The sequence below is a fragment of the Sus scrofa genome, chromosome 7, assembly GCF_000003025.6.
Source record: "Sus scrofa isolate TJ Tabasco breed Duroc chromosome 7, Sscrofa11.1, whole genome shotgun sequence".
In the NCBI taxonomy this organism is placed as follows: domain Eukaryota; kingdom Metazoa; phylum Chordata; class Mammalia; order Artiodactyla; family Suidae; genus Sus; species Sus scrofa.
In genome coordinates, this window is record NC_010449.5 from 42,474,055 (window position 1) to 42,545,012 (window position 70,958).

At 43.5% G+C, this 70,958-nt stretch overlaps 1 protein-coding gene across 1 annotated transcript; it reads left to right on the forward strand.

Moving 5' to 3' along the window:
- On the forward strand, positions 2,071–33,127 carry OPN5 (opsin 5). The gene is made up of 6 exons (XM_021100002.1): positions 2,071–2,200; positions 6,060–6,179; positions 9,477–9,647; positions 13,130–13,464; positions 29,560–29,801; positions 32,978–33,127. Exons 1-6 carry the CDS (start codon positions 2,071–2,073, stop codon positions 33,039–33,041), a joined length of 1,062 nt encoding a protein of 353 aa, XP_020955661.1. The 3' UTR covers positions 33,042–33,127.

Below are 70,958 nucleotides of genomic sequence, written 5' to 3' on the forward strand. Positions count from 1 at the left end.
TAAGTATTGATGAAATCTCTCTTATCCATATGTCCATACTGTATCTTCTCTTAGCTCAGACATGTACATACATGGCCAGCAACAGGGAAATGGAAGGGATTTGGCCTTCGGCTTCTTATTCACCCAAGGGAGGTGTGACATGGCTCAAATACACACTACTATACATAAAAAAATAGACAATAAACAAGGACCTGCTGTATAGCACAGGGAACTCTACTCAATATTCTGTAATAACCTATATGGAAAAGGAATCTGGAGAAAGAAAGGGTAGATATATACGTATAACTGAATCACTTTGCTGTACACCTGAAATGAATGCAACATTGTAAATCAACTCTACTTCAATAAAAATAAAATTTTTTTAAGTTTTTTTTTTTTTTTTAAAGAGGGTGACAGGTTACAGAAATGAGATAGCACAGAATGGCCATCATCATTAATGAGTCCATGAATAACAAATGCTGAAGAGGGTATAGAGAAACAGGAACCCTCCTGCACCATTGGTGGGAATGGAAGCTGGTACAACTACTATGGAAAAGAGTATGGAGGTACCTTAGAAAACTATACACAGAATTACCATATGACCCAGCAATCCCACTCCTGGGCACATATATCCAGACAAAACTTTCTTTGAAAAAGACACATGCACCCGTATGTTCACTGCAGAACTATTCACAATAGCCAAGACATGGAAACAACCTAAATGTCCATCAACAGATGATTGGATTAAGAAGATGTGGTATATATCCACAATGGAATAGTACTCAGCCATAAAAAAACAAAACAATGCCATTTGCAGCAACATGGATGGATCTAGAGATTCTCATACTAAGTGAAGTAAGACAGAATGAGAAAGAAAAATACCATAGGATATCACTTATATCTGGAATCTAATATATGGCCTAAATGAACCTTTCCACAGAAAAGAATACCATGGACTTGGAGAACAGACTTGTGGTTGCCAAGGGGGAGAGGGAGGGAGTGAGATGGATTGGGAATTTGGGGTTAATAGATGCCAACTATTGCTTTGGAATGGATAAGCAATGAGATCCTGCTGTGTAGCACTGGGAACTATGTCTAGTCACTTATGATGGAGCATGATAATGTGTGAAAAAAGAATGTATACATGTATGTGTCACTGGGTCACCATGCTGTATAGTAGAAAATTGACAGAACACCATAAACCAGCTATAATGGAAAAATAAAAATCATTATAAATTTTAAAAAAAGAAAGAAATGAGATAGCGCAGACTCACAGACGTAGAGAAGAGTCCTGTGGTTGCCAAAGGGAGGGGTGGTGGGGAAGGGGTGGGGTTCGAAGATGCAAACTATTACATATACAATGGATAATAACAAAGACCTGTTGTATAGCACAGGGAACTAATTCAATATCTTGTAAACCATAATGGAGGAATTCCCTTCATGGCTCAGTGGCTAATGAATCCGACTAGTATTCATGAGGATGTGGGATCGATCCCTGGACTCTCTCAGTGGATTGAGGATCCGGCATTGCCATGAACTCTGGTGTAGTTGGCAGACATGGCTTGGACCCCAAGTTGCAGTGGCTGTAGCTCTGATTTGACCCCTGGTCTGGGAACCTCCACATGCCGTGGGTGTGGCCCTAAAAAGACAAAAGAAAAACAACAACAACAACAACAACAAAACCCATAATGGCAAAGAATATGCAAAAGAATATATATATATGCATAACTGAATCACTTTGCTGTGCAGTAGAAACTCACACAACATTGTTAGTCAACCATACTTCAATTTAAAAAACACAAAAAAACTTTAGCCAACTGAAAAGAAAGAAAGAAAAAAGAAGAAAATGAGGTGACGTAGTCTTGGCTAATCTACACACTGAAGAATTGGATATTGACATATTTAGATCCGTTGCAGAAAAACGTTCTCGAGTGTTTACCAGCTATTAATTGGAGACTCCAGCATGACTCAGGGAACGTGTTTCGCATTTTAAAGCAGGGGGCACAGTTATAAGATGGGTGGGATTGGCTTCTTCAGGTCTGTGGCGACCTCCGTCCATCTGCCTTTCAGACCCTGGTGCTGGAGGAGAGCATGGCCCTGAACCACACGGCCCCGCCCCCGGATGAGCGCCGGCCACACTACCTTCGGGAGGGGGATCCCTTTGCTTCCAAGCTTTCCTGGGAAGCGGATTTAGTGGCCGGCTTTTACCTAACAATCATTGGTAAGTTTCCTTAATTTTTTCCGTGCAAAGCCTGCACCTGGAAAATTCATGGGCCGCCATGTTGATTTTGCATGAAGATGCCAGCACTCCAGTGGATATTTTGAGTGGAGATAGAGAGGGGGAGGAAGAAGGAAAAGGGGGTGTGGTACCACGACGTTCATACGTACTTCATAGAAGGGACTCCATTACCTTCATGATTAGGAATGAATAATAGTCCCTTAAGAATCCAAAAAGAAGTTCAACCACAAACAGTTCGAGATTACATTTCATTTTGGTTGCTTGGATAGTAGGCTTGTTCACTGAACAACAAAAGTCATGATCATGAGAGCTTCTTTAAATTTTACTTGCTGGAGGATGCTTTTGATAGAGTGCTAAGAGGCTAGGCTCCGAAGGGACCTTAGAAGTCATTTAGTTTAGCCTCTGCTTTTCATAACGGAGGGAACTTGGTCCCAATGCTGTAGGATGGATGTGCTGAATTGACTTCGCTTTAGTCAGGTCGCTCTGTGATAGGGGGAAGAGATGAAAAAAAAAGTGTGAATAATAAATGGAAGTCAGTCCAGGGTCAAAAGTTTTTGTGCCTAACGCACAGCACAGGACGTCTGTCTGCTGTGCAAGACTCTGCCATCCAAGGCCGTGACCGCCCGGGACTCCTGAGTACTTGAAATGAGACTTTTCCCAGTTGAGATGTGCTGTAGTGTAAATAGATACACAGATACTGAAGATGTAGAATTAAAAACAGTACTGTAACATAACAATTTAAAACAATTGACTACATATCTAACCCACAACACTTTGGACATATTAGGCTAAATACATATGGTATCAAAATGAATTTAGTAATATTTTCACTTGGTTTACTATAGCTACCAGAAAGAAATTTAAATACATGTGTGGCTCATATTTCTGGCTTACCTTACGTTTCTATCGGACAGCACTAGTCCAGGCAATTAGCTTCAATCATGATACTTGTCTTACATTTAAAGCTGTTTTAAATTTGGGTAACCAGTGTGCAGGTGGGTTACGTCTTTAGATGTGTCTGCCTTTAATCTTTTCAGACGCTGGGTCAACCTTTCTCTCTTCCCCTCCCTCCTTCTTTCCTTCCCTCCCTCTTTCCCCTCTCTCTCATCTACCTTTTATTGGCTAAGACTTTCATTTAACCTCCTAAAATTAGCCCAACTCATTAGAAAAGTCTGGAGACCTCTCTATGGCCAGTGCTTGAGGCAAAAGGAATCCAGGAAATTGAATCAGAAAGTCCACTGCATAGGGATTCCGTGGGTCTTTGGCTTTATTATTAGTTATTATGGTGCTGATTGAAATTCTGTTTCTTATAAATGGACCTCCACGTCCTTTCAAATGCAAATATATATCAACTGCCTATTCATTGTCACGGTTTAAATTGCTGGGCATATAGCAGTGAACACAATGAGCAAACGACTCGCATCCACACAGGGACCATCTGGTCGTAAAATCCACATGGCATTTTTATTAAACCTAAGTACTGTTGATGATCAGAAAAGACAGAACAATTCTTAGAAGAATTCAACTTATATTCTTATAAGTTGAATTTGTCTCTATAAGTTGCAAGGAATGAATTAAAAAGTAGCATCTTTAACCTGACAGATTTCTCCAATGACACAAAATAGGGAGGGCAATCGGTCCGTCCCCCATGAAGGAGGGCGGAAGAGAGACAGCCAGGGTGGGCAGGGCAAGCAGCAGAATTTCCCCCTCAATGTCTGGGTGGGGTTGGAAGGGAAATCTACAATTATATTCAAATGGGAGTGCTGAGGGGAACCAGAACAAGAGGTCCCAAACAAAGGGAGTATCAGGTGACGCAGAAAGATAGAGATGGAGCCAAAGGTAGTAAGTTTGAGAAGAGTCATTCAAACTCAGCATCAGCTGGGAGGGTTGGACTCATCCTGCACCCAGTCTTAGGCTTGGTTCTATGTCTGGTTTCATCCCATCCTAGGCTAAACATGGGGATATACCCCGATGCCTCTTAAGGAACCAGAGCAGGATGACCTTCTTGGTGAGCTTCATTAGATTCTAGAAGTCTTCGTAGAAACTGGAGGAAGAAATGATGATGTGAACTTGGAATAGAGGAGAAACCCTCAGAGACCCATTTGCACCCTCTACTCTTTCATCATAAATACTTAGTTCACTGACAGTCTATACATGAGATTTAAGCTTTTTGTATTCCTAGAAAGATTCAGGATTTTGATAATCAAAAAATGTCCCCCTCTCCTGAGCTCTTATCTTCTTAATTTTGTTTTTCCTTTAACTCTCATTAAAAAGAAGTTTCCCTTCCCTCATCCTCTAGATAAGATAACCTCCATGCAGCTCCTAGAGAGTCGACTATTTTTGGATAAAGCTTTGGGCACTGGGTGAAACCTTCTGAATCACTGGTAGCGCTAATTTAAGAAAGACAAGTCAGAAAATCAACATGCTCAAAAGAGAAGTAGAAAGACACCAGGTGTTTAATGAGCTTTGTGCATCAGGTGCATATGCATAGGTTTGGTTTTTCATCTTTTTGGATGCAAAGTAGAAGGCATGTGTTTATGATTTTGCAAGCCGTGTTTTCACCTTTTAATTCCCCAGTGTGCCTTGCTAGCTGGTTTCCTTTAATGCAGCGTGGGTTTCATGTAGGCTGGTTGGCTCTAGAATCTCTGCAGCCTCTTCTACCTTTCTTCCCTCTTCCGACTTAAGAAAGCTAAAGACGTTTTAATGCACCACGTGGCAGCACTGAGTCCTGGGATTCGATTTCCTAAGAGCACAATGCAGTTAGCGCCTGGTGGTTTCAAACCATCAGCTGAAACACACATTTTTTTGCCCCCCAAAATGAATGGTGGTGGAGAAGTAGAAGTTAAGAGAGAAAAATCTGGGTTTCTCCTGTTAATACTCTCCTTATTCCTTACTACCAAAGGCAGCTGTACCAGATTCTCATTTATACACAGCTACACTATGAAGCAAGAATTCCTGAAGAAATCTACTCTACATGTTAAGCTATGGAAGTAGGTGTATTCTTTTCTTCAATACAGTCAGTAGGGATTGGGTCTTTTTGGATTTAAACTGGGTTTGTAAGAACTTTGGAACAGTATCCTTGTAATGCCAAAGCCAATCAGTCATTAATAAAAGGATATGAAAAAAAGTGGGAGCACATGGATCCCATTGTTGGTAGGTTGGTGGGTTGACGGGCATCTTCTCTCCCTTTGGTGGGCGGGGAGAGCCCATATAACCCACTGTCACTCACTTCCCCTCAATGCCTGGTCCAGTAGCAGCTGCAGACACCCAGCGTCCGTGTGTCCCAGGATGCAAAATGTCTCCAGAGATGACTTTGTTTTTGCCGGGGGTCATGCCAGCCTAACCTGGCCTCTGCCTCTCCTGAATGCCGGCCACCCCTCTGGAAGTCCACAAGGAGAGTCAAACACCTCATTTGGTTTTGAGTCATTTCGTCTTCAGACTATATCGCTAGTCCAGGGCTTAACCCTTCTCATCAGAGGGAAGGTGTTCTGTAAAAGCCAGTCCTCTAAAGATGGCTGAGGAGTTGCTCCGTCCTGGGGGCCAGTACAAGAACTGACCACAGGATTCCCTTTCTCTCCTGAGCTTCACTGGGAAATTAGTGGTTCCTTTTTCTGGGTAAGTGCAGTTTGATGATTCCCTGACTCCTATCCCTTTGGAGGCAACCCATCCCTCGCCTGTCACTCACAACTCATGCCTTTTATTTCATCTTCTTGACGTAGATTTTTATTTAGAGTCCTCTCTAAATCTATGGTGTCCATTTTTGAAATTGAGAAGTGTGTCATAGCAGAGTGAACTCTCCATCCTTGTTTTAACGAGGGGGATTTTTTATTTTTCCTTGTAGGGATTCTGTCCACATTTGGAAATGGGTATGTCCTTTATATGTCTTCTAGACGGAAAAAGAAGCTGAGACCTGCAGAAATAATGACTGTCAATTTAGCGATCTGTGATCTGGGGATTTCAGGTAAGGCAGACATGCCGTTTCTTCTTGGGGCGGGGGGGGGGGGCTGGAGGCCCCCTTCTGAAGTCCTCACTGGCTTGCAGACCACCTACCCCCATTTTCTTTTGCCCCTCCCTTCACAAATCATCTTTACGGAACTGAGGGTAAGTCCATGGAGGGTTATCTGGCTGAAGAGATCATTCATGGAACACACACTGAGTCCTTTTTAGGCACCGGGCGTGTCAGATGCTGAAGAAACACTTTGAAAAGATAACTGATCCTTTGAATACCTCAAAGTGTAGTGGGTTGAGTGACTCAGAAAACAGAAACTTGCCGGCACATTCCAGATCACTGTTTGGAGGTCTGTTATATCCCTCCCACCTTTATGGAAATGTTTAAAAATAAACATCAAGGGGGAAAGGTCTTAAGAGTAAAGGATGAGTCTGAGAAGTGAATACAGGCTGAGGAAGAGCTGCCCTTGTCATGACATGTGTGTGGTTTAGGGACTGATTGCAAGTATAGGGAGCTTCTAGTTCAATGGTTCTTGAACTTGGCCGCACAAAAACTGTCACTTGGGGAAGATAAAAAAAATGAACAAACAAACAAATAAAAAACTCTGGGGTGGGTTTCACTCCCAGGAATTTTTATTTAATTGGTTGAGAATGTTACCTGGACATCAGATTATTTAAAATTTAAGATTTCCAGGTAAGTTTATTGTGCAGCCAAAATTATGAAACAATGGTTTATTTCTGGATTCTTTGGTCTCTCTGATACCCCAGCAAGGAGGGATTGGAATACCATTTCTCTTTAACTGTAATTCATTTTTACAAATATGAATGATTTGGGGCAAGTCACCTCCCTTTGTGTTCATCTATAAGATTCCAAGGTTGCCTAGATATACTCAAATATGTCTTTGGATCCCCACTCTCAGTTGGGTAGCCTGTGGTCTTAAGGTGTAAGAACTGGGGGAAATTGAATTTGAACATCACACATCAATTGGTCTTTCCACTGGAAACTTTTTAGCAATTTCCATTCTAAAGCATCCTTTTAAAAATATTTCCTGATATGTATTTCTCTCCTCAAAAGTGTATTTTTCTGCCACTGCCAATCTCTAAAAACAAGGCTCAATAAACGTCTATCTATTGAGTCACTATTTGTCGCTCAGCAGTGGATGTGCTGCCCTCTTACTGAGTTTGAATGGTCTTAGGTATTTGGGGAGACTTTACTCAGTATGCACAGACTTAAATATCATGAGCTCTTTTAGGAAATTCACATACACACTAAGAGAAGCATGACATATCTGGCCCCTTTCTGTGAAAATAGTCAAGGTGGACCCCAGGGAATTTGCCCAGAATCCAGAATGACTGCCATTTCCGCTATTGCCACACGATGGCGGTGTCACAACATGAATGATAGCCCTCCTGCCCCCTCGAGGTTCTCCCCCTGCTACTGAATGTAAAAGAAATGGAACCTGCCCTTTCAGCCTCATCCTGGAAATAGCTGACTGATGCTTCAGGCTGAATTAGACTAGGCTCGAATAAACATGTCCTTAATTGGCCAGATATATTGAAAATGCTTTCAATCAAGCAAATTTGCTTTAAAATTGCATAAACCACCCCATTACTCTCCATTTATCTTTAGTGCAATTCACCAGAAAGCATTTTCTTCCATGGGTTAGTTTTCTCTGATTAACTCAGATCACTTTTTCAACTTCTGAAAAACTCCCATAAAACACCTTTCTCTTCCAGTAAACCTTAAAAAATTATGTCTAAATTTTTTTCTTGACTATATTCCATTTAGGCATCTTGAGGAAATACATCCCAGAGACCAGACGGATTTCATCTACAACAACTAATATTTATTGTTTCAATATCAATGACTCTTGAATGTATATACGTATTAGAATCACATGGGGAGCTAAAAAATATATTGTGATGGCCCTGCTGACTCCAGAGAAATTAAGCCAGACTCCCGGGGGGTTGGAGCTGGACATTTTTTTTTTTTTTTTAACTTTTTAGGGCTGCGCCTATGGCATGTGGAAGCTCCCAGGCTAGCAGAATTTTGCTCCATTTGAGTCACTTTCAGTTGCCTTTGGGGCTGCCCCTCCCCCTGCCCCCAGCAGACCCTTAGCTTGAACTCACAGTTTGCTGTCTCCCAAGCCTAGAATATTTTTCCTCTAAATGTTTGCTTGCCTTCCAGGCTATTGATTTATCATCTGCCTAAATGTCACATTCTCAGAGAGGTCTTTCCCCATCTCCTAACATAAAACAACAATTTCTGTCTGCTCCCCTTGCTTCATTTTTCTTCCCAGCTCTCCTCACTGCCTCTCATTCCATTTGCTCACAGCTTCTATTACAGTTTCTCTGTCTTTGGTCTCCTCTCTCTATTAAATAATGAATCTGTTCATCTTGATCTTTGTTCTCCAGCCCTCTGTGGCCTCGGGGGCACTGAAACATTATTTGTTGAATGAAAAAAATTAATCTTTTACCCCTGGGTTTCCCTCCTGGCCATGGGGTTTAGATCCCATAGGATTAGGAGGCTCAGATATGAGGGTACAAGTCTAGCCAGTTGGAGTATGACACTAGCTGTGTAGACAACGAGAGGTGAGGTGTGCCTAGCTTATAAAGGTGCCCAGTAAATATATGTTAACAGGTTGAACTGTGTACCAGGAAAGGGCATGACTAGGAGGGCTGGGGTGGTGGTCCCAATGCATGCAGATTGGGGAACCTTGTTTTGGTGATGGAGCAAATAGAATCTTTAGAGACCTCCTCAGCCATTCCCTTCAAGGAGGTAGATATTAGGTCCAAAGACTGAATAAGAAAGGTGCAGGGGAAGAATGAAAGTAGAATACAGTCTAGGAGTTCCTGTTGTGGCTCAGCAGTCACGAACCCGACTAGTATCCGTGGGGACACAGCTTTGATCCCTGGGCTTGCTCAGTGGGTTAAGGATCCGGCGTTGCTGTGGCTGTGGCATAGGCCGATAGCTACAGCTCCGATTTGACCTCTAGTCTGGGAACTTCCATATGCCACAAATGTGGCCCTAAGAAAACAACAACCAAAAAAAAAAAAAAAAAAGGAAGAAAAAAGAAATAAAAGAAAGTAGAATACATTCTAGAAAGTTAAAAACAAATAAACAAAATGAGCTGGAGGAATCAAGAGTTTACATCCCAGAAATCCAGGTCTGGTTGTAAATAAATGGGACCCCACACTGAACTAACGTCACTCTTTCATCTGCCTGGGATAAAACTCGACAGCAAGTTGAGGAAGGCGGGTCTGTTTTTCCTGGAGGGACCTTCCCTTGACCAATTGCTTGGTGCTCTAGTTGTAGGCAAACCGTTCACCATCATCTCTTGCTTCTGTCACCGCTGGGTGTTTGGCTGGATTGGCTGCCGCTGGTACGGATGGGCTGGATTTTTCTTTGGCTGTGGAAGTCTTATCACCATGACTGCTGTCAGCCTAGACCGATACCTGAAAATCTGCTATTTATCGTATGGTAAGTAGGAAGGTTTCTAGTCCCTGATAGTCAAATCTAGGTGGATTGTCAGACCACTCCATGTTTTACCTATAGGTATAAACAAAGATTATGCATAACCTCAGGGATCAGGAGTGTTTCTATTTATAGCCTACCCTGTTCTAACATATGTTTAAGGATTGGAACCTGTGTCCATGTAGGTTGCTTTGACTACTCCTCTTATAGGAATGTCTGGTGTTTGGCTACAACGCTTTTACAAGTACCACTCCTTTGTATAAAGAATAAGCCTTTACCGTGTTATGCCATGCAAACAAAAGAAATAAAATGCCTTGAACGGATGTTGGGTCCAAAGCATTTAGCTGGTTCCCCATGAAGTAAATACAATTATATGGAAAGATGCTTCCTGTTCTCCTTTAGTGCCCAGGCTCCCCAGGACTGCAGAGATGAGGAATCCCCCTCCAGGTCAGAGAGCCGTGCCTGCAGGAAAGGACACACAGACAGAAATACTTCCCAGCATTCTTTTTGTGGTGTTGGTAGGTAGAAAGATGAGTGGCAAAGAGAGTTGATCAGGGGTAAGCCAGCCATGAACAACAGTGTCAGAGGCTAAATTTTTTTTTCTTTAATGATAAGACCATTCTACATGTGAGAAAAATAAATTTTAGTACTTTGGCTTCTTGGGGTTCTGGAAATGTATTGTATTCCAAAGAGAAGAATTTAATGTCGAGAACTAGGCGCAACCAGGGAATAATATTGGTTTCACTGGGCTGCTTTGCTTGTCAGTATCCATCAGCTTGGTGCTTGTGACCACGGGGACAGAGCCTGGCCTGGAGCCTAAAATCAAAAAGACCAAGTAGAGCTGACACTCTCAACAGGGTGTAATTTTTTTTTTTTTTTTTAGGGCCACACCTGAAGTATATGGAAATTCCCAGGCAAGGGGTTGAATTGGAGTTGCCTCTGCAACCTACACCACAGCTCATGGCAACGCCGGATCCTTAACCCCCTGAGTGAGGCCAGGGATCGAACCCACATCCTCTTGGATTTGTTTCCTCTGTGCCACAATAAGAACTCCAGGATTTTTTTTTTTTTTTTTAACAGTCCTAAATTCAAAAAAAAAAAAAAAAAAAAAAAATGGAGGAGAGGGTCACGGCCCAAATGTCTTCACCATCCAGCACTCATTTAAAAAAAAATTCATGCCTTTTTCTAAACAGTTCAAAACTTCTGATAGAAATAGCTTGAATCCAAAATTCTAATACAATACAAAAACAAAAAATACAATGATCATATTCGGGATGACTTCGGAGTCAGCTTGTTTCTAGAAACGTAGTGTTGGTCATAGCGAATCAATTTTCGATGTCTACAGATGTGACAGACCCAAAGGCCAAAAGTTCAGTCTCCTGGGACTGTCTGAGGAATCCTCAACCCTGATGTCTCTGCCTTTTAAAGACTTTCCTGACTTCAGGCTCTGTGTCCCTTAAAGACACCCATCCCCAGAATCACTGCAGGACCTAACTTCTAGGGGAGCTGGGTAATTTTCCAGCTTCTTCTCAGTTGATTCTCAAGAGTCTGGTTTCATCATTGATTTGTCCCTCTGTTAGACCCTCCACACAGTGTCTAAGAATGTTGGAAAAAGAAAGTCGCTTGGGGACCTGTAGACCTCGTCCCCCCCGTACCGTGGGAAACTGTTTGAAGGCATTCCTGCCAGAGAGCCGCTCGGCCTCTTCTTGAATACTTCCAGTGACCAGTGACGGGGAGCTTACTACTGCACAAGGCAGCCCATCCTCTGATTGGTCTGCTCTGGTTGTTACAATGTTATTCCTTATATTGAGACAAAACTGCCTCCCAGTAACCTCCACCCATTGGTCCTAGTTCTGACTTCTGGAGCAACACAGAACCAATCTACTAACCTCCTCCCTCCTGTACTTGGCAGCCTTTCACCACACTCGAATGTAAGTATAAAGCACCGCGCCAAGTGACCCTCGCCGTAAATGCTTCTACGCATGCGTACGCACACTCCCGTAAATATGCATCAATCTCCGTGCCAGTGTTGTAACCATTAGGATGGATAACCAAGAGCTGACGGACGTTGTGGCTACCTGATTGCTCCCCCGGTCTAGATGGGTCCATGACACTGGCATCTTACAATACAGAATTGCCGTGTATTTGAAAAAATTGAGACGAAAGAAACGATCCGTTGTATTTCTTGTTAGCGCTACCTGAGGCAAACACAGGAGAAAATACTTGCTTAGTTTGCAAAGGAGGCCTGGTGGTCTTTCCGCTCACCCTCATCAAAATCTGTAAGCAGTCTCGTTTTATCTCCTCCGTTTACTGCTGAGAACACAGATGTCTGGAGAGGTTACGGGAAGAGGGTCACATACTAGAAATGAGAAGCCTTAGGTCCCTCGGACCTCCCAGGCGGCACGTGATGCCAAGCAGAGGCAGGCCTAGAGTCTGTGCTGAGCTGATCATTGGGCTTTTATGACATACGTTCTGATAGTTCTTCTCTGTTTCCCAAACCCAAGGCAGCTAAGAGTCCCTCCTCCGGCCCTTTCGGTTCCAGGCAATAACGGGGTGTGGAGGTAATTTCCTGCATAGGCTGAAGCCCTAGATCAGACCATCCTGTCTACCGTGGTTGCGTTGACCTTTGGGAAATGATCACTGGTGCTTTACAGCTTTCCTTAGACGACGGCACGTTTTCCTTCCGCTTGGAATTCCCTTTGGGCCAATGGAAACTAGTGCTGAAACATGGAGCCCATTTGTTTGTGTTACTGAACATATTTGCAGAAGGTGATACAATCTCCCTAGGTTCTCCCCTCCCTCTAGCACTATGGGAGTGTGACTCTTGTCTTAATAACATTCGAAGATGTGAAATCTGCTCTCAGGCAGCAGGGCCCACCCCTCGTCAGGTCACACAGTCTTGACCTTGGCCCCAATTCTGGCCCCCAGAATTGGTGCTTAGGAAGTGCTGCGAAAGACAAAGGAGGTGAGAGAAGGCCCAAGGGCTTTTAGGAAGAAGAGTATTTTAAAGAGGCAGGCAGGCAGCGGCTTATCATTTCTCACCTCCCCTAAAGGACTCTGCCTTAGATGAACCCTTAATCCACACGTTTGGGGGGCTCCATCTTTATATGCCACCAGTTGGCCTCCAACACTCGATAGGATCTCAACGGTCATTCGGATGTTTCCCCGAGAAGTTGCACCGTCTCGGGCATCCTCGTACCTTTTTACTGCCACCTCGCCCCAGCTTTTGTTACTTCCCCCTCCGAAGCGCCCAGATACCTAGAGAAAACCTTCCCTGTGACATCACTTCCAGTCTTTTTCTCTTGGAAGAAGGCCCAAGCTCTGGATCTCTTCTCCCTCCACCCCACTCTCCCTCTGGCTTCGGTTACCAACCACTTCTTCCAGAATCCAATGGACTAACTCTTTGGATGTGGAATTTGCCATGTCGAGGGGGCGTAGCTGGGTGGAGGGCAGATGACATCCCGCTAATGCTCTTCTTCCACCTCCAGGGGTCTGGCTGAAAAGGAAGCATGCCTACATCTGCCTGGCCGTCATCTGGGCCTATGCTGCCTTCTGGACCACCATGCCCTTGGTGGGTCTGGGGGACTACGCGCCTGAGCCCTTCGGAACCTCCTGCACTCTGGACTGGTGGCTGGCCCAGGCCTCCGTGGGGGGCCAGGTTTTCATCCTGAACATCCTCTTCTTCTGCCTCCTGCTCCCAACGGCGGTGATCGTGTTCTCCTACGTGAAGATCATTGCCAAGGTTAAGTCCTCCTCCAAAGAAGTTGCCCATTTCGACAGTCGGATCCATAGCAGCCACGTGCTGGAGATGAAACTGACCAAGGTAACGGCGGTAATAACTGACAGATGTGTTTTCTGATCCCTGAAAATGTCGTGGGGCGAAGAGGGTAGGGGATGCAGGAGCCTGGGAGAACCGCAAATGTCCATTGGGTGTGTCCTTCTGAACTTTGTTATTATTTGTTTAAGCCTGAGTGACACCTCTTCCCTGTCTCTGTCTCGGTCTCTGTTTCATTTACACACACACACACACACACACACACACACAAACATGTGCACACACACACTTCTAATATATCTATCAAATTTATGTAATAGGTCTACTGGGGACTTATTTTCTTTGTTGAATAGGATATTACTGGTTCTTTAAAATTAGTTCGCTAAGGAGAATAATAACTTTGGAGTTCCTGCTGTGGCACAATGGGTTAAGAACCCAGCTGCAGGGAGTTCCTGCTGTGCAGCAGTGGATTAATGATCCAGCTTGTCTCTGCTGTGTTGTGGGTCCCAACCCCACCCCAGTGCATTGGGTTGAGGATCCCACTTTGCTGTAGCCGTGGCATAGGTCACAGCTGCGGCTTTGATTCCATCCCTGTCCTGGGAACTTCCATATGCTGCGAGTGCAGCCATGGAAAAAAAAAAAGAGAGAGAAGTTCCCGTTGTGACTCAGTGGTTAACGAACCCAACTAGCATCCATGAGGATGCAAGTTCAATCCCTGGCCTTGCTCAGTGGGTTAAGGATCTGGCATTGCCGTGGCTGTGGCGTAGGCTGGCAGCTACAGCTCTGATTCGACCCCTAGCCCGGGAACCTGCATGTGCCACAGGTGAGGCCCTAAATAGACAAAAGACAGAAAAAAAAAAAAAGAATATCTTTTATGAGTCATAGAATGGCTCACAGTATTTACTGTTGTGTATGGATCTGGATGGGCCTGATGAGCAACATTCTGTTGTCCTGCCTCATGGAGAGAGTAAGAGCTTACCATGTCTGGTTTCCTCTGGGAGACTTATCTTCACACAAGAGCAATCTTTGCAGCATTGACTCCTTTGGTCAATGCCAGCCTCAGAGTTGGCAGCTCTTGAGATAGTGTGGTATAAGGAAAAGAGCAGATACGTTGCAAATGGACGAGGGCTTGGATTCCATCATTGACACTTTCCAGGTTTGTGACCGAGGTAGATGCTTCTTTGAAGCTCTCTTTCCTTTTTCATGTAACAGGAATAGGAACATCTATTTCCTGGAGTTGGCGATGGAGATTCAGTGAGATCAAACGTGTTGTCCTGTCATCTGCGGCACAGATGACATTAAAGAAACTGTAGTTCCTCCTTTCTCTTTCGACTCTTAAGCGTTCTGGTCGGGTCTAAGGCCATGGTCTTTACACTCTCTACACTTCTCACCTTAGATCGAAAAATATTTTTCAGTACATATCCTTGATAGAAATGACAGGTCAGGAGTTCCTGTTGTGGCTCCGAGGTAACAAACCTGACTAGTATCCATGAGGATGTGGGGTCAATCCCTGGCCCCGCTCAGTGGGTTAAGGATCTGGCATTGCCATGAGCTGTGGTGTAGGTCACGGATGTGGCTTGGATCTGGCATTGATGTGGCTGTGGTGTAGGTCACAGATGTGGCTCGGATCTGGCATTGCTGTGGCTGTGGTGTAGGTCACAGATGTGGCTCGGATCTGGCATTGCTGTGGCTGTGGTATAGGCTGGCAGCTCCAGCTCTGATTCAACCCTACCCTGAGAACCTCCATGGTGGCTGTGGTGTAGGCCAGTGGCCACAGCTCCAATTGGACCCCTAACCTGGGAACCTCCATATGCCTCAGGTGTGGCCCTGAAAAGCAAAAAAAAAAAAAAAAAAAAAAAAAAATCAATAACAAGAAATGACAGGTCATACCATCAAGCTGTATTTTTAGTATTAGCACCCTCTAGTTTCTTTCTTATAAAGGTAAAAATAAATGTAGATTCAAGTTCTAACCATTCTTCTGGTATCCCCATCAGTCAGGTTGATTGACACCCACCTTCAAGGGATCTCAAAGCCTATTCTGGAGACCAGTGGACTTGGGGACCCGGAGTAACAGAGTTCCCTCCAGACCAGAGGAGGCTTTCTAGTAAACTAGGACCTTTGTCCTAGTAACAGTTTTCTCTCCAGATTTCAGATTTTTTTTTTTGTCTTTTTGGGGCCACACTCACAGGTATGGAGGTTCCCAGATTAGGGGTCCAATTGGAGCGGTAGCCACCAGCCTACACCACAGCCACAGCAATGCAGGATCTAGCGGTGTCTGTGACCTACAACACAGCTCATGGCAACGCCAGATCCTTAACCCACTGACTGAGACCAGGGCTTGAACACACATCCTCATGGATGCTAGTCAGGTTCATTAACCACTGAGCCATGATGGAAACTGCAAGATTTCAGATTTTTTTGACATCATTCAAGGACCTCGTGGTTGCACAGTATGAGCTAGAGATTCTTGATGGTTCCAGGTGCCCCTTCCTCTCTAAACTCCACATCTGAGTAGGAGGAAGTTTGAGAGAAATTTTCATCACTGATAACCTAAAAATAGAGCTGTTTTATGTAGAAAGAAATGCAGACTCAGGAATCACGACCTACTTCTAGCTTGTCATTGGTTGTAAAGTAGGAAAAATATTTCCATCAAAGGCAGGATCATGAATTAAGTTCTTCATTTCCAGTTCTTCCTTTAGCACCTGTCTGTGATTTTTTTAAAAAAGAATTAATGCAAATAAATGAATCCAAGTTAAATGTGAATAACATTTCATCCAAATCCTATTCTGTACCAAATAGTGTTTTAGGAAACAGCTGAATGTAACAGAGATAAAAGGGTTCAATTTTGATGGTTTTTGGAAGTGTGCCGAGGGAACGAGGTGGTATCTGCTACAGGGGTATATGGATTTCAGTTGACCTTGAACCCATGAAGCTGCTGAGATGTCATATGATGTCCACCCTCCTCTTCCCATCCCCCAAGGTTCCTGACCTTCTGACACTTAGGTGGTCTGGACCCACCCCCACTTCTCCTGTTTCTCTGAGTCTGTTATTATCATCCTGACTCCTGTTAGTGGAACTTCTCAGCTCAACCCACTCACAGTCAGCTCTTACAAATACCCTAGCATCTGGTTCTTTGAGTATTCTCTATTTTTTCTCTTTCATTTTTTAAAAATTAAAGTACAGTTGATTTACAGTGTTGTGCCAGTCTCTGCTGCAGCAAAGAGACCCAGATATATATAAATATATATATATATATATATATACACACATTCCCTTTCTTAGATCCTCTTCTATCATGGTCTATCTCAAGAGACTGGATAGAGTTCCCCGTGCTATAATAGTACAATTGCTCATCCATTCTAAATGGAATAGTTTGCATACACTGACCTCTTTGGGTGTTCTTGAGGGTGGGGAGCTTGTTAGGGTTTTTGAAGCTCAGTATGCACACACAGGGAAGCTCGGCATACACCATTTCATTTGATATGTTCCCTTTTTTTTTTTTTTTTTGGTCTTTTTAGGGCCACATCCTCAGCATATGGTGGTTCCCAGGCTAGGGGTCAAATCAGAGTTGCAGCTGATGGTCTACACCACAGCCACAGCAATGCAGGATCCGAGCTGCATCTTTGACCTACACCACAGCTCGCGGCAACGCCAGATCCTTAACCCCCTGAGTGAGGCCAGGGATCGAACCTGTGTGCTTATGGATGCCAGTCAGATTCACTTCTTGAGCCACGATGGGAACTCCATGTGATGTGTGCTTATCATTCTCCATGGACCTGCACTGTATAGGCCGAATAGGCAGACTCCCCCAGACCGGATTTAACCAATGAGATGTTAAATGAGGGTAGGCCTATCTGTGTATGATTTTATTTTTACATATCTGCTAACATGTATTCTAAATGATCTTATAGATGATGTCTACATTATATATGGCATCTATACTGCATTTGTGTATATAAAACTTATATTGAAAGAACAAAAATCTACACTGTTTCTTTTTTGTTTGTTCTTTTTGGGACCGTGCCCATGGCATATGGAAATTCCCAGGCTAGGAGTGGAATCTGAACTGTAGTTGCCGGTCTACACCACAGCCATAGCAAGGCCAGATCTGAGCCGCATCTGGGACCTGCACCATAGCTCATGGCAATGCCTGATCCTTAGTTGGTCCTTAACCCCAACTGAACAAGGCCAGGGATCGAACCTGAATCCTCATAGATCCTAGTTGGGTTTGTTACCACTGAGTCATGATGGGAACTCGTACACTGTTGCTAATTATTTGTGCAAAAAAATTTAAGTCAAAATTAAACCCTTGTTCAAAAATAAACAGAACGTTCTATTGTGGCACCTTCTGTACTAAGTTCAAACTATTTTCAATTACTATTTCATTTTGATCTTGTTATTTTGGGTACTGAGTGAAAATAAGTAGAGAAACGTTTCCTGGGTCTTTTCATGGTCTTAGAAGCCTTGTCCTTTTTCAACTACCTCTCAGGATCAGCAATTTGCTTGTTAACTTGGTGCTTCTAATCTTCAGAGCAGCCTGGCCTAAAAGCTTATTATTAAAGACCACCTCACTGGATTGTAGGATGAAAATCATTCATTTTTTTTGTGTACTCTGATTATTTCTGGGTGGATTGTCATCTGAGCCTGCATTTTGCCAGCCTGGCCTCATCCAGTTAAAAAATGATGTTCCATCTATCAACCTTTCTCCCCATTGTTATTTCCTTCTAATCCATTTTTTAAAATGGTTTGGCTAAACTTTTAGAGCAGGCTAAAATTTCACAGACCTCAGAAATTGCAGAGGTGTACACAAGAAAAAAAAATTCAAAGAAACCCCCCTAAAAAAAAGAGAGAGAGAGAAACCCTTCTTTGTATTCCTATGACTCAGTATAATCTCATTTTGTATGCCTGCATTTGACCTTGTAAAAAAAGCACCATTACACATTCAAGGGAAGTTCATCTGAGTTGGGTTCTCTTCCTCTCCCTAGACTCTGTGTAATTTCCTGGGAGGTCATTATGATTCCATGGGACCAGGGGTTGGGGGACTCCTGATTTGATAGTTGGCACTTAGTGACCCTGGTGCTGCTGAGATAGGTAAGGTCCTTCTGGTCTCAGGCATCAGTTGTCATGGCTCACTTTGCATCCCTGTTGTTTCACCTGCAAGGCCTCTGTAGACTCATGGTCAATTCCAGCTATTTCCTCATCCTTTGACAGCAACCCATGGGGTGGGTATCCAGAGCTTGGCTGGGACCCTAGGAAGTGAGGCACCAGCGTTCTGCTCATGCAAATGCATTGAGGAGGATCTACTGCTCCCCCAATCCCATTTCTGGCCCCCTCCTCCCCCAGGCTCAGTTCCATGGAGTAACTTCAGGACAGCTTCTCAAGGTCATTTGCAGCTCCTTTGGTGTCCTCCCTTGCCTTTGGGCTGTGGGCCCTTGACCCTTTAAATTGTTCTCACAGCACTCTTCATGCCTTGAGGGCTCCAGATCTCCAGGTATAGATGCTCAGAGTCTTTTTTTTTTTTTTTTTTTTTTTTTAATTTTTAGGGCTGCTCCTGTGGCATATCAAAGTTCCCAGGCTAGTAGGGGTCAAATCAGCTATACGTGCCAGCTTGTGCTACAGCCACAGCAACACCAGATCCGAGCTGCGTCTGTGACCTACACCACAGCTCTCAGCAACACTGGATCTTTAACCCACTGAGCAAGGCCAGGGGTCACACCCGCATCCTCATGGATACTAGTAGGGTTCATCACTGCTGAGCCACAACAGGAACTCCCAGAGTTATTTTCATCATTTTCATCATCAAACCCTTTTCTTTCAACTAGTCCCTCCCTTGTAAGTTTCGGGTATCTATTTTGAAGCTCAGAAGCTGAGAAATGAATGCTTTATTTCTTTGGACATTTCTGCTTGTAAAAACCATACCAATGCAGCAAACACTCTTGCTGTTGCTTTAATAAGGCGGATGCTAGAGTAACAGGAAGGAAATGGCAGAAGCCTTGATTAATTTGTCCAGATGTTATTACGCTGTGCGTATTGGTACTTCATGTTTATTCCTTTAACACACTGAGGTCGCCTGCAATGTTCCAGGCCTATAGTTAGTAGCCAGATTCTGTGGACACTTGAGTTTCTCTTGATTTCTCTTATTTCTACCGGACACTCTTCCTGATCCCTGCTGGCTAGTTGAACGCCCTCTGCTAGAGGCCCTGAGGGCACTTGGCACATCTCCTTTTCTGAATGATGCATCCTTATGGCTCTTTATTTGCAAGACGGTCACTGGATGAAGATGAGTACCGTTGGCTCTGGCTCCCCACTTCCTGGCTTCTGCTGGACACTTGATCAGGGTTGCTAGGATGACACATAATTGAATACACTGTGCTAACCTCATTCCCTTAATCAGTGTTAATGGTTCCTTGACCCCTGGCTTGAGTGCCTCTGTCCCTTTTATACCCATATTGGCATTTTGTTTTGCTTTTTTTCATTCCAATTGATTGTTTGTAACCCGCTGAGCCACAACGGGAACTCCCTGTATTCCTTTTTTTTTTTTTAAATCAATTAAGGAGTTTCCATCATGGCTCAGCAGAAATGAATCTGACTAGCATCCGTGACAATGCAGGTTCAATCCCTGGCGTTGCTCAGTGGGTTAAGGATCTGGCATTGCCATGAGCAGTGGTGTAGGTCACAGACAAGGCTCGGATCCTGCATTGCTGTGGCTGTGGTGTAGGCCAGCAGCTACAGCTCTGATTCAACCCCTAGCTTGGGAACCTCCACATGCTGTGGGTGCAGCCCTAAAAAGACAAAAGACAAAAACAAACAAACAAACAAAAACCCAATTAATGAATCTGGTTTCTCTTAGCTGTTCTTAACTTAAAGGTTGCTTCCCAGCGAAGCATCCTCCAAATTGAGTTCAAGTTCTATTAAAATATTTCATTGCTGCTTTTACATTTCCCTCTTAGAACTTGTTACTATTTTTAATTGACAATTGTGTACTGATTTCTGCAACTGTTGGTTCAAAGTCTGTCTTTATCACTAGCCAGTAAGGCCACATAGCGTGACAACAACCATGTCTTTCTCTTCACGCTGTGTTCCCAGGACCTAATACAAGGCCTCAAACATATACAGATACATCTGTCCAAGGAAAGAATTTCAAACTAGGGGTCAGTACCAATGTTGCTGCTAGCCCACTGAGAAATCTCACATAGCTGACATTTGTTATGTATTTTGGCTGCCAGTGGCTGGAACCCTTTCTGGCTCTGAAATTTCTGCGTTAAGAAACTGTCAATATATTGTGTCTGGCTGGGGAGTTGCAGGGAAGGAACACTGTGTCAGTGAAAAGATGGTCTCTTCATTTAAAAGACACATGAAGATCAGTTATTCATTTTCCATGATAGCTAGCACGCAGCCATGACCCTCGGCTCTGGCCACATCAGCCTCTCTCAGGGACTAGCCACACGAAGGGAAGGGCAGGTAGGTGGCGCCCGACGTCAGGGCTACAGCAGCCTGCTTTCTGTATCAGAATCCATTCAGGTCATGGCTTTGGGTAGCATGTCTGTCTGCTCAGCCCCGATTCTAAGTAGAACATTCCTGGTGATGCTGAGTCCTAACCAATGTATTCCTTTTCTGTCTTATTCAGCTAAAGTCCTTTGCTGTTGCTTGCAACCCAGAATCTTGAATGATTCATCTTGGGAAAATGACTTAGTCTCTTTGGGTCTGAGTTTTCTCATCTGTAAATGGAGGTGGGGGAGAGAAATTAAAAGATAGCTAAGCTATCTTCTGATACTCTGAGGCCCTATGCAAATGGTGAGCATGGTTGGATTGCTTAGAAATCTACGGCAGCAGCTTTTATTGCTAAAATGACCAGGACTGGGCATTTGTTGCTCTCGGAGATGCACTAGCCCTGCCTTAAAGGCCTCAGTTCATCTATAGAGTCTAGCGAGGTCTCCTTGTTTTGTTAAACCAGATATTTATAAATGTATATGTTCTGGAGTTCCCATTGTAGCTCAGCAGGTTAAGAACCCAGCTAGTATCCATGGGGATGTGAGATAAATCCCTGGCCTCGCTCAGTGGATTAAGGATCCAATGTTGCTGTGAGCTGTGGTGTAGGTTGCATCTGCAGCTCAGATCCTGAATTGCTGCGGCTGTGGTGTAGGCCAACGGCTGCATCTCCAGTTCAACCCCTAACCTGGGAACTTCAATATGCTGCAGGTGCTGCTCTAAAGAGACAAATAGATGATAGACAGATAGATAGATAGATAAAATTTCTGTAAGCCAGCCACTGCCTAGTCAGGGAATACTGTGCTCAATTCTAAGCCCACATCCCAAAACACAGATGCACAGAGTGACATGACCTAATTTGCATCCTTTCCTTCCCATCACAGTTTTCACTTGTTTATGGCCTGGTGGTATTGAAAGATCAGAGAAAATTGTAACTGGGAAGCATAGAATTCTTTTTTTTTTTTTTTGTCTTTTTTGCCATTTCTTGGGCCGCTCCCACGGCATATGGAAATTCCCAGGCTAGGGGTCTAATCGGAGCTGTAGCTGCCAGCCCACGCCACAGCCACAGCAACTCGGGATCCGAGCCATGTCTGCGACCTACACCACAGCTCACTGCAACACTGGATCGTTAACCCACTGAGCAAGGGCAGGGATCGAACCCACAACCTCATGGTTCCTAGTCGGATTTGTTAACCACTGCGCCACGACAGGAACTCCCAAGAATTCTTCTCTTCCTCCTCCTCCTTTCTCTTTAAGGAATTAATATTTTCTGGTTGATTTGCCAACCAGGCCTAATATACCGAAGACAGACCAAAGCTCTCAGAAATTGTTTTCCTTCTAAGTGTCTGAAGGGGAGGCTGAGACGGCTGGCCTTTGTCATCCTTCTGCTGCTGAACTGGAAGGAAAGAAGAAACTCAAACTAGACACGCTTGGAGTTGTTGAACCACTTAATTTCTTTTTTTCAATTAAAGTATGGTTCATTTATGATGTTGTGTTTGTTTCAAGTACACAGCAAAGTGATTCAGTGATTCTCACACACACACACACACACACACACACACACACGCACGCACACACACATATTCTCTTTCAGATTCTTCTCCATTATAGGTTACTATAAGGTATTGACTATAGTTCCCTGTGCTATAAGTAGATCCTTGTTGTTTATATATTTTATAGATGGTAGTGTGTAATATTAATCCCAAGCTCCTAATTTATTCCTCCCTCATCATGTATGTTCCCTTTGGTAACCATAAGTTTGATTTTTTATGTCTGTGGGTCTACTTCTGTTTTGGGAATACATTCATTTGTATGATTTTTTTTTTTTAGATGCCACATATAGGTGATATCATGCAATTTTTGTCTTTCTCTTTCTGATTTACTTAATATGATAATTTCGGGGTCCATCCATGTTGCTGCAAATGGTATTATGCCATTCTTTTCATGGCTCAGTAATATTTCAGTGCATGTGTGCGTGTGTACTGCATCGTCTTTATGCATGCATCTGTCTATGGATGTTTAGGTTGCTTCCATGCCTTGGCTCTTGTAAATAGTGCTGCTGTGAACATAAGAGTGTATGTATCTTTTCAGAATTATTCAGTTTCTTTTTTCTTTTTGGTCTTTTTTAGGGCCGCACCTATGGCCTATGGAAGTTTCCAGGCTAGAGGTCGAATCAGAGCTGTAGCTGCTGACCCATACCACAGTTACAGCCACAGCGACACGGGATTCGAGCTGTGTCTGTGGTCTACACCACTGCTCACAGCGACACTGGATCCTTAACCCACTGAGCAAGGCCAGGGATTGAATCCGCAACCTCATGGTTACTGGTTGGGTTTGTTTCCTCTCTGCCACAGCAGCAACTCCTTAGTTTCTGGAAGGTGGTGTGGAAGCTGAATATGGCCACCCCTGTTTGTGTATAGATGAAGGCCAAGAAAGGTGGGTCACTACTGTCTGGCCCCCACCTGCCCCTTGCCCTTGGAAATCTCCCTCAATGACAGGATGCCCACATGTGGAGGACTGTAGTCTGATCACTGGCGTTTATCATTGCATCGTCATCTTTTTTTTTTTTTTTTTTGTCTTTTGTTGTTGATGTTGTTGTTGTTGCTATTTCTTGGGCCGCTCCCGCGGCATATGGAGGTTCCCAGGCTAGGGGTCGAATTGGAGCTGTAGCCCCCGGCCTACGCCAGAGGCACAGCAACGCAGGATCCGAGCCATGTCTGCAACCTACACCACAGCTCACGGCAACGCCGGATCGTCAACCCACTGAGCAAGGCCAGGGACCGAACCCGCAACCTCATGGTTCCTAGTCGGATTCGTTAACCACTGCGCCACGACGGGAACTCCTGCATCAATGGCGTTTATCATTGCATCGTCATCTTTTAATATCATTTTCTCCTCTGGTTAGGAACAGATCCATATATTTGCCAACTAGAGCCAAGATAGGAAAACCCAACCTAATCCTCCTTATGCTCTTGGGAGACTGTTCGCTCCCTCCCTGCCCGGTCTCTCAATACACAGATGTGGTCTCTCTTCTTGTGACCATATCTTGTCCCAGCCATTGAAATATCAGTCTTATCAGCGGTCCAGCTTGTCCTGGAGTGTGATTCAGCCTCGTTTTATTGGTGAGGGCCCTCCTTCACTTGGGCCCTCATTTCCAAGCCTTCACTTTCACGTTAAGTTCTCGTCTCACCTATTTCATTACCCACGTGTGAAGCAAGCAGCTTCAAATATTGGCTGAAGTCATACTTCTATCTGAGCAAAGGAGCCTAGTGCGAGCGACTTCAGCGGCGGGTCTTAGAGAGTCAGGGATCCTGTCTCCTGCACAGTGGTCGGTGGAGCTGAACCAGGATTGGAATCCAAACCCCAGAGGATGTCCAGGTCTAACTTTCCCCTTTTTCCATGCCGTCCACCCACAGGCAAGACAGGAGTTCCCTTCTTGGAAATCTTCTCTGCTCTAATGGCTCAGATGCAATGGTTCAGTGCTATAATGCAGAGCCTTATCTTGGAGAATTTACTTTCAACCCTATTCTAGTCTTTCTTTAATTGATTAATTTGCTGGATTTGATCCATTGTGGGCTGTCTTGCTTATGTGACACTTGATGCCAGCTTGAACTATCGCTAGAACATACCCATATCCTCTGGTCCCCTGCAGCAGGATATATTTAAAATCAGCTGGGTTGCAGATGTGTGATTCTTTTGCAGAAGTGAAACACATATTCTGTGAATTTCCTCCCACAGAAACTGTCTAATTTAAGAATTTCAAGTTTTTACTCCTTTTCCAGTGAACCAAAAGGCGGTGATCAAAGAGAAGCAATTTAGAAAATAAACAACTTAGGGGAAATTGATGGGTACAGGTGCCTGTGTTAGAACTGGTTTAAAAACGTCTGGGAGAGAATTTTGGAAAATGGAAATGAGGACACACAGAGAAATGTGGAAAGTGAAGTTCAGATGTTCCAAGTTGAGTAGAAAGTTCTGGGAAAACTGAGTGTCACATAAAATTCTGCACTTTTTTCTTTCTTTCAGTGTTTTAGGGCTACACCTGTGGCATATGGAGGTTCCCAGGCTAAGGGTCAGAGCTGCAGCTGCTGTCCTACGACACAGCCACAGCAACACCAGATCCAAGCCTCATCTGTGACCTACACCACAGCTCATGACAACACTGGATCCCCGACCCACTGAGTGAGGCCAGGGATCGAACCCTCATCCTCATGGATACTAGTCAGATTCATTTCTGCTTCGCCACAATGGGACCTCCCTCCGCACATTTTTGTAGCCTATCTTAAAATAGTTTTAATGTGGAATAGTCAATGTTTAATATTTTGTGGCATTTATTTTGATCTGAGAAGTTTGCAGAAAATGATGGTGCCTCATATTAACTTTGTATTCACTTCAAAACCATAAGCAACATCATGCAGTACTTGGAGATCTAAGCCTTTCTCCTTCTTTCTGCTTTAAACTTGACTTCAAGTCATTCGATTTGAAGTATTCAGCTTTATTCTAATCTCAGAAAAACCACATGGATTCATTTGCTGTGTGTTAAAAAACCACAGTCTGTTTAATTCTGCCATGTCCTTTAAAACAGGATAACAAAATGCAAATGTTTTAAGTCCTTGCTGTTCCCCATTGCGCACTCCCATAAAAATAGAAACTATGTATAATGGAGAAAATATTATGGAGTAAGTGTTAATCTATTTTTTGTCAATGACTTTGCCAGCAACACAGAAAACAGCTTTTGAGATACTGTGAAATCATTTTATGACTCACCGAAGGAGAAAGGATGGGATTATGTTGAGTTCCCAGACATCTGCTAGAGCAAGCTTTATTTATTTAGTTATTGTTTATTTGGGGATTTAGGGGGAAAAAAAAAAAAAGACCCTCACTGTGAGCTTTGAGGCATCCACTCTGTTTACAAAAACAAAAGTCACACAGACCAAACCAAATGCCGTTTCTTCTGCATAACCGCCTGCTGAAAGATGGGGAGGTAAGCAAGCAAGAGCTGCCTGTGTGCCCCAGGCCTCCTTTCTAACCACGGAGCACAGGTGAGAATTTCGGCTCACGGCCCTGCCATAGGGCTTCGGGACGTGTGGGAGGTCTGGGCTCCTTTGCTCCAGCTCTTTGGGATTTAGATTTTCTATTTGCAAAATGGAGCAAAGCAGATATGGATGAGGCTTCTTCCTCTGCCGCCGCTAATATTGAGAGATGAGCCTTGAACTTTTAGAACCTGAGACTTTCCAGTAGATTTCTCATGCTTCCTTCTGGGCCCATCCCATCAATGTGGGCTTCCTAGGGCAAGCAGGTCTTACTGAAAGGCTATTCCACAGGCTAAGCAGACAGAGGGTAACGACCACTTCCTGCGCCCAGTAGCTCTGCTCCTACAAAGGCATATTGTAATGCACATGCACACAGATGACGGTGTTATGAGAAAAGCATTTCCAAAGTGAATTTTTTTTTTTTTTGTCTTTTTAGGACTGCACCCACGGCATATGGAGGTTCCCAGGCTAGGTGTTGAATCAGAACTGTAGCTGCCGGCCTACAGCACAGCTCACGGCAACCCTGGATCCTTAACCCACTGAGTGAGGCCAGGGACGGAACCTGCGTCCTCATGGATGCTAGTCAGATTTGTTTCCGCTGAGCCACAACGGGAACAGGAAACAAAAAAGCGTGTGCAAATATTGTTGCTTTAGTTGTTAGTAATTATTAGTAATTATTCATCTGATGTCCCATTTCTTGTCATTGATCCTCCATGTGAGCTTTTTGTGACCTTGATGTTGGGAACTGGTATTTTGCTTAAACAAGGAGAGGGAAGCTGAACGAGAAAGTGGCACCTGGTCTCAAAAAGTTCCATTCATTCATTCTCCCAGGGCTTTAGGGAACCCACAGATAAGAGAAGGCTGGCTTTTCCTGAAACTGCCATATGAAAACTCAAAGGTGGGTCTGATTGTGCTTGTTTCCGTCATATGTCCATCTCTGATCTTATGACAGCAGCCAGGGGTACGCAGTCCTCTGGGCAGACTTGGCTCATATGATTCCTGTAAAGCCAACTCCTTGGAATAGCAGAGGAGGCAGAAGGGGGGCTGGTGATGCTGAGGTAGAGGGTGTCCTGGGAAGGGGAAAATTAGTGTATACAAATCACACCACATCTCTGCCGTGCAGAGGGAACATTTGTATATAATTTATTTCTTTATCTAATGGAAAGAATAATTGAGTGGATAAGAGTTTAAGTGCACTGTCTCTCAACTAGGTTCCAAAATAGCTCCAGTTTAAAATAAAATGCAGGAGTTCCTGTTGTGATGCAGTAGAAATGAACCTGACTGGTATCCATGAGGATGTGGCATCGATTCCTGGCCTCTCTCAGTGGGTTAAGGATCCGATGTTGCCGTGAGCTGTGGTGTAGGTTGCAGATGTGGCTTGGATCTGGCCTTGCTGTGGCTATGGTGTAGGCTGGCAGCTGCAGCTCCAAGTTGACCCCTAGCCTGGGTACTTCCATAGGCAGTGGTGCAGCCCTAGAAAGCAAAATAAAATAAATCAAAGCAAGACACAGATACCACCCTCAAGATCACAGTCTTCTCTCTCTGGGGTGAGAGACTGGAGACTTGGGTTCTGGTTTGACTACCAAAAGAAAAAAACCCCCAAAGCTTGGACTTCCTTTGCCAGCCTTAGCACTCTCACGAAGACCCCTCTTGTTCCTTGTTTAGAGTGTTGCCTAAACAGACCCTCTCAGAGTGGAAATCCTTTGTGGGCGGATCTTGTGTCTGCTTTGCTCATTGTTTTATCTTCAACACCAAGCTTGTAGGAGATGCTGAATCAGACTTGCTGGTTGCATGAATAAACAAGGACCTTTCTGCCTCCTGTTTCCTCCCCTTGTTTATTACTTTACAGATTAATCCTCCTAAATGCCGCTCTCATAGGTCTCCTGCTCCAAAGCCCACTAGTGCTTTTAGGCATATGGAATTCTGTGCAAACTCAGTAAAATGTTATATAGAACCTTGAGTACCTGGATGCTCTCTTTCTAGCCTCATCTCCTTGGGTTGCTTTCTCTATTGCAAAGGGAATTGCTCACGAACTCCTATACAAAGTTCCGGCACAGCTGTCTTTGCCTTTGCTTGTGCTGGACTCACGTTCCTTTATTTCCATTTGCCAGTGTGCCGGGTATATGTCAAGAATCTGAGTTTACTTTACTCCATACCATGTCATTTTATCCTCTGAGCTGGCCCTTAAACCATATTCAGCTTTGTCCTGTAGTTGTTGTGTTCTAGAGGGTTACGACCCAGACTGGAAGGTGTGCTAGTGTTCTCACAGCACCTCCACAGCATCTTACACAAAGCACTTGCTAAAAAAGATTTGGTTGAATTAAATGATCTCCAGGGTCAGGCAGAGAGTTCCAGGGGACTGATTAAGACTGTATTCCTGGAGTTCCCATTGTGGTGCAGCGGAAACGAATCCAACTAGGATTCATGAGGATGCGGATTCGATTCCTGGCCTCGCTCAGTGGGTTGGGGATCCGGTGTTGCCATGAGCTGTGGTGTAGTTTGCAGACACGGCTCAGATCCCGAGTTGCTGTGGCTGTGGTGTAGGCTGGGCGCTGTAGCTCTGATTCAACTCCTAGCCTGGGGACTTCCATATGCCGAAGGTACAACCCTAAAGAGGAAAAAAAAAAAAGGACTATATTCCTTAGGGACTGAATTTCAGGTGGCCAGAGGTTAGTCGGGATACTTTAAGCCCAGTCTTGAGCTATCCCTTGGTCTGAAAGTTAAAAGGCTCCTAAGGGTAAAGGTAATTTTGTGAGAGAAAAAAGCACCTGCTGGAAAAGTCTGGTTTTATACAGATGACTCTCTTTTCCTTTGTAGCTAGTCAAGTTCCACTCTCTGAGCCTCAGACTTGAGAAGAACTTGAGCTGAAAGAAATAACATTTAATAGAAATCTCTGAAGAGGCTTCTTCTTAGAATTTCAAACCAGGGCAGAGTTTCTAAGTTTCCTGAGGCAGATATGGGCGATTTAAAAATTTTATCAAGGTGAACCTCTTCTCCATCTAGTTTTTAAGTGAATGTGGGTTGAGAAGGCGGGACGTTTCAGGTGCACGGATGTCTTTTTAGCATGATTTCCTGCTCAATGTCGGCACAGTTTTTATAAGGTTAAACTTTGGGTCTTTGGGTCCATTCAAATTCTGGAGTGGAGAGTGGGTAGGATGTGGTAAATGGGATAAGAATGGTCCTATTTTCTTCTGGCTGAACATCTCAAGAGATCCTTATCAAAAGATTACATGAAAAGATGATAGACGGGGAGTTTCTGTTGTGGTTCAGCGGATTATGAACCAACCACAACTAGGATCCATGACCACACAGGTTCCATCCCTGGCCTCACTCAGTGGGTTAAGGACCCAGAATTGCCGTGAGCTGTGGTTCAGGTCACAGGCGTGGCCCCGATCCCATGTTGCTGTGGTTCCGGGGTAGACCAGCAGCTGTGGCTCCCATTCAAGCCTGGGCCCTTCCACCTGCTGCAGGTATGACCCTAAAAAGCAAAACATTGGGAAAAAAAAAAAAAGGTGATTGGCAGACTTTCTTGGGTGTAAGTAGGCTACCCGCCCCTCCCCCACACCCATCGTCTCCACCGATCCTCTTGAGATTTTGTTCTCTGTCGCTTTCTTTCCCTCACCAGGTGGCCATGTTGATTTGCGCTGGCTTCCTGGTTGCCTGGATTCCCTACGCAGTGGTCTCTGTGTGGTCAGCTTTTGGAAGGCCAGACTCCATCCCCATACAACTCTCCGTGGTGCCAACCCTCCTTGCCAAATCAGCAGCCATGTACAACCCCATCATTTACCAGGTTATCGATTACAAGTTTGCCTGTTGCCAAACTGGTGGTTTGAAAGCAACCAAGAAGAAATCTTTGGAAGACTTCAGGTAAAATTTCAGCCGCTGGAAACAAATGATGCTTTTCATGATTCCCTGGGGATCAAGCCACAGGGATAGGCTGTCTTCTTAGGGTTAGAGCTCCGCCTTTAGGATTGGCTCTAGGAGGACTTGATTTTCTGTTCATCAGTGTTCCTGAAATCAAGTAATCAGATATGTAGGACTTGGAGAACATGGGACGAGGGTGAGAAAAGTGATTCCCTTTAAAAAAAATTTTATTAAGGGATGGTTGATTTACACTGTTGTGCTCATTTCTGCTGTAGGACAAAGTGATCCTGTTATACATACACCTATATCCATTCTTTCTCAGGTTCTTTTCCCATATGGATTATCACAGAATATTGAGTGGAGCTCCCTGTGCCACACTCAGGTCCCTGTTGATTATCCATTTAATATGCAATAGTGTGAAAATGCAAATGCCCCTGTGAAAAGGGCTAGGTGACAACTCTTAGTGTCCCCCCCTCCCCACCATATTCTTGGTGCTTGTTACTTTCTCAATTGAATTGAATCGTTAAGTTCAAATGGTAAAATGCATCTAGGATTTCCCATCATGGCTCAGTGGTAACGAACCCAACTAGTATCCATAAGGACACTGGTTGGATCCCTGGCCTTGCTCAGTGGGTTAAGGATCCAGCGTTGCATGAGCCACGGTGTAGATTGCAGTGAGGCTCAGATCTGGCATTGCTGTGGCTGTGGTGTAGGCTGGCATCTGCAGCTGCAGTTCGACCCCTAGCCTGGGAACTTCCATGTGTGGCAGGTGCAGACTAAAATAAAATAAAATGCATCTATTTTGGATGTAATAACACTTTGCCTTCATCAGCTATTCATACTCTATTAGGAATGCACGTAGAGAGCATACTTTTAATAGAGCAGTTGTGGGAGAAAAGAGTGGGACACCTTTTATCTGAAGGAGAGAGGATTTAACAGGAATGACTGAAGGCAGATTTTCACTTCCTTCTTCCTCATTTTGCTTCAGAGCAACTCTGTGTTCCATGCATTCGCGCACAAGCATGAGTAGCACATACATATTCACCACTCAGCGATAAAAAGAGAAAATATTTATGTGGGAGAAGGTGACTTAGGGCTACAAACCTTTGGAAAAATCAGCCAAGCAAGAAACAATTCAGCTTGCCTGCTCCCATTAGCCATTTATATGAAATACAGCCATTGCTTTGCCGGAGAAAGTCCCAGACTATTTCCTCACTCTGGAGTTTTCAGTTTGGGGTGGAAAAAGCAGGCAGTAGTGATGAAGCAAGGTGTTGGCCGTGGATTCTAGAGGTTGCAGCATCTTCGGGGAACAAATGTTGAAGAGGTGTGCAGGTTTTAGAAAGATCTACTTTGGAAGAGAGCCAGAAGGCTTAGAAATGGCTACCGGAGTGTTCTTTGTAGCTTTCCAAAGAAGACAAGTAGACGAACAAATAAAAAGAGTCTTATCTGTCTTTGTTGTTACTAAGACGCTAACAAAATAGGTAATATGGAAGCCCATAGAGTGATAGGAAGCCAGTCCAGAGTGGTTAATGTACTACCAGAACAATTCAATTGAATTAAACAGGATTAATTTTATCCTTTAGTCGTTCCTTTTCTGAGCTCTGAAATGTATTTACTTGTAATGGGAGACCCTCTTGGGAAATATTTTCAATTCAAATAAAAAAGCTAATGTGTTGAATATGAGATTGTGGAAGTAAATTTTGAGTAATTGTAATGGTTCATTAAAAGTTAACTCATTTTATTTTCCCCATTAATTGGGTCCTCTGAGACTGGTAGCAGCTGATGAACAGAAGGAAAAAATGTGGCCCCAAGCCCTTTTTGAAAAATGTTATTATTCACCACCGCACTACGTTATCCAGGCACAGTCTCCCATATTTTGTAAACTCTTTCTGCACTCCAGCTATGAACGAGAGACACCCAGGGAAATTTGAAAAAAAAAGCTTGCAGACATTTGGATTGAATTGGTCCAGATGGGGGCTGAACTTCAGTTGCTGGGTTGGTTTTCCCTCCCAGATGATTCACATACACAGTCATGGTCCAGAGCCAGTGACCTAGAGTCTGAGGAAGGAAAACGCAGACAGTGCAGTTGGTGGAGTCAGACGCCATTCATCCTGCCTACATAGAGACCCTCGAGGTCACCCACCACCAGTGACTTCGGACGCCAGGCAATCTTAGGTGGAAGAGAAATGTTCAAAAGACACTGGGGCTGTCTGGTGAAGGACCAAGGGCATCCACATGCCTAGTAGTTTAGTAAAGATAAAGAACAGGTGTTCCCATCGTGGTGCAGCAGAAACGAATCTGACTAGGAACCATGAGGTTGCGGATTCCATCCCTGGCCTCACTCAGTGGGTTAAGGATCCAGCGTTGTCGTGATCTGTGGTGTAAGTCGCAGACACAGCTCGGATCTGGCATTGCTGTGGCTCTGGTGTAGGCTGGCTGCTGTAGCTCCGATTAGCTCCCTGGCCTGGGAACCTCCATATGTTGCTGATGCAGGCCTAAAAAAAGACAAAAAAAAAAAAAAAAAAGAACCCTCCCTTGACCACCTTTGTTTCAATGCCATCTTTCCAAAGAGTATTCTTTCAAGGGGTGAGTCACAGGGCCCACCAGAGTGGTTGGGGTGCAACAAATTTTGTCCTAAAGGACAGGAAACTCTCCAGGGCACAGGAAATGTGCCCTCAACAAATGACTTATTTTTCGGAAAGCTCTGCCCAAGGGATTTCTTGACTTTGAATATTCTAAATGGAATTTGTATTTTCCATCTCTTTCTAATTCAAGTCTTACGCTTATCATCTTCATGGAACTCCAGTTTAACATAATATGCATGTATGGAGTTCCCGCCGTAGTGCTGTGGTTAACGAATCCGACTAGGAACCATGAGGTTGCAGGTCTTCCCCTGGCCTTGCTCAGTGGGTTAAGGATCTGGCGTCGCTGTGAGCTGTGGTGTAGGTCACAGATGCGGCTTGGATCCCACGTTGCTGTGGCTCTGGCATAGGCCCAGCGGCTACAGCTCCGAATGGACCCCTTGTCTGGGAACCTCCATATGCCGTGGGTACAGCCCTAGAAATGGCAAAAAGACAAAAAAAAAAAATGCATGTATAACCATGTGTCTGTATCTCTATGTATATGTAAAATATCTAAGTCTAGGTATATGTTTAATGGCATTTTTCTTCTGTATCTAGGCTACACGCCGTCACCACAGTCAGGAAGTCTTCTGCTGTGCTGGAAATCCATCAAGAGGTATGAAGATGGACATAGCATGATTCACGGACACAATTATTCACTTCTTTGCCTCTTCACTGCTGTTAACGTCTGATTGTGACCACCCCTTTCTCTCGATATTATATTTTTATATTTTGTACACTTTTCCCCTTTTTCCTTAAGCCAAGATTTGCTGGGACATTCCAATGGCTAAGTGGAAGCTAGAGTATGGGTTACCACTCTAAGGAATATTACTAGGATAAGCCTCCCTGGAGTTTTCTTTTTGTTGTGTTTTAAAACCTATCGTCACGACAAACAGGATTAAGTCTGAGCTAGGCTGAAAAATGTTTAAAAATTGGATTTATTAGGGTGTATTTACTTGCGTTACATCATCGTTATTATTTCTTAATGTAGGGCCAGGGAGGCAGGTTCTGGGTGGGTTTAGGCAGGTGATCATGGGGACAGGATGTTGGACCATGGGTCTTTGACTGGTAGATGCTTCTAATTCTTGCATCTTCTCCTTCGCAAGCTCACAGAGGGTCTCGCTGTAATGGCAGCGATGCCACAAAATCATCCTCTAGGGAAATCAATTTTGCCTTAAATCCCTAAATGGAAAGCTTCCCTGTGTCTCAGAATTTGAGGATAAAAATAATTCCCACTGATGCTACCTTTACTCCCGTGGATTTTCCCCATCAAGTTGTACCTACTAATATAGGGAATGTTACAGGTCATTATTGGCTATAATTATTCAGAAACAAATTTAGCGTACATAGCCATGTATAAGTGTTTTTCTTTTATTCATTTGTTCTTTGCTATCTTTGTTCTTTGCTTCATTCCTTCTTTTATCCCCCCAACAAATACCTTGTGAGGTCTGCGGGTAAAGCGATGCAGATAAAAATGGCAGAGAGAGGGAGTTCCCATCTTGGATCAGTGGTGACGAACCTGACTAGTATCCGTGAGGATGTGGGTTTGATCCCTGACCTCAATCAGTGGGTTAAAGGTCCGGTGTTGCCGTGAGCTGTGGTGTAGGTTTCACACACGGCTCAGACCCTGCATTGCTGTGGCTGTGGTGTAGGCCAGCAGCTACAGCTCTGATTCAGCCTCTAGCCTGGGAACTTCCATTTGCAGCAGATGTGGTCCTAAAAAGCAAAAAAAAAAAAAAAAATGTGTATATAAAACGTATTCTACAATGAAAGCAACAGGTATGATGGCTCTACTTGAAGTTTGAGACTGCTCACTGAAGTCTGGAGGAAGGAGGCAGGGTTGTCATCGGGAGAGAGAAGCAAGAGGCATTTAGGCCAAGTATCAAGGAGGGAAGGAGGTGAGGAGAGGGACACAGGTTTGGAGCTCAGAGTCAAAAGGTCGCTGTCTGCATCCAGCTCGGGACCCTTTGGAGATCCTGTAAGATGAGGAAAACGAACAGTATTTGCTCACAGCAACTCTGGGAAGCTTAGAAGAGGAAATATCTGTATAGTTCACTTAGCACCGTGCCTGAAACGCAGGAACCATCCCTTACACATTGATGATTGCTCTAATTATGATTATAGTGGGTGCTGGTGGTCAGGAGTGGGGCCGAAATGACGGGCCAGATCAGACCCAAGGGCTTTTGTTGTTGAAGCTGTTATGTGGCTTTTTACCTCCAAGGTAATGCAGAGACCCTGCAGGATTTCCAGCAGGGCAAGTGATGAAGCTTAACAATTTTTAAAAAGACCAGTCCGATGATCCCCTGGAGGTGGATTGTCCAGGGTGGGGGTGGGGTTCAAGATGAGAAATGAGGGGACCAGTTAGGCAGTGTTATAAAGAAATCACAATAACAATTATTCATGAGACCCTGAATTAAGGAATGGTAGTAGAAATGGAGAAGAGATGAGAAGATAGGTTTAAAGCCTTGTAAGGAGTTCCCGTTGTGACTCAGCGGAAACAAATTTGACGGACATCCATGAGGATGCAGGTTTGATCCCTGTCCTCCCTCAGCGGGTTGGGGATCTGGCATTGCTATGAGCTGTGGTGTAGGTTGCAGACATGGCTCGGATCTGGCATTGCTGTGGCTGTGGTGTAGACCAGCCTATACAGCTCTTATACAGCTCTGCAGGTGCGACCCTAAAAAAAAAAAAGACAAAAAAAAATGCGCAAGGTAAAGGCTTTTAAGATGGGATCGGATCGAGGTATTCGAGGGAGATGGAGGAGTCAAAATAACACTTGGGTATCTGCTTAGAAATGTGAGGGTGAAGGTTTCTACAGGATGGAAAAACGCAGGCTAGAGGATGGGGTGGAGGGTGGATAATGAACTATATTTGGATGTGTTGAAAACAGTGTCCACAACACAGATCCAGCCATTTAAAATAGGTGGTTAGAAATAATCTAGGAGTTCCATCGTGGCTCAGCAGTTAGTGAACCTGACTAGCATCCATGAGGACATGGGTCTAATCCCTGGCCTCGCTCACTGGGTTAAGGATCTGGGGTTGCCATGACCTGTGGTATAGGTCACAGACGTGGTTGGATCCCGATGTTGCTGTGGCTGTGGTGTAGGCCAGTGGCTTCATCTCCAATTCGACCCCTAGCCTGGGAACCTCCATATGCCTCGTGTACAGCCCTAAAAAGACAAAAGACCCTCCCACCCCCCAAAAATCTAAAATCATACCCTATGATATGGGTATTGGCGTTATCAGGTTGGAAAAGAATGTTAAGGGAGAAATTGCTGGTTTCAGAAGACCTGGAGAGAATGAAGCAAAGGAGTTTGTGTTTGTTTGGTTTGGTTTGTGAGGGAATGAGTATAGAAGTGAATGATGGAGGGAATACGTGGAAAAGAGCCTTCAGATTCGTGTTGGCTTGTCTACAAAGTGGAATTTAACACTGACGTTGCAGGAAAGCCCTGAAGGTGGACCAAACCCTGTCATTTACTCCCTGTTTCACCGGAATGTGGTCTTTCACACAGCGTTAAAAAGCATGAAGAGGAAAAGATTAGAATAGTTATGGGGGGCTGGTGAGCGGAGGAAGCGTTTAATACTAGGAGTCTCGAGGGAAGTTCTGAAAATTAATGTCTGCCTCCAATTTGAAAATATGATTTAAAAAGTGATCCTCCAGCATTTTGGTGTGTGATGCTCTGGAAGCTGGGAGGCTCCAGAACCATTCCCAGTGTGGATAGGGAAGGAGAGAGTTGGTATCTGGGGTAGGAGGGAGGAAGAAAAGAATGAGGAGTTCCCACTGTGGTGCAGCGGAAATGAATCTGACCAGCATCCATGAGGACGCAGGTTCGACCCCTGGCCTTGATCAGTGGGTTAAGGATCCAGGGTGGCTGTGAGCTATGGTGGAGGTTGCAGATGTGGCTCAGATCTGATGTTGCTGTGGCCATGGCCGAGGCCAGCAGCTACAACACCAATTCAGACCCCCTAGCCTGGGAATCTCCATATGCCCCAGGTGCAGCCCTAAAAAGACAAAAAAGAAAAGAAAAGAATGCATCCTTGAGGGTTAGCTTGCCATCACCAGGCTGTCGGTGGCTAATTGCCCCTCCCCCATGGTTGGCCAGTGATTCGAGAAAGCTCTGTAGTCTCCAGACACTTCTAAAAACTCCATGTGAGTTTACTTTCATTTAAAGAAAGACACGTTTCATTTTGTGTGCTGATGTGGTTGTATGTGAGACAGGTTTTGACATCTCGAGGAGACACCAGGCCAGTTGTCCTCTAGGCCCTGGTCCCTGGACCACTGTCTGATGCAAGATGGCACTGGGAAATCCAGTGCTTGAAATCAGAAGTGTAGCTTTCTGGTTAGGATTTGGGAGAGCTTTGGGAAGTTTCCATTGTGGCTGAGTGGTAATAAGGCCAACTAGCATCCGTGAGGATGTAGGTTTGATCCCTGCCCTCGCTCAGGGGGTTAAGGATCCAGCATTGCCATGAGCTTCTGTGTAGTTCGCAGATCTGGCAGCTGTAGCTCCTATCTGACCCCTGGATTGGGAACCTCTATCTGCCATGGGTGCAGCCCTAAAACAGAAAAAAAGAAAAAAAAAATGTGGGAGAGCTTTGGAAACATAGGATAGAGTATTACATCAGGAATGTAGGAGTTTCTGTCATGGCTCAGCAGAAACAAATCTGACTAGCATCCATGAGGATGCAGGTTTAATCCCTGGCATTGTTCAGTGGGCTAAGGATCTGGCATTGCTGTGAGCTCTGCTGTAGGTGGCAGACGCAGCTTGGATCCCACGTTGCTGTGGCCAAGGCTGTGTGGCCCAAGCTGGCAGCAGCCGCTATAGCTCTGACCGGGCCCCAGCCTGGGAATTTCCATATGCCTCGGGTGCGGCCCAAAAAAGACAAAAGAAAAAAAAAAAAAAGTAATGTAAAATCCTAGATCCTTGATTTATTCCTTATTTTAAATTCACTTATTCACTTGCTTCTGCAATCTCTGTTTAAACATGACCTGTCTCATGAATGAATAGATAAATAAATGAATTCGTGAAAGGTGGATTGAGACTAGAAATGCCCTCTTAACTTGAAAGGTTGGATTTCAATCATCAAAATTAAATCCAAATAAATTTTGATTTATTCCAAGGAGAGTGAGGCAATAGGAATACATTAGAGAGTAAAACCCAATTAGAGTTCCCGCTGTGGCTCAGTGGTAAAGAACCCAATTAGGATCCATGAGGATTCGGGTTCGATCTCTCACCTCGCTCAGTGGATTAATGATCAGGTGTTGCTGAGAGCTGTGATGTAGGCTGCAGATGCCTGTCGGATCCTGTGTTGCTGTGGCTGTGTTGTAGGCCAGCAGCTGTACCTCTGATTCAACCCCTAGCCTGGGAACTTCCATATGCCTCACATGCTGCCCTAAAAAAAAAAAATAGACAGTCCCTCCAAAAACAATTATTTGACTCTAAGAAATACAGTTGTCTCAGGAGTTAAGCATTGTTTATTTACAACTAATGTGGTAACGAATTTTTTTTTGTCTCATTTAGTTTTCCCTTGAAAAGCATACTACCAAAAAAAAAAAAAAAAAAAAGGAAGAAAAACATACTATCATCTCTAACAACCTTTAGAAATACCACCCCAGATCCACAAATGGGAATGCTTCTCCCTTAAGTTAATGTCAGTGCGGGAAAGACAGGAGAGGAGAGGGAGAGAGGAAGAGATTGAGAGTGAGTAGGGTACTGAAGGGGTCCCTGCTATCTGCATCACAAAATGCCTTAAAAGACTGCCGAAATGTCACAGGGCATTTTATAGGGAATGAAGACAGACAGACATATCTTGGAGACATGGTGAGTTCTGTTCCAGACCACTGCAAATCAGTTGAATATCACAGTAAAGCAGGTCCCCTGAACTTTGTGATTTCTTAGTTCGTGTCAGAGTTATACACTATGACACTGTACTGTAGTCCTTTTATTTATTTATTTACTTATTTATTTATTTGCTTCATAGGGCCACACTTACGGCATATGGAAGTTCCCAGGCTAGGGATCGAATTGGAGCCACAGCTGCTGGTCTACACCACAGCCACAGCAATGGAGGATCCGAGCCACATCTGCAACCTACACTACAGCTCATGGCAACACTGGATCCTTATCCCACTGAGCGAAGCCAGGGATTGAATATACATCCTCATGGATACCAGTCAGATTCGTTTCCATTGAGCCATGACGGAAATTCCTATACTGTAGTCTATTAAACGTTTAATAGCGCTATATCTGAAACAACAGTGTACATACCTTTATTAAAAAATACTTTATTGCTCAAAAGTGCCAATCAACATCTAAACCTTCAGCAAGCTGTGGTAGTGACATGAAAGAGCACTGATCACAGATCCCCAGCACAGATATAATAATAAGGAAACGTTTGAAATACTGCGAGAATTAGAAAAAATGTGACCCTGAGACACAAGGTGAGCAAACATTATTGGAAAAATGGTGTCTCTAGACTTGCTCAATGCAGGGCTGCCATGAACCTTCAATTTGTAAAAATGCAGTATCTGTGCAGTCAAACGAAGTGTGCCTGTATGTCCTTATAGAAAAATGTTAGGGAAGATAGTATCAGCTTTTGATTCAATAACTGGTTTTGTAGAAAGTGAGCCAGATCTATTACTCAGGAGGCCAAAGTGTTGACCAGGCTCCATTCCTTGTGAAAAAGGAGGAGATGTCAAGAAATATAAGAGCTATAGGAGATTTGATAAGAAGACACAGGGGAGGGTGTGTCTAATCTCAAACCATTAACCTTCAACCACTTAGTAAACCCACTGGTCACCCTGTGACCTTGAATGATTTTTCAAAGATTGTACAACTTTCAGCATCATGTCCAGGAGGTTAGGGAGTTGTGGGGAGTATATTCTGAAGGCAGTTTATCCAAGAGGTTTACATCAAAACAAGCATCACCAGCACTTTTCTCAATTACTCTGAATTTGCTTTCCTTAATCATGCTGGAGTAATTGCATGTAAGACCTTGCTAGTTTGGCTATGAAATTAATTATATATGTGTATTACCCTCACATGTACCACACATTCTAGAATAGACACAGACATTATATACATTACATGAAACATATTTGAAAGCAAAAATCATTCAAGCTGTGCAGGTGCATTGTTACTGGTGGTGTTTTACTTTGGTTTTAACCTTGACCAAGTCTACGCAGCATATACGGTATCCTCTCATTCAACTTTGAATTCAGGAAGCTTTTATGAAAGTTCTTGTAGTACACAGGTCCTGCAAAAGAAGGGGAGGACATGCTTTCCCTTCCTTAAGAATTTGGCCGGTGTGGGGGGGAGTTGGCATAGTCTTGAGCTCTATCTACCTTGTACATGGTGTTAATAGCAGCAATTTTTAGATAGGGATCTACACCATCACCGGTTGGGTTTATTTTGATGGGATACTTTGAGAAAATGCAAAATATCAAGGCAGATCTTGGGAACCAATCTGTATCAGTGCCTCTGTGCCCGAGATGAAGAGAGAGCTATGGGGTTTCCACCAAGTCTTCCAGAGCTGAATTCATTTCTTGCCTGGGGTGATGATTTGCTGTAACCTTTGGGTATGTGAATGCTTGGTTTGAGCAAAGCATTTGCAGGTCTGTTTTTTTTTCCCCCAGGTTACAACAAAATTGGGCCAGCTGGGTGATTTGGGGCACAATGAATTATGCATTGTCTCCCAAACAGAGATTGCAGCATCAAAAAGACAACATAGCGTACAAGTACTGAACACAGCTGCTCATTCAGCCAGAGCTGATCTCAAACTCTGATTCTGTCCCTCACCAGTGGCATGGACCTGAGCAAATAGTTCCATCTTTCGGTGTCCTCATTTTTCCCAGCTATAAAATAGGTCAATCTTAGCTCATTAGGATGCGTGGCGAGTGATTTGAGTTTATAAGTTTCTTAGGACAATAGCAGCCCATTGAAAGGATACCACACGTGAAAGCTGCTATTGGCATGGTTATAAGAACCATATTATTCCAAGTGGCTTCCGGAGTGACAGCTCTGAACTCTTTTCTCAAGGTGGTAGGAGCATGTTCTTCAAGATGCTTGGTCATTCCAGACCTGGGAGACATTCCAGCTATTTGAGAAGGTGAGAAGCAGGACACCAAGATTTTGTGGGAGTGGCCACCACAGCTCTGTCTTAGGGAGCTGCTAGTATTATGGATTGTCACCTTGGGAAGATACTTACCTGTTTGGCCACATGCGGGCAACAGGGAGAGAGACCAGGAGTGTAGAGATTTGCTCTGTTCCAGTGGGAGCCCTTCTGGAAGGAGAAGGGGGCTGGAGTACCTTGTCTATTTAATTCCAGTGGAAGGATCAAGATGACCAGCCCTTCATAAATACTGTACTAAGATGAGAACACTATAACTTCCCACTCTGCATCTTTTTGGGAATGGAGGCAGAATCAGAGATTCTCTTTGAGGTTTAAGCTACCTGGTTCAACTACCTGGTTCTCAAGTTTCTAGCTGGAAGAGTGTATTTAAAGCAAAGGAGATCCCATTCTGAAGGCTTATCTAGAATTTTTAACCCGCTAATATCAACGTATGATGTTGTACAGGGTGTGGTCTAAATCCCTGTGGCCTTGAGGGTAGTGTTCAGAAGCAGAGCTTGGATGTTTTTTTCAAAGCTGGTTAGATGCACCGAACCTGGTCCCCATCCTGACCTATTAAATCAGAATCTGCAATTTAATAAGGCAATTTGCATCTCCATTGAGGTCAGTTAAGTCAACGGTTATGGTTATTGTTAGACTAATGCGGTGATGAGACCGGTGGGACAGCTGATTATAAGAACTGGGAACTGGAGGCTTGGACGTGCCCCCAGGTGCTGGAGAAATGACTCTTTCTCTAAGTCGTGTCCTCAGAACAAAGATATAAGGTGGCACCAAGGGTTAGGGAGAGAGCACGCTGACAGCACAGTCTCCTGTGGAGTGCTGGAGTCAAGGACCCATTCTCTTCCTTATGAAACCAGGGGAGGGACCACGAGGCTAGTGGACGTGTCAGTGCACCCTTGCCTACAGCGATGTTATCAGAGGTTGACTACTCAGCTAACTTGCTTAGGGAAAGCAACTAACTCGTTCCTTAGTCCCAAGAGCTACACTTTTGTATGTATTTTCTATTTCGAATGTGGCATCCACTTGCAACACCCACCTTCCCCACATACAGATGCGCCCAAATGAACAAAATCTAATTTTGTTAGAGGAAAAGAAAAGCATCTGATCCATTCGAAAAAGGAGCCAAATGTGGCCTCAGCCAGCATGTAGGATTCATGCAGACGGCCCAGAATTATGGCTAGCTCTACACATTTTGAACTTCCATCCGTGTAGGAAGCAAAGCCAGGGATGAGCCCAGATGGATACAGAGTTCTAAAGCATTGGAAGTGAAGAATACTAGCACTAAAGTAGCAAGTCGCTGAACACTTGCAGAGAGTGGAGAAACAGGCATCCTTTTCTACATACAGGACCTGCCTGAACCCTGTTCCAAGCCAGTGCTTTGCAGGCACTTGCTGCCACTAGGGGACTGGCAGGACATCCACCCAAAAGATAAGCTAATTGCACAGTTGAGCCTGATTGTGGGTCAGCGATGAAGCCCTTAGCTCAGGATGAGGCTGAAACCAGGAACTCTCCAAAGCTGATATGTCTCCTAAGGTGAGGAAGATGCACAAGGTGAGAAAAGACCCTACCCTCCGTTATCAAATTGGGTCCGCTGCTCTCCGCTTACAAAATCAGTACTCACAGGTGTTAGGAGAAAGGAGAGATGCCTTTAATCAGAATGCTGGCAATCTGGGGGAGATGATAATTTAGCCCGACCCCCCCCCCCCAAAAAAAAACCACCACCAAAGATTCTGCTCATCCATGAAGGATTTTAAAGGAAAAGAGGGATGCAATCTCAGTTGATCATTGAGATGGGGTCAGAGTCGTCACCATCCCCCCACCCCCGCCGAGTCCAGGCTCATAGACGTCTTATGATCTTCCTTTAGATGTTTTCTTGTTCACAGAGTTTGTCACACGTTTTCTCTGGGAGATGACTGAAGGGAAGCTAAGGAAGAGATGGAGTCATCTGTCAGTTACTTATTCATCATTTTTACTTCTTTGATCTATGAAAGGACCTGATAAGTTAGATAAGGTGTGATTAAAAGAGTTTCAAGCTGTGCTTGGGTTAGAGGTGAGTAGCGCATGGGGGTGTCCGGTTTAAAAGTTAGTTACAATGCAGGTTTGCTAAAGTGAGGAGAAAAGAGCTTCCTGTCGAGGGCAGTGTCCTGCAAAGAGCTGCTTATATGTTCTCTTTTGAGCCCTTTCCTGGGGTTGCTAGCTGGGGTAGCTGGGCAGGCACTAAGGAGGAGCCTGCAATGGAGGGTGTTGGCTGGAAGTGGGACAGTCCTGGAAATCAGCTCCAGATTGGCCTGGAGCCAGGAGACTGGACAGGCACTGCTCTGCGAGGCAGGGGTCCCAAAGGTCTTCATGGTAAGAGTCACGAGTCCCTGGACTGTCTTGAGCGGATAAGGTAGAGATGAGAGCGGAGTGGCGGTGCACTGAGGGGGTGAGGGAACAAGAGCGTTTCCTGTCTCGGCTGGGTTGCAGCAGCTGTGGCTGCTCCAGGCCCTGCAGGTGGACACAGCCGCTTGGCAGGTCTGGGTCACTTAAGGGACTCTGTAGACAGAGGAGAGCAACAACTTCTTCCAGGCAAACTCTCCGAAACAAATATTTCCTTGCCAAAGTTGCTAGGAGGAGGAGGCAAGTGTGACTCCTTTAAATTCATTTAAAAATTATTTATTTACATTTAGCTCCTGGAGAAAATAACGGCAGTGCCTAAACCATCATGTGCATAATTTAGCAGCACGACCAACACCACAACTAGAATATCTAGCTGTCACCTCGCCCCCTGGCCAACCCAGATTTCCTAGGCAGTGGCACCAGTGACTCGCCTTCGCTGGTCATAATTAACTGAATAATTATTAGGCATTCTAAGTAGAAATGGGATACTGGAGGGAAGAAAGGGAGCAAGTTATTCTCTATCCAGCAGTGTAGTGCCTTGGTTCTGTTCAGTGTCTCATCTTGATTTAATTTAGCATAATTATTAATTAACGGAGTTTCTCATTCAGTAGAAATGATGTTCAGATGAACAAAATCATTCACGTCAGTCAAGCTGCTGCTGTTGTTGTGTCTTTCCCAGGAGAGTGTCTTCTGGGTTTTTCAAACTGTTTTGTATTTCAGAATGATGGAAATTACAGGAGGAGCTGTATTACCCCGGAAAATACTCTATTGGTTTTATTTCTGATGATCAGCATAAATGAGAAGGGGTGGGAAATACAATGATCTGCTGATCTGTCTCCCAGGCAGCCTGTTTTGTATTGATTCCAATTACTGCAAATAGGTGACAAGTATTTTCTGCGTAGTGGGAGCTACACGATTAAAGGCAAGTAAATTTCTCCAAGGAAAAGTACAGCAGCTACAATATTATTAAGTTTAGGCCACGCAAGCATTGCTCCAGGGCAGAGGTCAGCAAACTGTGGCCCTTGGGCCCAATTCCAGCCCATTGACTTTTTTTGTCAATAAAGTTTTATTGAAACACAACCACACTCATTAGCTTACTCATCATCTATGGCTGTGAGACTGACTTGCAGAGTCTAAATTAAGTACTTTCTAATACATGACAGAAAAAGTTTGCTAAAAGCTGCTGTCCTGTCTGACATGTCTTAACAACTCTAGTGGATATTCTTTGTCCCCTGTGAGGAAACTGAGACACAGAGAATGTGTGCAACCTACTCAAAATGCCATAGCCCAGCAGGGGAAGAGCTGGGATTCCAGCTTGCTCTCGCTGCTTTTAGAGCCCGGGCCTCTTACTGCTGTAGTTATTCTGGGTTTAGATTTCCTCCTTCCCTCTTGCTTGCTTTAAAATCCTACCTTGGAAGTTCCCATTGTGGCTCAGCGGTAATAAGGCAGACTAGTATCCATGAGGACGCAGGTTTGATCCCTGGCCTTAGTCAGTGAGTTAAGGATCCGGCATTGCTGTGAGCTGTGGTGTAGGTTGCAGATGCTGCTGGGATCCTGCATTGCTGGGGCTGTGGAGTAGGCTTGCAGCTGTAGCTCTGATTCAACCCCTAGCCTGAGAACTTCCTCCATATGCCGTGGGTGTGGCCGTAAAACTTCCTTGTTTGATTTACAAGAATGATGGAGAATTAAGAACTGCTTTCTAGTCCTTTTAATGGATTCAGGAGGTCCCAGACCAGGTGTTACCAGGTCCTAGCTCCATTCTGGTTATAAGGGAACCAGTAATCGGTGTGTGTCGGGGGGAGTGACGAGTGAGAGCAGGTGAGGGTAAATTCAAGATGCAGCTCATGAGGGCCTCCTATAGGGGTGGGTAGGCAAAAAAGAATGTGTTCTCATTATAGGAAAAGAGGTCATGGTCTGGTGAAAAAGCAGATAGTAAATTGATGATTTCAGCGCAGTGTAGAGAGTATGAGGATAGCAGCTGTCCAGGGAGCTGCAAGAGCCATTGGATGGGACACAGGGACATGCCTGGGAGACGGAATCCCTGAAAGGAGTCGTCAGAACAAATTGCTGAGAGCATCTTCAAAACCAGAGAGAGTTTCGGAAGGAAGAGCACCAGGACGTCCCGGCCAGATGTGCTGTGGAGGCTCTGAGAAGTTGGGTGAGAGACCCGGATAAGGTCCTGGGCTCATGAGGGTCTTTAAACATCATGACATCTTAACCCATCTCTTCCTTCCTCTTCGGTTGAGGGTGGGCAACTGTGTATGTGTTGTTAGTACAGGTAGATGGTTTCCAGATTTCCATTTGGGGATCCTGTGTTTGAGGACAGTGCAGTCCTCATTCTCATCAAAACATGGCACTTGGGTTAACGATCCGGCGTTGCCGTGAGCTGTGGTGTAGGTTGCAGACGCGGCTCGGATCCCGCGTTGCTGTGGCTCTGGCGTAGGCTGGTGGCTACAGCTCTGATTCGACCCCTAGCCTGGGAACCTCCATATGCCGCGGAAGCGGCCCAAGAAATAGCAAAAAGACAAAAAAAAAAAACAAAAAAAACATGGCACTTGGTGCATCTGTGTCAGAGTGGCCTGAGATGCTTGGTTAAAATGGAAATCATCAGCCCCACTCCACACCTCCTACATCAGACTCTCTATGGAACGGTGCCTATTTAAATCTGTGTGATGTTTAAATCTAGCAGTGTTTATTTATATCTGCCTTTAAATAAACCCCGGGTGGTTCTCATACACTCCTCCATTTAGGTTTAGAAGTATTGAAGGGTGGTTTTAAGGAGTAGAGGAAATACTAAACTAGAGATGTGGATCTGAAGAGGGGCAACTGGGCTTCAGAGGAACAGATGAATGTTAGATGTATTTTGGAATCAAACACTGGTAAGAGGTGGTGATGAATTGCTTATGGGTAATGGATCGAAAAGGCAAAGGAAATGCTTTTCCTGATGGAAAAAACTCCCTGGCTTAGGTTATCAAAATGAGATAGAGACCATTTTTCTCCCACCTAAAACTGTACCTCTTCCTGCCTCCTCTCCCAGGTTAATTCAGAGACTTGCTCACTAGCTTCCTGCTTTTCATCCTGGAGATGAACCAGACTGCCTGGAAATGAGCACTCAGTTTAGTTCCCCAGAAACGCAAAACTATGTCCAGGATCTTGGGTTGGAATGTATATTTATTCGAATGAAGCTCCCCGTACATAATGTGGTGTATCTTTGAAACAATGCCAAATCTGAGGGATGTGGAGCCTGGCAAGAAGAGTAATTTACTTAAATTAAGGAGTCTGTTCTGTGGGCAAGTTGGCCGTTAGAAAGCTAATGAAGGCTTGCTTATGAATCAATGTTACCACGGTTGTTTTTTGTCTGTGTGAGACAGTGTTGTTTGGTAGTTTTATCATCCAACCCATCTGCAGATCAGATCCCCAAAGAAAATACCCAGACTTCACAAACCCACAAGCTAGTTTGTTATAGACCATCCAAAAGAGGCATTGGTGGTCCTTGCCATCTATTTGAAGGATGCACTTTGCTTGGATGGTGCTGAACAGAGTACCATGCCCTGTGTGATTCCAGCAAAGCCCCAAGCCACAATCTGGTTGGAGAGAATGGAGTTGTCAGAGGGAGTGGTCAGAACCGGGTTCTGCCCCCAGTGAGTTGTATGGCCTTGGTCCAGCACATCCCTGGATAGTGATGTTGACTCCAGTAGGAATTTAAACCTCAAGAAGCTGATTTTCCAACAAGAAGGGCAGAGTTGGGGATGGATGGTTTCAAGGAGCAAGTACAGGTTGAACAGAAACTTACAGGATTGCTTCGGTTTTTCGGGCATAGCCAGAGGTGGAGCAACTGGCCCCTATTGGGGCACGACTAGAGAATAGGGAACAGTTTGTATTAAATGGACCAAAGAGCCTGTGGGAGTAAATTCGGCCTTTCAGGTGAGTAGTGAGTACAGGTTAGTCTCAGGACGCTGCATTTCATTCTAGGCAATGCAGAACAATAGAAGACAAGGACAGGGGTTGGGAGACTAGGCAAGTGGAAGAGAAAAGAAGGGAGTCCTGAACTAGAATAATGACCATTAGAATGACCAGGAAGGGAGCAGCATGAAATGCATCTGGAAAGTTTGAATCTGCAGGACCAATTACATGTGGGAAAAAAGAGAAAGAATCTCATGGGGAAGCTGCCCTTATTGACAATGTGACAATGTCCATTTCCATCCCTGTCCTTTGTGTGTGTGTTTGTGTGTGTGTGTTGTGTGTGTGTGTGGTATGATTAGGAGCTGAATTTATTTTAGAATCTCTCCACTAAGTGGTGATATGCTTCTCCCTGAAACTCAATTTTTCCTTCTCTACAATGGGAATAACAAACTTACTAGCTGTGAAAACTGCATCTAAAGTTGCTTACCTGGTGTCTGGCACATAGAGAGAAGTGAGCTAACAAATGTTGAGTCTCTGACCTCCCACCCCTACCCTATTTACCTTATCGAGAGAAAAGTAATTTACAAAGAATATCAAAATAATGATGGAGTTCCCTGGTGGCTCAGTGGGTTAAGGGCCCAGAATGGTTACTGCTATGGCTCCGGTCACTGTTGTGGGGCCAGTTCAAGGTCTGGCCAAGGGACTTCCACATGCTGTGGGTACATCCAAAGAAATAATAATGCACCCTAGGAATATTGAAGTCAGATATCTTAGCTGAATGGCCCCATTCTGGTAAAATGGCAGAGTTACCAACAACAGCCTGCTGGAGACCCACGCTTTCATCCTCCTCTGGACACCTCAGTCTAGTGAGTAAGGGGCTGACGTTCTACTGAACTGGGCTTGTGGAAGCTTGTCTGGATACAGTGCTGATTCTAAAAGGTCTGACTGCATCTCCATCTGGGGCAGCTTCACTCCTCATCTGTAATTTGACTTATTTTCTTCCAGATAAGGTGCTAGGCAAACATGAGTGTGGACTGGTGAAACTGTAGTTTTATAACTGACAAAGAAATGCCTAGGAGTCATCTACTGATGGGAAAGGTCACCAGATTAGGGAGGCAGGGGCTGGTCCTGATGCCTTTATTATGGTACCTGAGCATCTCTCTGGGATTTTCCGAGACCAGCTCTATTTCCTTGAGGAGAGTGTTGGTTTCCTACACTCAAAATGTTTCCACTCATTAACGTGGAGGTTGTTGCCCTGTCCCAGAGGCAGGTTCCCAGATCCAGGTCCTCCATAGGCAAAATCTGTCCCGATCTTATTTATATCACATGAAAGAAATGGCAAGGGTGGATATTTACATTATTTACTAGGCATTCACTAAATGCCACGTTTTCATGCATTACCTTATTTAATTCTTATTATCATCCTTTGAGAAGGAGTTTCCAGATGAATGAATTGCCTGATTTTCAGATGAAGAAATAGAAGCTCAAAAATATGAAGTAGCTTGACACTGGTCACACAGCAGGTAAGAGACAGGGCAAGATTTCCTCCTAGGTGTGTGTGACCTTTGGGACCTGTGTTCTCAACATGTCAAGAGGAGGTATTATTCCCTGATGACATGAGCATCCTCTAGTCACTTTGATAGCCTCTTATTTTCTGACAGTGACCGAGGAAACAAAGGGACCACCAAACACACTTGGTCAGAGTCACTAGGCTGAGGGTTTTGTTTAGTGATACTGTTTTCTATTTCCATGGTGCTTTGTACCTTCTAGATTATTACCAACACCTTTTGAAAAGGGAAGGGATGAGTGTTGTTCCCATTCAGCTGATAAGGCACAGAAAAGGTCCATGTTTTGCCCAAGGTCACAAGTTTGTTACTGGGCTGGAATCAGAGCCAAGACATTTACTCCCAGTGTGTTTTCTTTTGACGGCCCCTGACTTGTTCTGGTTGATGTGAACGCTGGAGGCAAAGGCAAAGGAGGTTGGTGAGGGTGACTTCCTTAATCCAGAATTACTTGATAGTGGAGAGTCCGTAAGTGGTAATGCTCAAAATATTTTCAAAATATTCTACGTCAGGCCCTGGTGCTTCCTTTAACATCTAGATCGTGTTTTTCAGGCTTTAGGGTAGCAAAGAAGAAAGCTAAAGATTTCATTTTTTAAAGGCAACCTATGACTGCTGTCATATCCCTTCCTCCTTTAGATCAGGAAAAACTCCACCAGTGCTCATTGTGATACTAACCATCCCCCAACTCCCAGCCTGTTTTGGAGGCTCTGGTCCATGCTCTGTTTGTGATGGGACAGGCTTTGTGTAACCACTTCATGGTACCTTGGGTTGAGGTGTCCGTGATACAGCACCTATGGGGAGTTGGAAGGGCAGCTCCTTATCATTTATCTCACTTTCCTTTGTCAAGGTCAAGATACCACCTTCTAGAGTACAAGTGTGGTAAATTCTCCCCTGAGTGTAAAAGTCTGCAGAGCATTTTTTAGAATTGTGCAGTTATTTTCGAATGTATCGTGGGAAGCAGAACAGTTGTATAACCTCTACCCGGAGTGAAGCACCAGCATTCTTAGAGCTTCACTAAAACTCTTCTGATCAACTGGGCACTTATTCTGGCTGAGGCACACTTGCATGGAGATGGGGCACCTGTGGATGTGGGCAGCTAATAATAAATATTATCCTTCATTCAAGTAGGTCAAGGTAAGCAAATGTGAGGATTTTTGTTTTTTTTTTTTTTTTCTCCCACATGCTATAATTACCAAGGGCAATTCAGTAGGTTTTAGTCCTATATATATTTAGGTCATTAAATTATATAATAAACAATTATTCATTGCAGGTCATTAGAATATATGTCTCCAGACAGATTAAAAGAGGAGAGTACAGAGTAAAGCACCATGATTTCATTTTGTATTATTTTCCCCCTTGTAATTAAGGAAAGTGTAAATTTAAAACTTATTCAAATGTGGAAGCCTCATGATCTAATAAAAAGAGCATGGGTCCTGAGGTTAGACAACCAGAGATAAGGAATTGGTTTTTATACTTTTTACAATGTGACCTTGAGAAAAATGACTTAATTTCTTTGAGCCTTGGTTTGCTTCCTTGGAAGTGAAGTTAATAATAAACCCCTAAAATGTTGTTCTGGGAATCAAATAATATGATATAGGGATGTACAGTCCTAAAAGTTTATTAATAATAATAATTTTAAAATGTGAGTGATAAAGCCAGAACAGAAGGGCAGTAGAGAATGACAATAGAGTCCCCTGTTAGAGGTGGCATACCTGGGAGTGCAAATTGGAGACCCATTTCTCTGAAATGGGAGTGCATCAGGCTGCCTCCAAGTTCACTGATGAGAGGAGCTAGTTTAAGAGCGATGAGCCAGAGAAAACCGTTTGCACACTGAGTATCAACCTAAGATATGCAGTATATACTGATTTTGAGGTCTGTGACACTAAGGAGAAAGAAAAATTTTTTTTTCTCGCCTGGCCACGTGGTTCCTGGTTGTTTCACATATGTGTAAGTAAATGGTTATTGTAATAAGAGAATGTAAACCTTGTTTATTTTTTGGTTGTCTTAATTCTATTGTAATAATGTAGAATGAAAGCATTCCCGTGAACCCAGGGAACTCTTGCTCACACCAGACTTTCAAATCAATGAATGTTCAAAGCATTCACTTGCCCCGGGAAGTCAGGCACCCTATCCAAGTTTCACTCCAGGAGGTCTTAAGACTCAGAGAGCCCCCCAAACTCTTCCCAGAAAGCTGGTGATAGAGCTAGAGATGGCTTCAGGAATTGGGACGTTACTGTCTGCTTTGTCTACTAGAAGCTAAATGTGTATTTTGTAACGTGTCCCAAGCATGGATATTATTACACAAAAAGGATAACATCAGGGGAAAGAGAGTCCTTAAAACATTGCAATGGTAGGAAGAAGTGTCTGGCATAGGTTGAGGGTAACTTTCAGAGGAATCTATGGCGATCTGGTAAAAGAAGTTAGAAAGTCTGAAGTAACTACATCCCAAACAAGAAAGTGGACTGCATAATCTCTCCAAATGAAAAAAGAATAATGCTTCCTGGAAATTCCAGAGGCATAGGAGGCTAGCCTTGGACAGGGGCATCTTATCGATAGATGGGGACTTGACAGGAGTAAGTCAGTTAAAGTTGGGTAGCTGGCACTAGGGGGAATTTCATCTTAAGATTGGGTGGAAAGGAGTGGGTGAGAGGTCCTTGTGGTCTTAGAACAGGCTCTGGCACTTCTACTGCCAGTAACTGTCCTTCTGTTGCCCCTATAGGATTCAGGGTAAATTTGCCATTTGAGACTCTCCATTGCTAAAATCTCCCAAAGGAACATTTCCAGTTATTTTTCAAAGAAGCCTTGGGTCGATTACAAATAGTTTGAGTAGCAGGTTGAATTGTTGGGAGGAAATGATTTCCTCTGTCATTAAGTTTGTTCTTTATGTTAGAAATGTCAAATGAGAGAAGATGTAGACAGGTTTCAGTTCATCCTACAGAGGCTACGAAACAACACTAAGAAGAATTTTTTTAAGTGTTTTAATTTGGTGTTTGTCAATTTAAGTAGTAATACAATCTCGTTGCACCCCGTGCAATGATGTTGGTCAAAGATGTATAAAAGCAAAATGATCCATCACCTTCTCTCCAACATGATCTCAGTGTTAACAGTGTGATGTGTATCCCACTTACGCACCTGAGAAAGCATGTTAAAAGAGGCAATTCTTTAGAAGAAAAAAAAAACAAACAGAATTTCAAAATGCCTGAGACCATTCAGCAAGATCAGAGACAACTAGAACTTTCTTTAGGTTGAGTCAATATAGAAGCTAGACTGAAAGCTTTGGGAACTAGAGTCAGGCAGGGGTCAAAAAAGAAAACCAAGAGAAGCAGACTCAGAATAAGTTACTTCCAAAAAAGCTATCCCTGAGCAGAATTCTAGATGCCAGACAATCAGACTTCTGCCCTCAAAACTTATTACCCATTTCCTTAACCAACCATCACAGGAAGAAGTATATGGTGACATGGCAATCACATAGCCTTAGAACAGCAGTTATCACTAAAGTGTATTTAATATGCATCTTTTCAGGCATGGTTGTATGGTGCAAAGGTTAGAAAATCAAGCTAAAGAGACATGATCCAGACTTTCAGAGCACAGAAAGAGAAATCAAGGATCCAGAGGCAGATGAACAAGTGAATTAAGAAGTAGAATGAATCAAGGACTTAATTAATATATTTGTGGTGTGTGAGTTTTCATTCTGTGGGATAGTGAGGGAAGACAATCTGGAGCAGGTGTGTCTTTGGATAAGAAGGGGCTGGAGAGGAAAACCTGCCTTGATTCCGGGGGAAGCTGCCTCTGCCTGGTGAATATGATACAGGGAAATGTTGGAATGAAAGATAATAGTATCATCATGCAGAGATAAAACTTTAATCTGAATCCACTGCAACATTATCCTACAAGTTAATCTCTTTGGGGCATTTGACTTGCATTGTGCTATCCAGATTGTAAGAGGACAAATAGCATTATAGCTGCACAAAGTATCTGTGCATCCATGGGAGAAATTGAGGAAATAACCCTTCTTCCCTCCCTTCCTTCCTTCTTCTCTTCCTTCCTTCCTTTCTCTCATCTGCCCATCCGTTCATCTATCGATGTGATCATATTATGTCTATGTCTTTATATGCCTACATACAATAGACCAATCTCTCATCCAAAGTTTTGTAAAGCCTTGTGGTGAGTAACAATAGCATTATCTCAGGAGTTCTTTGAAATGGAAAAAATTGCATAGTTCTCACTCTGGTGGCAATTGGTTTTATTTACAGAATGCTTACCAGTCTTTTCTTAACTTAGATTTCTGGTTATAAGTTCAACTGATTTAGGATACTCCTCCTGGGACTCTCTCTTTTGCACTGGAGTTTCATCTTTAGGATCCATCTAAAGTTACGTAAGGCAAGCATTAAACTTGATGCTTTGTAAAAATCAAACAATTCCCCCCTCCACCCCAGTGTCTGTTGCTGGGACATGAATAAATAAATGAGAGTATGGCACAGAGATTGTGGAGTGTCCACATAGTTGCGCCTTCTGTGAATAGTTACTCAGAGCTCTTGAATAGATGCAAACACCAATGGCTCCTTTGCCCATCAAAAACGTTACTCCCTATACAGAGCAGGTATAAATTTACTAGTACTTGTGACCTGGGTAGAAGGAGTTAGTAGTAATTAAGGGGACTGTGACAAGAAATATGGAGCCAAGAAACCCTTCACTTGTTCACCAGAGCCTCAGAAAAAAATGACAGGTTCTAAAATATATTTACAAATATATAAATTCAATCTGTTATTGGTATTTATTTTTGAAGCTTGAGAAAATACATGACCAAGGCCAACTGAAGGGTTGCTATTTAATCATCAGTATGTAGCATATATTGCTAAGTACTTCACGATCTTCGCGGATGATTAAAAAACAATGACTGAATAGCATTGAGAACTATGTATAGATACTCATGTTGCAACAGAAGAAAGGGTGGGGGAAAAAATGTAATTGTAATGTATACATGTAAGGATAACCTGACCCCCTTGCTGTACAGTGGGAAAATTAAAAAAAATATTAAAAACAAAACAAAACAAAACAATGACATGAATAAATGCAAACTATTGCCTTTGGAATGGATTAGCAATGAGATCCTGCTGTGTAGCACTGGGAACTATGTCTAGTCACTTCTGATGGAGCATGATAATGTGAGAAAAAAGAATGTATACATGTAAGTGTAACTGGGTCACCTTGCTGTACAGTAGAAAATTGACAGAACACTGTAAACCAGCTATAATGGAAAAAAAAAGTCTTAAAACATGAGAAAACACAAACAAAAAAACCAATGACCCGAGATGCAAAAGACATTCTTAGCAATGGGAATGCAGTGAGTAGCTTAAGCTTTTTATTCATTGTAACAGCCATTGAGCTTCTTGATGCATTTATTGTTGTAAAAAATGTCTTTGAAATCGCCAATTTTTGCTACCTGTAGATGGTTAGAATTCTGCCTCTCATTTGGGAAACTTCTAGAAGCATAATTTGTCAAGTCAACTTGTACAAAGCATTTGTATGGACTCTCTAGGAGAATCTTCAGAAGATGCTTTAGTCTCCTATTCATTCTCTCTCGCCTGGTTGTGTGTTGAATTGAAGGGCACATTTCCCCCATCATGCTGGGGGAAAACAGATTAGTTCTTATCTCTGTCAGTTTCTTTGTATCCACACATTTAAAATAATTTCTCTCTCTTTTCTTTTCAAGCCACAGCTGTGTTATTCAAGTGCGTTTTTTCAATAAAGAAAATACGCTGCACTGACATGCGGAATTATTTTGGTTCTGTTGGTATTATTTATCTTCAATCTAAAGATGCAGCAGCACAGTGGGTCATAATCGAGAAGCTTTGACAGAATTGAGTAGGAATAGCTTCCTGTAAAGGCACCAGCCAAGTTGTACAATTTGGTAACTCTCTATCTGCCCATTAGGGTGATTTGTGTGGCCTTTTCTAAAACTACAAGATTTGGGTTAAAGTGCTCACTGGTTAGGAATATTTCTTTTTCTTTCTTTTTTTTTTTTTTTTGTCTTTTTGCCTTTTTCTAGGGCTGTTCCCACAGCATATGGAGGTTCCCAGGCTAGGGGCCTAATCAGAGCTACAGGGGCCAGCCTATGCCACAGCCACAGCAATGCCAGATCCAAGCTGCATCTGTGACCTACACCACAGCTCACTGCAACACCGGATCCTTAACCCACTGAGCGAGGCCAGGGATCGAACCTGCAACCTCATGGTTCCTCGTCGGATTCGTTAACCACTGAGCCATGACGGGAACTCCTAGGAATATTTCTTAATATTTGATAGTACTGGGAGTTATTTAAGCACTTCAAAATATCCCTCAGGGAGTTCCCATCATGGTGCAGCAGACATGAATTTGACGAGGAACCATGAAGTTGTGGGTTTGATCCCTTGGCCTTGATCAATGGGTTAAGGATCTGGCATTGCTGTGAGCTGTGGTGTAGGTTGCAGATGTGGCTTGGATCTGGCATTGCTGTGGCTCAGGCGTAGGCCGTCAGCTACAGCTCCAATTAGACCCCTAGCCTGGGAACCTCCATACATTGCAGGTGCAGGCCTAAAAACCAAAAAACCAAAACCAAAACCAAAAAAAAAAAACCTCTCAGAATTATATCCCTGGTTTCCCTATCTAAACAAAAGCAAATCCTCCAAGGTCACCCTCTGAAAATTGAAAGGAACAACCAATAGATATTTTATTGTTAACCCTTCTGCCTTTATCTTAGGAGACAGCATGGTCCAGTTAGAAAAGCTGGTTTTCCCCCATTATACGTAGAACAGTCTTTGCATATTGCAATAACAGCCCCAGAAATGTAGAGACATACCATCCAAGAAACCCAGTACCAGGACAAGCATCTCAATCCTGTAATATTGTCATTTAAAAAAGAAACAAAAAGCATGGGAGAGAATATGGAAGAATTTTTGTTAAAAATAGATGCATGAAAGTATGTGTATGTATGTATTTTGGGGGGGGGCATGCTTGTTAATCCTACAAATAAAAGGGATTAACACAGGCAGACATGAATCAGCTCTCAGGGAATCACGGTCACATCTTACAGCCTTTTAAAACATCACTACTGATTCATTTTATTACAACAAAGGCCAGAGTTCCCATTGTGGCTCAGTGAGTTAAGAAACCGACATAGTGTCTGTGAGGATGCGGGTTGGATCCCTGGCCTCGCTCAGTGGATTAAGGATCCGGCTCAGATCCCGAGTTGCTGTGGCTGTGGCATAGGCCGGCAGTTGCAGCTCTGATTTGGACCCTAGCCTGGGAGCCTTCATATGCCACAGGTGTGGCCATAAAAAGAAAAAGAAACAAAAAAAAAAAAACCCAAACAAAAACAAAGGCCATGCTATGCTGCAGTAATGATGCACGCGCACACACACACACACAAAAACAACAAAAAAACACCTAACTATAAAACAAAAGCGACCTCATCTCTGTAGTTTAATACAATAAAAATGTGTTGGGAAAATGAGAGAATGGGGGACAAATAGCAGTCCTAGCCACAGCTCACCTCTCCACCGCCCAATACCAGTTTGCACCCTTCTTTTTACAGATAGAATGCACTCCACCTCCTGTACCCACTTCTGTCAAGGAAGACAACCTCGAAGTCCCATCTGTTTAATGCATGGAAGAGCCCAGAAGCTCTGGGGGATGGGAATTCTCTCCATCAGGTTTGGGTGAAGCATCTGTGGTCCAGTGACCACCCCTCACTCCCCAACCCTCTATAATAGACGATGGTGAGAGTAGGATATGAATAGACCCCATAAAAGTTCTCATCGTGAGGAGTTCCCGTCGTGGCACAGTGGTTAACGAATCCGACTAGGAACCATGAGGTTGTGGGTTCGATCCCTGGCCTTGCTCAGTGGGTTAAGGATCTGGTGTTGTAATGAGCTGTGGTGTAGGTCACAGACGTGGCTCGGATCCCACATTACTGTGGCTCTGGCGTAGGCCGGTGGCTACAGCTCCGATTGGACCCCTAGTCTGGGAACCTCCACATGCCACAGGTGCAGCCCTAAAAAGACAAAAAGGGAGTTTCTGTCGTGGCTCAGTGGTTAACGGATCCCACTAGGAACCATGAGGTTTTGGGTTCAATCCCTGGCCTCGCTCAATGGGCTGGGGATCCAGCATTGCCGTGAGCTGTGGTGTAGGTTGCAGACACGGCTTGGATCCTGCATTGCTGTGGCTCTGGTGCAGGCTGGCAGCTACAGCTCCAATTGGACCCCTAGCCTTGGAACCTCCTTATGCCACAAGAGCGGCTCAAGAAAAGGCAAAAAGACAAAAAAAAAAAAGTTCCCGTCGTGGCACAGCAGAAAGCAATCTGACTAGGAACCATGAGACTGTGGGTTCGATCGCTGGCCTCGCTCAATGGGTTGAGGATCCAGTGCTGCTGTGAGCTGTGGTGCTGTGAACATTGGTGTGGGTCGAAGACATGGCTTGGATCTGGTGTTGCTGTGGCTGTAGTGTAGACCGGCAGCTGTAGCTCCGATTGGACCCCTAGCCTGGGAACCTCCACGTGCTGCGAGTGTGACCCTAAGAAAAACAGACAAAAGAAAAATAAATAAATAAATAAATGAATAGTCCCCATAAAAACTCTCAGAAAAAGTGTGGGGTGGGAAACACCACATCCAGAACCCCATGTTGATTAAATCCCACCCAAGAGTCACGTTGAAGCTTCCCTGCCTGGCAGAGGAGGAAATTCTTTCATTAGCTCCATCTGGTAGCTTCTGGCTCTTCCCCCTGAAAGGAGTCTCTTGTCATTTGGCCCCTGTGTCATCTGGCTTTGCCCAAGAGGATCCTTTTTTGCCTTTTACCACCCACAACTCCATCTGAAGTGGTACTGTTGGGAGGTGGGTTGTGCCTTTCCCCAAGGCTGCAGAAGACTCTCAGCCTGCTTCCTGCTGGTGCAGGTTTGGAAATTTGGGGGTATTTTAGGGATCAAAATCATATGCTTTGGAAGGTGAGGCTGGCATGGGTTTTGCCCCACACCCGTGAGAATGGGGTAAAAGAAAAAAATGTACTAAAATTGGAGTTAGTACTGTCCTTGCCACAAACATACATGACTAGGACACGATCTCTTTGTCTGCCTCCATGTCACCTACAAAATGAGTGATTTGGACTCAGTGGTTTCTGAGGGCCCCAACCCATTCTATACTGACAGCCAGTTTTAAGTGGCTTAGCCACTGTCCTATCTAGGAATGTTTGAATTGAGTTCCTGTCTATTTTTTCTTAATCTCTTGTTGGTAGAAGGTGTTTTATTAAAACAGTAATGGATTAGCAATGAGATCCTGCTGTGTAGCACTGGGAACTATGTCTGGTCACTTCTGATGGAGCATGATAATGTGAGAAAAAAGAGTGTATACATGTATGTGTAACTGGATCACCATGCTGTACTATAGAAAAAAAAATTTGTATTGGCGAAATAATAATTTAAAAAAATAAATGAAAATTAAAAAAAAGAATAAATACAAGGTCTCTTGCATTTGGTTTGTGTTGCTAAAGCTACCCTTACTCTTCACCCCATGCCCCAATCCAGGAGATGGGCAGCTTCCTGGATTCTTCCTCTTTCTCGGGCTCTGTTTCTATGCATCCTCATGAGAGAGGGAGCTTCTGTGCACTTTCTTCTCTGAAAGGAGGAAATTGTCTCAATTCAGACTAGATAGTTGATAGTTACAGATCCTAGAGCAATGGTTTTCCATTTTGTGTGTGTGTGTGTTGAGGGGATTTGTGTATTTGGAAAAATATCCCCGGTATATTTTTCAATACACTGTTCTAATGCTGCCTGGTTTAAGCATGGTGGATTTTTTTTTTTTTTTTGGACCATGCCCACATGCCCTCAGAATTTCCCAGGCCAGGGATCAAACCCATGCTACAGTTGCAAGCCAAGCCACAGCAATGACAATGCTGGATCCCTAACCCCCTGAGTCACCAGGGAACTCCATAAGCATGGTGGATTTTTAGAGAGTTTCTAGGGTGCATCTGATGTCTGTTCTTCACCTTCAAAACCCCAGTACACACACATTAGGAAGCATTGCCCCAGACTAGGGAGGTTGCTAAATATTTCCACATAATGAGAACTGAAGCCAAGACGAAAATTTGTTGGAAGCTATATTAGCTTCCTATTGCTGCTGTAATAAATAACCACAAACTTATGCGTTAGAACAACACAAATTTATTATCCGATAGCTCTGGAGGTCAACAGCATAAAGTGGGCCCCCTGGGCTAAAATCAAGGTGTGGGCAGAGCTGCATCTCCTTCTAGAGGCTGCAGGGGAGACCCTACTTTCTTGCCTTTTCCAGCTTCTAGAGGCTGCCCACCATCCTCACAAACCCCCTCCTTCATTGTCAAAGGCAGCACTGGGTGGCTGAGTCTGTCACGATGCCCTCTCTCTCGTTCTGACCCTCCTGTCTCCCTCTTCCCCATTTAATCCCCACGAGCTCACACTGGGTCCATCTGGACAATTCATATAATTGCCTTATCGTAAAATCAGCTGATTGGAAAGCTTAATTCCATCGGTGATGTGGGCTTAATTACTGCCCCTTGCAGTATATTAAAACACAACACAACACAATATAATACAACATAACAACACAAGATAACACAAGGTAACACAACATGTTCATAATGATGCCAGAAAGATGTTACCGGAATTTGGGTTCTTGTTCTCACAGCCGAAGAATGAAGTTCTCGAATGCACAGGCAGCAAGCAAGCAAAGTCTTTATTACAGGAAAGCAAATAGCTCCCAGGGTTGCTGGGAGGGGGGAGAAGAGCCCCCCTCTCTATTGTCTTATCGGGGTTTTTATCCCTTAAAGATACCAACATGGGTTCCAGAAAGATGTGGTTTTCTCCCACTGGCCTTGTTCAATTACCTATATCAGTCCTAGTCCAACAGGGGTCTTAGTGGTGGAAATGTCCCCTAAGTTTTATGGTTTCTTTGCCCTTCTCTTCCTTTAGACTAAGTCACCTTTCCTCTTATTCCTTTTCTATCAGTTGAGGAGTGGGTTAGAGATTAAGGTCCATGTGGGTGCAGGTATGCTCCCTATAGTAAAAAGGCCTGTGGAGATGTCACTCTCCAGAGCCCTTAAGCCACAAATATTAATCGATAGCCATATCTAAGAATGCAACAAAGCCCATGCTCCTACAATAGGTTCTGGAGGGACCATTATTCCTCCTATCACAAATACCAAGAGACAGAGGAAACTGGCAGATGACAGCCATTTAGGCATTAGATAATGAGTTAATATAGTCCACGTACTCATTTATTTAGTTAGGAAATATCCCTTGTGTTCCTGCTGTGAATCTGCGAATGTTCCAGGTTATAAGGATAAAAGTACAGGGAAAAAAACCAAGCCAACAAATAAAACCAATCCTGTGACCTTTAGAATCTACTGGGGGAACTTACACAGTAAACAAGTCTTCAGCAATATAAGTTGGAACCCCTACCACAAGGGCAGTGCAAAAGCTACTGGAGCTCAAATTAGCAGCCTTGAACCCAGGCGTGTGGTGAGGGTGGGGGGCCAGTGGGGCAGCCAGGCTAAGGGTGGGGTCGGGGTGAAAGGGGAGCTGTGGCAGGGAGAGAGAATAGAAGTGACTGGCAACTCAGTCCATAAGAATAACTAAGAGGAGCGGTTCACACTCGTGGAAGATGGGGACAGAATCTGGGAGATGGCAAATTAGGAGCTCAAGTGCGAAGCGGAACTAAAGGCCAGAGGATGGGTTTTATGTGTTATTTTGAGACTTTTGCACTTTATCTCCATGGTAACAGGGAATGGCTAAAGGCTTGGAGGGTCAAATTTCTCTTTTTTTAGTTTTTATTTTTTTTAAATTTTTTTATTACTCAAATGAATTTATCACATCTGTGGTTGTATAATGATCATCACAATCCAATTTCACAGGATTTCCATCCCGCAACCCAAGCACATCCCCTCACCCCCCAAACTGTCTCCTCTGGAGACCATACGTTTTTCAATGTCTGTGAGTCAGCATCTGTTCTGCAAAGAAGTTCAGTCTCTCCTTTTTTCAGACTCCACATGTCAGTGAAAGCATTTGATGTTGGTGTCTCATTGTCTGACTGACTTCACTTAGCATGATAATTTCTAGGTTCATCCATGTTGCTAAAAATGCCGCTATTTCGTTACTTTTAATGGCTGAGTAATATTCCATTGTGTATATGCACCACATCTTCTTGCTCCACTCCTCTGTTGATGGACATTTAGGTTGTTTCCATGTCTTGGCTATTGAAAAGAGTGCTGCAATGAACATCAGAGTACATATGTCTTTGTGAGTCATGGTTTTCTCCGGATAGATGCCCAGGAGTGGGACTGCTGGATCAAATGGTAGTTCTACAGGTCATTGCCTAGAGCAGCTCCAGGAGAAGGGTGGTGACGGAGATGAGGGTGGAAGGGTAGGTGTGGGACATGTTTAAAAAAAATATGTGGGACCAGGGACTGACTAGATGTGCTGAAAAAGGAGACAATATGGTCAATGACTCTGAGATGTTGTCTTTGGCGACAATGCAAAAAGGTGAGTTTGCAGTGGGGCTGATGGGTGTGACTGTGAAGATGCAGATGGTCGGAGATACCGAGCTCTTCACAGAGGAAACTTCAACATGGTTGACAAACCCTAATGAAAAGATTAGTCTATTAAATAAAAGTTTAGAACCACCTGTGGTCAATAAAATTGCCACCTTCTGAGGGTTTTATTTTTAAATTTATTTTTATTTATTTATTTTCTAGGGCTGCCCCTGTGGCATACAGAAGTTCCCAGGCTAGGGGTCTAATCGGAGCTGTAGCCGCCAGCCTACACCACAGCCACAGCAACACGGGATCTGAACCGCCTCTGTGTCCTACACCACAGCTCACGGCAACTCCAGATCCTTAACCCACTGAGCAAGGCCAGGGATCAAACCTGTGTCCTCATGGATACTAGTCAGGTTTGTTACCCCTGGGTCATAAAGGGAATTCCCTTCTTGGGTTTTTAAATTGTAAAGTGTAGGTCAAAGTTGAAGGTGAAGGTTACAACAGCAAGCTTCCCTTGTAAAAAGATCCAAGTATGTTTTTCCTCCCAAGTCTCACCTAAAGATTCGGTGATGGGGAAGTTACTTCATCTCGCTGGACAAAGGGACAGAGGGTGCCTTATGAAAATCTATTTACAGTAGTACATTTTCAGCCCTGATGTCGCTGTAAAGTAGCCCTGCCCCTCCTCCGGAGGGTTTCACAAGTTAGTAATTCATTATGTCACAGGTTCCTCTTGGTGTGAAATCGCTCTGATTAAGAAGAGCTGACAGAGGCAGGAGACTGAAGTAATTCCCTTCTCCTCCCCTCCTACTTAATACTTCTTCAAGGTCAAGTTCCACTGAAAAGAGCATAGGGCGATATCTCCTTAGAGTTGTACCAATAGCTGGGTGTTCTCAGCAGAGGCCTTTTGGCAGGAGAGCCAAGTTAATTTATCAAAATGCTGAAGAAAGCAGAATTGCCTGCCAGGTAGGAGATTCAGAAGTTTCAGGGCCTGTCATAATCAGATCGCTCTCTCTTTTCCTCTATTAAGCATGAGCCTGATGAGGGCATGCAATGCCTTTGCAAGTCTCATCTCAGATGAAGAGCTACCATGCTATGCCTAAGGTTTTGTTCATACTTTTATTTTAGGTGTTGCTTTCTGACTGGCCTTAGAACATGTTAGAAAAGTTATAAGAGGCCAATGCTCTTCATCCTGATGGTGACTGTTTGGGTAACACCTTGGAATATGTATTTGAAAGCCCAAGTGGTGCCTCCAATTAATTTTTCTCAATTAGCCCTTCAATCTTTCTGTTTACCTGTTGTGACTTGTTATTCAAAGCCTTGAAGGGCTAGAAAACTGATCTTGGATTCAAGAGCATGTACATATATCCACTTTTACTCACAGGTGTCAAACTGAGTTGAAACTATTTTTGTAACCAGTACTGACTCTCAAGCCACATAGCAGGTTTAAGATAAACATTGGCTCTGGACTCTGGATTCACCCCTTCCCAGCTGTGTGATCTTGGACAAATGACTTAACCTCTCTGAACCTCAATTTCTTAACCAAGAAAATGGAGATAAGAAGAATATTTAATCAAGGGAATAACATTCAGGCATAAAAAGTGAGATAAAAATGATCATTTATGACAACATGGTGGACCCTAAAGGCATTATACCAGGTGAAATAAGTCAAACAAAGACAAATGCTGTATGATTTCACTTACACATGGAATATAAAAATAACAACCCCCCCCCAAACTACCAAACTTATGGAAAAGGAGATTAGATTTGTGATTTCCAGAGGCAGAGGGTAGGGAAGGGAGAATTGGAGGAAGATGGTCAAAAGGTATGAATTTTGGATTATAACATAATACAAATGAGTTTATTTATAAAACAGAAATGGACATAGATATAGAAAATACATTTATGGCTACCAAAGAGGAAGTGGGTGTTTGGGAGGGAGGGATAAATTAGGTGTTTGGGATTAAAGATATAGACTGTTATCCGTATATTAAATAGATAATCAGTGATGACCTTTTGTATAGCACGAGCAACTGTATTCAATATCTTATTATAACCTATAATGGGAAAGAATCTGAAAAAAATATATAGGACTGGTGCTATACAGCTGAAACTAACACAGTATTGTGATCCAACTACACTTCCATAAAAATACACACACCAAGGGTAGCCCTCTTGGACTAGATGAATATATATGGATCTAATCCATTCCTTTAAATATTTGCTTGGTGTTCCATAGAATCATATACAGTAAATATATATTTTTTTGGTTAAAAAGGAAATGTGTATCTAAAGATATATAAACGAAAGAGGGGGAATATGGATGAAAATATGACGTGTGAAAGGGAACTCTCCTACTAGAAATTAGGATATTGAAGAGAGAACAGAGAAGAGCCTTTTTGACTTTGATGTTCTGAATAGATTAGATCTGGAAATGAGATCCAGAGAAAAGGCGAGAGAGCATATTTCCAGGATACTCAGAGGAAATAACCATGTAAGGGGTTCCATGGTTTGCATTGTTCAAGAAGGGATTATCAAAGAAGGGAGATATTTGAAGGTCAGTGTTCCTGGAACATTCCCTCTTCTTTTTTTTTTTTTTTTATTTTATTTTCCCACTGTACAGCAAGGGGGTCAGGTTATCCTTAGATGTATACATTACAATTACAGTTTTTCCCCCACCATTTCTTCTGTTGCAACATGAGTATCTAGACATAGTTCTCGATGCTATTCAGCGGGATCTCCTTGTAAATCTATTCTAGGTTGTGTCTGATAAGCCCAAGCTCCCGATCCCTCCCACTCCCTCCCCCTCCCATCAGGCAACCACAAGTCTCTTCTCCAAGTCCATGATTTTCTCTTCTGAGGAGATGTTCATTTGTGCTGGATATTAGATTCCAGTTATAAGTGATATCATATGGTATTTGTCTTTGTCTTTCTGGCTCATTTCACTCAGGATGAGAGTCTCTAGTTCCATCCATGTTGCTGCAAATGGCATGATGTCATCCTTTTTTATGGCTGAGTAGTATTCCATTGTGTATATATACCACATCTTCCGAATCCAATCATCTGTCGATGGACATTTGGATTGTTTCCATGTCCTGGCTATTGTGAATAGTGCTGCAATGAATATGCGGGTGCATGTGTCTCTTTTAAGTAGAGCTTTGTCCGGATAGATGCCCAAGAGTGGGATTGCAGGGTCATATGGAAGTTCTATGTATAGATTTCTAAGGTATCTCCAAACTGTGGAACATTCCCTCTTCTATCCCCCTGTACGAATTCCACCCCATCTTCCAGCCCCAGGTGAGTCTCCATGTCACATACAAACCCCCACCCAGTAGTTAGCAAAGTTCTTCCTGCCTGTTCTTTCCCCTGAAGGCCCACGGCCCCTGGACATTGGAGATTTAACTAGACACTTTATTCTGGTCTAAGATTCATCTCCGATTGCTTTGATCTTGGTGACTGGGGTGCCGTATTTGATTCTATGTCCCTTCTCATGGGCGTGGGCATATAAATATTTCCCAGCACTTTCATTTAATGTTCACATTGCTCTGTGCGGAGTGGAATGCATATATACCTCCCACTCTCCACGGAGGTCATTCAGGCTCTGGGAGGGGGTGAGAGACCTTCGAAGGTCATGCATCTATGCTTTCCCTGTCATCTGTGATTGACAGGAAGCTCATCTCCCACTATGCTGTACAATCCCTAAACTGACTTAATAACCCCCAGCTTCCTTCCTCCACTGGTCTTCGATTTATACAGCTGTCTTTACCTTCAAATGGTTCTCGGAATGTTCCCTCCACATCCTGGCCTTTCCTTTAACCCAGCTTTTCTGTGATGGTAGAACTTCTCCTGTTCTTCTCTCCAGTAAAGACTTGATCTTTCTCTCACATCTCATAAACCTCAAGACCAGAAAGCAATGCAGGTGCATCCTTGACTCCAAATGCTGCTTCCAAGCCATTTCTCTTCTTTCCTACATCAGAACAAATCAATGCAGAAAAACAAAGAAACAAACGCTCAACCCCTTGGAACCTCTGTCATAATGCTTTCTTGGAACAGTAAGCTTTGTGGTTTTGCCTTGATGGTGAAAAGTGTTGCCTTGAAACTATGCCCCCCCAAACCCCCTTTCTTCTGATAGGGGAGGAGTAGGATCATTACACAGGTGGTGGTAGAAGTCCCAATAGGGGACCATAGAGAGAGGGGGAAACCTAGGGAACTTTGGGAGATCACTATAAGTTACTAACTGCTCAAGGAGCCATCAGAACGAGGCAGGTTTGCTTGACTAGTGGAGGTGCCCGATATGCCTCAGGTCATTGGGTGGGGGATGGGGTGAGACCTGCATTCAGTCCCAGGGCAGGAGTTTAAGGACCACCCTTCAGTGATTTGAATAAGCACCATGACACTCCTAGTCTGACCTCATAGAGTCAAATACTCTCTTACTGGATACAGGGAGGAGCTACTATTCCAGAAAAGAGGAAGAGGCGGTCTTTGCCCACCCCTACTCCCCTTGGATGATAAAACTGTAGCCCACATAATCCTCGGGGCAGAGCCTCCTTGTCTGCCCGCTAACCCTAACCCTAACCCTTCCCCAAGCGTCCTATCTTAATAAATCTATTTCTTGCCTATCACTTCATCTCTCATTGAATTCCTTCTATGCTGAGGCACAGAGAACCTGAACGTCAGTAAGTCCAGACACCTGGTGAGTGATTCTAATTTAAAAATTGTGGGTTCAAGTTCCATTCTGGGTTCTAGCTAGGTTCGAGTCGTAAGTGTTGTCACTTTCACTTCTGCCAGTTTTGTCTTTGCTGTAGGTAATGCAGAGCAGGTGGTAACTATGGGTCACCAAAGTTTAAAAAACAAAAAACCTCCAAAACATATACCAAGTATGTTGTTCCTTTTATAAATGTTTAACTAGAAACAAAATGCATCCTGAATTATTTTGGGAAAGAAAAGAGGTTTTTTTGTTTGTTTGTTTGTTTGTTTTTGGTGTTTTTTTGCCTTTTCTAGAGCTACTTCTACAGCATATAGAGGTTCCCAGGCTCCTAGCTGTAATCAGAGCTGTAGCCCGCCAGCCTACACACAGCAATGTGAGATCCAAGCCACATCTGCAACCTACAACACAGCTCATGACAACGCCAGATCCTTAACCCACTGAGTAAGGGCAGGGATCGAACCCACACCTCATGGTTCCTAGTCAGATTCGTTAACCACTGAGCCACGATGGGGACTCTGAGAAGAGTTTTAAATAAGTGAAAATTATTCCAGAAAACAAGACAATGGAGATAGCCTATTAAAATGTCATAAATGATGTAAAGGAAATGAAAATCATATCATATCTGTTTTAGTTGTATAAGTCTGACCACCTTGATAATAGGCAAATTTCTCTTACGTTTCTTAAATTTCTCTCAACCTAGTAATGCCATCTATGAACAGTAAAGGAGGGTTTTGATAACCTCTAGATTATTTTCCAGTCCTGCTATTCTGCATTTTAGATTTTAGGTATTATAATGGGGATGGTGCTCTGTTTATCTATGACTGCATAATGACCATCCAAAACTTGGTAGTTTAAAACAACAATAATTTGAAGTTTCCATGCGGCTCAGTGGGTTAAGGATTCAAGGTCATCAGTGCGGTGGTTCAGGTCATAACTGTGGCACAGTTTTGATCCCTGGCCCAGGAAATCCCACATGCCACAGGCGAAGCCAAACAACAACAACAACAACAATTTATTTCTCTTGGGAATTTGTAGGCTGGGCTTGGATCCATGGGGAAACGCTACTTTTGGCTCCAGCCAGCATCAATGGGGTTTGCTTGATGAGTATAATGAAAAGATGAAGCTGCAAGAAAGGAAAATTCAAACCAAACCTTTGGAATTGTTTATTATTTAACTCATTTCAATTGATAAAATAATTTATTTCTTGAAAATTCATGGACCATAAAATTAGTCAATCTGTAATTATAGTAACTAGATACCTCAATTTCTGTATTTCCATAAGACAGTGATAAATAAAGTTCAGCTTAGTATCTCTAGATACTGAATAAAGTTCGCTCTATAAGTAGAGTGTTGATGAGAAATGAAGGCCTTTGCCTCCTAATTCTTTGAAAATGAAAGAAGAATTAGCAACTTCAAGTGGTCAAAAAGTTCAATATACCTGGTTTCCTCAAGGTTGAGGCTGAGATGAACAGAGAGGGGAAAACAGAAGGGCAAACTGATTAGATGGATACGAGCTCAAAGATCCACACATACAGATTTTCCAAGTAATGGTAATGTTTACAGGTCCTTTATCAAGAATAAAAGAAAGAATAGTAATAATTAGCATTCCTGTTGTGGCTCAGAGGTAACAAAACAAACTAGTATCCAAGAGGATGCGAGTTCAGTCCCTGGCCCTGCTCACTGAGTTAAGGATCCAGCATTGCTATGGCTGTGGCAGCTGCAGCTCTGATTTAACCTCTAGCCTGGGAAATTCTATAAGCCACTGGTGCAGCCCTTAAAAAAAAAAAAAAAAAAAAAAAAAGAATAGTAAGAAACAATGACTTACTCAACATTTATAAGATAAAGTCCTGTTTTAACATGAGACAAATTCTATATTAAGGGTTTTACATGAATTATTTCAAACAAACCAATGAACACACCCAAGAATGTATGAATAAATGTTTGATGGATGAGTAAGTGAAAAAACAAAATGCTAGGATCTATATTTGTTGGATCAATATATTCACATTTTAAGAGATCAGGAAACCAAGTTAATGAGAGGTTAACTCTCTCTCCCAACGTCACACTCAACTAGGTGAATGGCAGATGTAAGATTTGAAATGAATCAAGATATTTCAAATTTCAAATACCATGCACTTAATCCCCAAGCTATACCTGAACAACACACTGCAGGGAAATAAAGGAATAAAAATTGGAAATATGAAAATAGGAAATTCTAAAAAAAAAAAAATTGTCAAGCGAATTTTCAGTGTTCAGTAGCATATGATAAAGTAAACCCACGTTTCTTATGAATGATTTATAACCTCCAATTGTCTTCTAAAGTGGGTGAGCCCTTTAGCTAGAGGTTCTTTTTACATCTGTGCTTAAGTGAGAGTTGGTGAATTTGAAAGATAGAGCAAGAGATACATCACTGCTCTCTGTGAAAAAGAAACAAAGGCTTGAAAGCCCTGAGAGAGACCAGAATTTGGGATGGAACTGTAACCGAAAATGCAGCCTCAGTATACTGGCATCACCTGAGTCTCGGCAACGGAGTTTTGAGGAAGAAAGAGAACAGCTTTATTGCTTTTCCAGGCAAAGGAGGTGGATGCCTCAAAAACTATGTCCTGTCCCGAGAGGGGATAGCAAGGGGTTTATAGGTTTTGCTTGGAAGACAGGGTCAATGATTAAGGCGTCTATATTATTCTTCATCCACAGATCATTTCAGAGTCGTCAAATCCAAAGTCAATGGATCTGGTGATGGTTTCTGGTTGTCTTTGGGGTTATTGTCCCTTGACCTTCTTTGGGGAATGGAGATTGCTTACAGGAAGGGGTGTTAGCGAGTGTTAGAATTACAAAAGAAAAGACTAGTGCAATATAGCTCTAACTAGAAAGGAACCATTAGTAAAAGAAAGCAGTTAAGCAAGGAAGAGATCATTTATGAAAAGGCAGACACTGGGTGCGATATAACTAACTAGAAAGTAAACGTTAGTAATAAGTGAGTGGGGAAGGCAGGACATAACATCACGGAGACTTTTAACTCGTTTTTAGCTGTAACAATATTTCCTAATCATTAACTCTTGAGTTAGGATTTTGAAACTGAGGAGAGGCCTGGGAGGCTAAAGGAAAGGGCTTCTACTTCAAAACACAAAGATCTAGGGTCCGGTACATGGTTTCAGAACTCCACCTCCCCCAACACCTTGCACCCCTTTAAGGAATGGCTGAGAAAGGAAACTCAGGTGGTCAATATTAACAGGACTTAAGAGAAAGCTATTTTTTTTTTAATTAAAAAAAATTTTTTTTTTGTCTTTTTAGGCCTGTACCCAAGACATGGAAGTTCCCAGGCTAGGGGTCGAATTGGAGCTGTAGCTGCCAGCCTATATCACAGCCATAACAACTCGGGATCTGAGCCACATCCTCAGCCTACACCATAGCTTAAGGCAACGCCGAATCCTTAACCCACTGAGCGAGGCCAGAGATCGAACCAGCATCCTCACGGATACAGGTCAGATTCACTACTGCTGAGCCACCATGGGAACTCCAAGAAAAGTCTTATTGCTCAGAGCATCACAGGATTACGTGCTACGGAGTTTTGAGCGTGAAATATCTTTACCTCCCTTTTATTTTATTTATTTATTTTTTGTCTTTTTGTCTTTTCTAGGGATGCACCCGAGGCATATGGATGTTCCCAGGCTAAGGGTCTAATGAGAGCAGTAGCTGTCAGCCTACACCGCAGCCACAGCAATGCCTGATCCAAGCTGCATCTGCAGCCTACACCACAGCTCATAGCAATGCTGGATCCTTAACCCACTGAGCAAGGCCAGGGATCAAACCTGAAACCTCATGGTTCCTAGTTGGATTCATTAACCACTGAGCCGCAACAGGAACTCCTTTAGTTCCCTTTTAAAATCTCCCCTCAGTCCAACACTACTCACTAATGTTTTGGGCATGTGTTGATTTTTTTTTTTTCTTTTGAGAAAAAAAAGAAAAAGATGTGCTGAGTCCTATTTAAACTTGGCCTGAGTGAGAACAAAGAGTAATTCAGGGGCAGCTAATGTACAGCAGGGGCAGCTGCTTTGTTTTACCTTGAGTGACAGATGATGGCCTACTAGAGTCTAGCATGGCCCGAGGCAAACACGCTTCAGACCACACAATTTCCTTACCTTTGAATCCAAGCCCACAGAGAAAACTTTGGTTCCTGAGGTTGCCTTCCCGCCTGGGGGCAAGATGGTGGTGGTTGGGGGTGGGACTAGTGTCAGGGGCTCCACAAAGTTTGTCCTAACTAGACTTTGGCTGCAGTCACTTTCACAGACTCCCTGAGAGAAGAGTCACAGACTCCATGTCTTCTGGTAAGAGTCTTTGTTTCTCTTTCCCTGTAACTTTACCAGGAACTGTAGACAAAACCTGTGTCTCTCTCTCTTTGGTACCTGAACCCTCTGCGGGACTCCAGGGAGAACAATAGCAAATAAGACAAACAGGTCTCTCTGCTCACAGTATGGATGATCTAGCCCAGAAATGTTTTTTCTTTCTTTCTTTGTTTTTAGGACCTCTATTTTTTTAAATTGATGTATAGTTAATTTACAATGCTGTGATAGTTTCAAGTGCCCACAAATGTTTTCATTATATATACAATATTCCTTAGTATGTATAATATAGTGATTATATCATATATACTATACATGATATCTAGTATATTTTATAATCTTATTATAAATACAATTTATAATGTAATGGAATAATTTACAATATAATATATATTATAATCTAATTTATAATATAACTATATACATATTGTCTTTGAGGTTCTTTTCCATTATAGGTTAAGACAAGCTATTGCATATACAATACAATAGGTCCTTGTTGTTTACCTGTGTTTTTTAATTTTTTTATTCTAGTTGATTTATAATGTTCTGTCAATTTCTGCTGTACAGCAAAGTGACCCAGTTATATGTTTATGTACCTTTTTTTTTTTTCACATTATCCTCCATCGTGTTCCATTACAAATGCTTAGATGTAATTCCCTGGGCTATATAGCAGGATCTATAAAGGTTTTCTAGTGGTTGTTGCCAACCTCCAAGCAGGTAGAACTGAAATTTCTTTCCTTTGTGCTCCTCCATAATTTGTACAGACTGCAACCACATAATGGAATTTTCCTTTGGGCACATTTGGAAACCATGTTGGACGCCCCCTACTAAAATGTATGCTACTTAGGCCAGTGTTCCTCTCTCCAGTGCTTCTCTCGGAGTCTCTTACGGGGTAGGTGCTACGTTATTAATTGATGAGTGTAGATGATTGAATAAAAGACCGAAGAAACCTTTCAATATGACAGCTTCATGGACCAGGACAATAA

Excerpts from the sequence above, each read along its gene's own strand:
- OPN5 (XM_021100002.1), top strand. The coding sequence starts at position 2,071 with ATGGCCCTGAACCACACGGCCCCGCCCCCGGATGAGCGCCGGCCACAC. Across the intron at positions 9,648-13,129 it reads AATCTGCTATTTATCGTATG|GGGTCTGGCTGAAAAGGAAG; the intron begins GTAAGTAGGAAG and ends TTCCACCTCCAG. Across the intron at positions 29,802-32,977 it reads AAATCTTTGGAAGACTTCAG|GCTACACGCCGTCACCACAG; the intron begins GTAAAATTTCAG and ends TTCTGTATCTAG.